The following is a 69,782-nucleotide window of genomic DNA, read 5'->3' as shown; positions in this document are numbered from 1 at the left end:
GCCGTGGCTTAGGTTTTGAAACAGAGGAGAGGAATAAGCTTTTGGAGAGTGTGCCAGGGCCCTGCGGGGCTGTGTTTGGGAGCCCCCGGGCCAAGGGAAGAGCTCTGGGGGGAGTAAATCAGCGAGGGGGCACGGAGAAGGGCAGGAAGGTGGGACCAACCTGCGGGTGCCCCCCTCACACCACACCCCAGGACCTCATTTGAGGAAGGCCGTGGACAAGCCGGAGAGGAGAGGAGGAGGCTGGAGGGTGAAGACCTGGGGAGAGGGGGGTCCTCTGCTCCCAGTCTTGAGGCCAAGTGGCATCCGGGCAGAGGAGGTGGAGCTGCTCAGCTGGGGGCCGCGGGGCGCAGGGCAGGGCCAGTGGACGGGGGGAGCTGGGCCGAAGGAGCGGGATCCAAGGGCGGCCTGGGCTGCCTCCCGAAGCAGTTTGCTCCGGGGGCCTTCTAGGCTGGATGGCCCCTGGGGGGGGGGGGGGGGGTCTCTGGCAGAGCTCCGGCTCTCCCGCAGCCAGGCCCTGGGGCCGAGGGCCAAATGGCACCGACCCGCCCCTGAACTTACCCATCGGACAGGTAGTGAGGGCCCCGTCGCCGGGGGATCCAGCGGAGAAGGCTGCGCTCTGCGGCCCGGCCCGGGCTGGAGCTGGGGGTGCCGGCCCCCCGCGCCCGCCCGGCGCCCCCGGCCCGGGCTGCAAGCACAGGCACCGGCTGCGCCAGAGCATCCACGAGGCGCCCGGCCCTCCGGCCCCGCCCCGCCCGGCCCCGCCCCCCGTAGGCCCGCCCCCTCCCGGGCCTCCTGCGGACCCCGCCCCGCCCAGCCCGGGACAAAGGCCGCTTCCCTCCGGCCGGGCCCGAGCACGCTGAACCTGCGCACTGCGCCCCGGGGGGGGCTTCGCGGCCCAGAGGCCTCCGCGGCGGCGCCTCTTTTACATACCGACCGCGGGAGCCTTTGGGAAATGAAGTCCTCCGGCTTCCGGCCCCTGTAAGGAGTGCGCAGGCGCAGTGAAGCCGGGTGAGCCCCCCCCCCCAGCGCCCAGACCCCCGTGAACACGCGGGCCCGGAGGGTGGGAGCCCTGGAAGTGCTGGGGGGAGGGGCGAGCACCCCGGCTCCCTGCACGGGGCCCCCTGGGGCCTCCCTCAGGGTTTCCCCCCACTTTACGGGGTTATGGTCTTCTTCGGCCCACTCATCACTCTAGGTGCCATCACTCAGGATGCCCTCGGTCTATAATCTTTACTTCCTTAAGCCTATAAAGACTAATTTAGAAATTGTCATTTATTTGGAATTTCTCTATATGCGTTCATCCGGGCAGTTCTTGTAAAAGCGGAGAAATGTTACTTCATGTACCCATTCCCAAGATGCCAAAGATCGCAAAGAAAATGTTTCAGCAATCTGCCCGGTTCTTTATTTTCCATTTGGTTTCTCTTAACTTACCCAGCTCTGATAGAGAGACATTACTGTTTCCTAGCACTGTGTAAGAAGCTGCCCTCCCTGAACCTGAGCAACAGGTTTCATGCCCTGGAACGGTGGCCCGTCCCGGTGTTGGTCTTCCACAGGTACTAAGTCCTTCCAAGTTGTCTGTCTTCACAGCAGGTCTAGCTGTCACTGTATTTCTGGCTCTGCTTCCGGCACTCTGGATTAATTCAAAGGCGTCTCAGGTTTTTCTGAACCACCACTTCCATCATTTCTTACAGCACAATAATATTCCATCACCCATTCCCCAATCGATGCCGCCACAACAAAAGCCCTCTATCACAAGATTTGTCCCTTAGGGACCTTCTGTCTTTGGGGTCTAGACCTAGTAGCAGTATCTCTGCGTCAAAGGAGACGCACTTTAATAGCTTTAGTGTTATGATTCCAAATTTCTCTCCAGAGGTTGGAGCGCACAGTTCACAACTCCACCACCAATGCAGTCCAGATGAATGAGACATTAGTACCCCTGTGCCCCGGGAAAATAAGATGAGCTGAACCTGACCAGCTGCTGAAAACATAAGATTTATTGATACTTTAAAAAAATACATCCCAGTGACTGAGAAGCAGAATGGTGCGGGGGAGAGAGACTGACAAGGGAATTAAGTCTGACAACAGGCATCTATTAAGCACCTATTATATAGGAAGCACTGTGCAATGTGCTGAGGACAAGGCACTAACAGAAAACTAATTTTTTCTCAGAAAGACCTGGGTTCAGGTCCTACCTGACACAAGGCAATGTTTGTCCTTCATTTTCAAAGAAGACCATGACATCAGGAAGGTGATATCATGACAAGCACATAAACTGGATTTGGGTGAGGGGGCTGTGCTAAGTCACCAGCTTCATTTTCTCCTCCAGAGTCATCTGGGTCCAGTGGCCAGAGATGTATCAGGATGACTGGAGATGGCCCTGGATGCCAGACCATCAGGGTTAAGTAATTTGCCCGAGGTCACACGGCTAGTAAGTATCAGAGGCTAGATTCGAACTCCCATCCTCCTAATTCCAAGGCCAGTGTTCTATCCACTGTGCCATCTAGCTGCTCCTAACACAAGGTAGTTATGTGAGTTATGGGCAAGACCTGTCACTTCATTATTTTCTATTCCTTACTCTCCCTCAGCCCTCATTCCCAATCTAAAGTTCACCATTTCTGCCCCCAAAGCATCTCCCACACATGTCTACTCCTTCCAGGTATAGGAATTTATTGGTGCTATTACAAAGCTGACCAAGTATAGTATTAACACAGGCCAAGTCAACATTGAGATAGAGAAGAACAGACTTTGACATGACAGGTTGACAGTTTTATACACAGAGACAACATTCTTAGTTGGACAAACCAGTTTTTGATCAGAAATATAGGAGTAAAGACATTAATCTTAAAACACAGTTGAGGGAATTTAGGAAATACTTCATGTAGCAAGAATGGCTCACTCAATCTATTGTAATAGACTGCTGATGGGAGAGGGGGTGGCAGGGGTTCTGCTTGCCTCCAGTCCCTTTCACTCCTCTCCATCCTCCATTTATTCCCAAAGTGATTCTGATCTGACTAGGTCACTTCTCTGCTCATTAAACTCCAGTGACTCCCACTGCATCAGTGCAATAATCAGGGACAATCTTAGGCTAGCTGTGACAGAGAATGAATTGTGGAGTTTGAACAAAGGCCAAAATCTATTACCTTCAATTAAAAAAAAAAATTTGTCTCATGCACTACATAATTTTGCTATCTCTAATATTTTATTTTCTCCTCAAGGATATGATTTCTCTCTCAACAATTTCGATCAATGTATAGCAAGGAAACAATGCAAAGATTATCAGACTGCCTTCTGTGGAAATTGTGAAATTCAAAACCTTACAGAAAAGATAGGTAGAAACTACTATTGTATATAATTGGAAAACAAATAAAATATTCATAAAAAAGAATAAAAATATGATCAATTCTATGTTATGTTCAAAGCTATCCTGCTTGTCTGGGCCTCCTTCTGGATGTTTTCTTCACATTTAAAAAATGCTTCCATGGCCCTCTCTTCTTTTTTCCTTTTTTGTTGACAACCCTATGGATACCCACTCCTCTTCTTACCCTTCAACTGAAATGAAAGAAATGCAAAGCCTTTGGAATACAAATGCACAGTTAAACAAGGCAACAAAGATACCATAGTCATGGCAAAAAACACATTTTCTTCCAAGTGTGTACCCACAGATTTTAATAGGGCACCTGTACCAATTACAGAAATGGGCTAGAGCATCATGCTTCTCACCTAAGATATCCTTGGCTGCACAGTCCCCTGAAATGTGCTTAGGAAAACCCGCTTTCCAAATCAAATAAATCATATAAAATCCATAATTCATTCAATCAATCAACCTGCATTTAATAATTTATAATGATCTGGCCCTCTTTCAAACAGGAAGGAGGCAAAGGAAGCAAACAGTCCTGCCTTTGAGGAGTTGAGTCCATGTCACTCCACTGGGGAAACAACTTATCCACAGATGGATGGATTCACAATTCAGATACAAGATGACTTTGGTGGGAAGGTGCTATCAGCTGGAGACATTGAGAAAGGCATAGGAGTGGAATTTTAAAAGAGAATTTAGAATTCTAAGAGATGAAGGGAAAAAGGAAGGGAAATCTTAGCAGGGGGGACCTCCCCGGAGCACAGTACTGGAGGCTGCAGATGGAGTGCCACGGATGAGAAGAGTAAGAAGGCTGGTTTACCCAGACTGGTAGTTATAATAGAACAACTGATCATATATTTAAAAGGGGAAATCAGGTGGTACATACTAGAAATTCGCAATTAATTTGTAGAGTCACAATTTTTTGTTCTATTTTGTGTGGAAATATTAGCTTATTTAATATATAACCTCAGAAGTTAAGAAAAATAAAGATTTGTTCCAGAGCAGCGTCCAACATAAGAAGGATGCCACTCTGATCTTTGCTCCCTATGTGACCCCAGACAGCCAAGTCCACAGACCCATTGCTCAGACCTAAACTCAGATCAAGAAATTGTAGAGCTTAGACCAGGGAGGCAACAGTCCAACTTTGTCCAGGATTGGAGCACCTTGTGAGCACTGAAGGCTCCTGGGTCTCCAGCCTGAGAACTTAAGACACTCCAGACCCTATGAAATCAACAATGACAATGTGCCGAGTCCAGTGGTAATATAAAGTCTGAAGTCAGGAGGGAGGCTGGAAGAATAAGCAAAGAGCTTATTCTTCTATCTGGGTCTTAACATGGGTCAGAACATCTGTTCTCCCAGTCTCCCTGGGCTTACAACCTCTTTAGAGAAAGAAAGTCTGCTTATTACTCAATGGAAAAGGAAGAAGATAAGGGCCATGAATTCAAGTTTAAACACTTAGATTCAGGCTGGGTAATGACTGGAAAATAAAGAGAGCCTCCCATTGAGCCAGGATGTTCACACATCCAACCCTGAGGGCCCCCCCCCCCTTTCAACGTCAATCAACACTGGGAGGTCAATGTTATTATTAATCCCATTTTATAGATGAGGAGACTGAGGCAAATGGGTAAAATGACTTCTGATCATCCCTAAGAACAAGTCTTGGGAAGGAGGCAAAGCGACTGGGAGGTCAGACTGAGTCTTGGCCAACAGATTATGAATCCAAAGAAGCATTCTGATCAGTGAGTTATGAGGTGAAAACAGGCACAGAGAGAAACATCCCATCCAAATGTTCAGGGTTCTATTTCAATTTGGCTTCATTTGGACAGATTTAAAGGGAAAATGACTCACCCTTGGAGGAGAAAGAGAGTTGTCCCGAGTGATGGAAGACACAGCGGCTTTTCTGGGTGTTCCTAGTCATCCCATCTCTCACCCCCAGGCTCATCTCTATCTGACCACTGGGCCCAGATGGCTCAGGAGGAGGAAAGTGGGGCTGGTGCCATCCGTAGCCCGACCTCCCTCACTCAAATCCAGTTTACCCGCGGGTGGAGACACCACCTCCCTGCTGTGCTGGTCTTCTTGGACAATGAAAGACAACCACTTCTGACACCAAGCTGCTGAAGACTATTTCGGTCTGCCCATCTGGAGGGCCCAGGAAGACTCTCACCCATCAGCTGCATCTGCTGACTGGAACCCAAATAGCTCGAGAAGCCAAACAAAAAGAACTATTTGTGGGCCTTTTAAAAAAAATGTATTTATGGCAAGGGGGCTAAGTGACTCGCCCAAGGTCACACGGCTAGGCAGCTACTTACTGTCTGAGACTGGACTGGAACTCGGGTCCTCCTGACTCCAGCGCAACCTAGCTGCCCCGGAGAGTGCTCCCTCGCCCCTTCTCGAGGCCCAGCCTGAGCCTACAAACGACTGGCACATTCTGGGGCAATTCGGAACGGAAAGGCGAGATGTTCTCGGGGGAGGTCCAGGGGCAGGGGGGCAAGAATCACTTACGAGGGCGCGACGGGCAGCACCTGGCCCTGGAGGGAGGCGGGCCGGGCCGGGCCGGAGGAGGGCGACCCAGCACTGCCAGCGCGGGCACAAGGCACTGCCAGGCCGAAGCGGCCCGCGCAGGCGGGCGTGAGGAGAAGCTCGGGCCCCCCCGGAGGCTGCCCGAGCCGAGGCCCCTGGGCGGCCCGGGCTCCTGCCGCAGCACCCCAACACCTAGAGAAGCCAAGCCCCCCGGCCGCCTGGGCCCGCCCGGCCCGGCCCGGCCCGGCGGCTCTCTGCTGGCCGCGCGCGGGCTTCCCTCGGCGGCCCCGGGACCCCCGGGAGGCCCGACGGGGGCCGGTTCCTGGAGCCCCCGCGGCCGCCGGGCCTCGATCCGGGGGTGCAGGCCTGGGGTCCCGCCGGGAGGCGACGGCGGGGCCGGACCGAGGAGGCTACGGAGCGCGGGAAGCCCGCAGGCCCGGGAGCCGGGGACGCACACGCGCATGCGCCCCCGGGCCGCGGGGGGGAGGGGAGGCGGCGCATGCGCGCCGAGCCGCCCGCCGCCCCCGCGCCTGCGCTCGGCGCGGCCCCGCCGGGATTCCCAGAAGTCTCCGCGCTCGCTCGGCCTCCGCCCAGACCTCGGGGCGGCTCCGGGTGCGCAGGCGCACATCGAGGGGGGAGCGGACCAGGAAGCGGAGCGAGCGCAGGGGGAGCGAGAGGTGAGTGGGGGGTGACGTCACGGACCTGGGTAAGGAGGAGGGGGGCTCGTGACGTCACGGACCTGGTCGGGGAGGAGGGGAGTGGGGGTGCGCCTGGGTGTCCGCAGGGGCGGCTGAGGCTGGGATGCGCTGGGGGGGCCCCGGCGCCTGCCCCGAGCATGCGCAGAGGCGGCGCCCCCGAACCCCATCCGCCGAAGGAGGGGCGCGGGGGCTCGCACGGTGCCCGCCCCGGGGGGGTGGGGGGCGGAGGCGGCCGGGAGCCCCCGGGGCCTGGGTTCCAGCCCTCCGGCCCTGGGCGCCCTCTGCCCTTGGGCCCCGCCAGCCGCCTGGTGCAGATCGGGGTGCGGGGGGCTCCCTGTCATCTTCCCACCGCGACCCCCATAGTAGTTGATGGTTTTGATTTTTCAAATGTTTCTTTCAGCCCGCCCCTCCCCCGGGCCTGGGGGGCGCCCCCCCACCCCTGGCCTGGCCCTTGCCCTTCCTGGTGGCCCCAGGAGCTGGCACCGGCCGGCGTGAGACACGTCGCGGGGACACGGGGGTTGGGGGGCCCCGGCAGGCCTCAGCCCGGCTCCTCTGTGCCCTCAGGTCTCATGTCTCTGAATCTCCTTCCTCCCCATGAGGGAAGCCTGCAGGAGGACGCCGGGGCCCTCGGGGTCCCCTTGGCCCTAGACCAGGTGAGTCGGGGCCCCCCTTCCCCCAGCACTGGCCTCGGGGCTCCCGAGTTCTGGGGGGCCCCGGGCCTCGGGGAGCAGTCTGCTGGCCGCCCCCCTGCAGGAGGGAGGCGCGGCCTCCCAGAGCCAGACCTACAGAGCCCCCTCCCCCTCCCGGGGGCCTTCTCCATGGACCCCAGGTCTGTGTCAGGGCGGGGAGGGTCCTCAGGGCATCTGGGTGAGGAAACCGAGGCAGCAGCCTGGCCCCAGAGGGCGTTGGAGCGGGGCCGACACCCCATCCCGCTGCCCTGGGGTCCCCCGGTCCAGCCCGTGTGTTCTCTCTTCCTTTGCAGGAACTCCTGTCGTTCAGGGACGTGGCCGTGGACTTCACCGAGGAGGAATGGGGGTGCCTGAGCCCTGCCCAGTGGCAGCTCTACAAGGAGGTGATGCTGGAGAACTACAGGAACTTGGCGTCCCTGGGTAAGGCGGGGGCTCACACCCGGGGTACATCCTCCCTCCAGGGGGCTCTTGCCTGGCCAGGAGCAGGATTCCCAGATGTTGGTGCTGAGGAGGGTCCTGGGGAGACCCTGCCTTTACCTCCTGGTGGTCCCAGAGTTGGAAGGAACCCTGAGGCCATGGATCCCCTCCTGTCCCTGAAGGGAATCCCCAGGAAGGGCCACCCTGTGATCCTCGCCCCTCTTTGCTCCAGACCTTTGACCTATCTTCCTGTGGCCTGAACCCCTGGCTTCCCTGCTCTGGCTGGGTGCACCCCATGTTTTGGATGCCCTTCTTAATTCCTGGCACCCAAGTCTGACCCTGCCCTCCAGGGAGGTCTGACTTACGTCCAGGAGGACCATGCCTTCCTCCTGGCAGCCCATCACTGACTGCCCCTTCACCCCTCTGACCCCTCGGGAGCCAGCAGACCCCTCACACCCCCCCAGATCTTCAGGCCTCCGCAGCTGGTTTTGTGAGGTTGGTGTTTTGGGACCAAACGTAAGACTTCCCACGTTTCCTCTTGAATTGAGCCCAGCATTCCAGACTGGAGTCCCCCCAGCTAGTATCATCTCGACCTCCAGGTCTTTATCCCAGTCACTGACACAAGTGGAGACCCCACAAGCCAGGGCCCCTCCCACCTGCTCTTGTAGTGGGGACCCTGAGCTCGCGCTGAGTCCACCACCTAGACTCCCAAATCCTGGCCGGGCCAGCCCAGCTTTCCTTCCTGTCTTCGCCGGCTGGCCTTTAGGGATCTGGTCCAGGAGTTCTGCGGCCCATGGGCCGTTCTCTGCAGACTGCCCCTTCAGCAGAGCTGCCTTCTCCCCCTTTCTGTGCGCTTTCCAGGTTCCCTGGCATTGGCGCACCTGATGCTCTTTTTGGGGGAGGAACTGTGGCCATTCTCTTCAGCAGAGAAAACAGAAGTCTCTTTGTTGAGGGGAGGGGGTCTAGTTGTCAGGTGCTTGGCCAGCCTTGCGCAGCGTCGCTGCTCTGGTGCCATCCTGCCCTCTCCAGGCCAAGGGTCACTCCCTTCTTTGGTCTTTTCCTCCTCGCACCCTTGTCAAAGAGCACCTGTGCTCATCCTTGGGCAGGCCTTTCAGCCACCTCCATCCTCCGCGCCCCCCCAACCCCCACCTGGCCATGCTTCCCAGGCAGCTGGGGAACTGCCTCTGCCACCATGTCTGTCCCTGGACAAAGCCGCCTTTCCTCTGCCTCAGATGTTTCCTGAGGGTTCCCCACCTTCCAGGATGAGTCTTCAAGCTTAGAGCACATGTCCAGTGGTGGCAGCCTTCTTCTCTCTTCAGTTCTAGAAGGCCAGGTCACATCCCTTCAGGGTTCCCCTCCCATCTTCCTTGGCACTCAGCCCCCTCTTTATTAGTTAGGCTGCTAGGTGACAGAGCAAGGGCCTTGGGGTTCAGGAGACTTGAGTTTGAATCCTGCCTCACTTTCCTAATCTGTAAAATAAGAATAATAGTGGCACCTCCCTCCCAGGCCGGTTCTGAGGATCAGATGAGATGTGTGTCAAGTGCTTTGCAATCCAGGAGTACGCTGTCCGTGCTAGCGTAGCGCCTGTCCATGCTAGCGCTGCGGTGGTTGTGGTTGTTAGTGAGCACCCCATCTAGAATGGAAGTTGGGCCATGGGGATTTCTGAAGTATTTACCGCTGGTTCTGAGCAGAGAAAGGGGCCAGAAGAGGTCCTGCCTTCAAGGGGACGGGAGCTAGAACTCCCAAGGTTGGAGACAGAGGAGACCAAGCGTCAAGGGGGTGGGGGTCAGGAGTCAGGGCATTTCAGGACCAGGAGAGGCCCATACTGGGTGCCAGGCAGAAGACGGACTGCCCACCCCGCTGCAGAGCAAAGTCGATCAGCTCTGAGAGAACAGGGAGGCAGTGAGGGAGCGAGACCAAGGAGTCCTGGCTGCTTGGCTTCTGGAGAGAGAGAGAGAGAGAGAGAGAGAGAGAGAGAGAGAGAGAGAGAGAGAGAGAGAGAGAGAGAGAGAGAGAGAAGGAAAGAGGGAAGAGATAGAGGGAGCAGAGACAGGAGAGAAGAGAAGCAGAGTGAGAGAAAGGGAGAGAGGGAAGAGGAAGAGGGAGCAGAGACACGGGAGACAAGAAAGGCAGAATGAGAGAAAGGGAGGCAAGAGCAGCAAAGGGCACGCGCCCCAACCAGCCCTGGGACTCTGAGGCTCCTCCCTCCCAGCTGACTCTGGCCACACTCCTGTATCCACCTGGTCTTCAGCTTCCTCCTCCTCCATGGGTGGCATGGCCCCAGTCTCTCAGCCATGCTTCTCCCCCCCCCGTTTTTCTCGCTCTCCAGTCCCGGGTCTCATCCCGCCAAGGCAGAGCTCTAGGCTCACTTAGCCTCTTGCTTCTTGACCCAGTTTGGGGCATTGTGATGTAGACCCTGGAGTGGTTGGACTTGATTTTCCTCTTTGCCTCCTCAGCACTCTACGTCATCTTTCTGCATCAGAGTTAGTCACTGTGTAATAATCATGGCATTGGTCCATCTGTGAGCACCTCTGCCAGCATCCAGGGGAGGCTGGAGTGGGGTCTGAGGTGCTTGCCCAGGTCCCAGTTGCACTCTGGGCCTGGCCCCAGGGCCGGGCGCTGCCTGTGGACACCCTGGCTGGGCTGTGTACATGGACAGTGGGAGCTCTCCTCCAAGCCTTTTATACTTAAAACCCTTTTGATTGGGGCAGCTAGGTGGTGCAGTGGCTAGAGCTCCGACCCTGGAGTCAGGAGTACCTGAGTTCAAATCCGGCCTCAGACAATAATGACCTAGCTGTGTGGCCTTGGGCAAGCCACTTAACCCCACTGGCCTTGCAAAAACAAAAAAAAAAACCTTAACGAAAAACAAACCCTTTTGATTGGATCTGCCCCATACCCAGCTAGACACAGCCATCCTTAACAGGCTTCATTGGGGAGCCTCCACCAACCCTGTTCTTGGGGACCACAGCCACCTTCGAAGAGAGTGGGGAACTTCCCAGAGGAATTTTTTTCCTTCTCTTGTTTTCAATGGGAACATCGAGGAAAATCCAGCCAATGTCCCTGGGGTCTTAAGTGCCGAAGGAGTCAGAATCTTTGGCAATGCTTGCAACGCCTTCAGCATTCGTCCCATGGGGACCCCCGGTCGGGGGGAAGTCATCCTCTTTGGAGAGTCTCGGGAGCTCCCTAAGGTGGTTGTCCAGGGGACAGTCAGGTGGTGCCTCCAAAAGGGAATCACTAACCCTCCTCCTCCTCTTCTCTCCCTCCCTGGTCCTGACTGGATGGTCTCTCGCCTGGTGGATTCTGTGGGTCCCCCGTCATTCTTTGGAGGACCAGCAGCTTCTTCCTCAGAACGTCCAAGTAGAGGGCGAAGTGGATAGAGCTCTGGACCTGCATTCAGGAACACCTGGGTTCAGTCTTGTCTTGGACACTTCTTAGCTTTGTGATCCAGGGCAAGTCACTTCACCTCTCCTGCCTCAGTTTCCCCAACTGTGAAATGGGGATAATGATAGCTCCTACCTCCCAGGGTTGTTGTGAGGATCACATGATATAATATGTGTAAAGTGTTTTGCATTCTTAAAGCTCTCTATAAATGCTTGGTATTGTAATTATCTCCTGGAAGAGCCTCACACCCTTTTTTAAGCTCCAGTGAATTGTACAGCTCTCCTTTTGCCTCTGTGAAACTCTCCTCAGCTCTCCAGCCTCCTTCCCAGGGTCATGTCTCCCCTTCTCCACCTCAGATACCCATTGAAGCTGCCATTTTGATTCCTTTGATAACAACCTGAAGTCGAGCCACCTTCCTCCCAAAGGAGAGGCATCAGAAGGCCGGCTCTCCAACTTCTGCCCTGAAGCATGTGTGGGGAGTGTGGCCCCAATGTCCGACGTTGACCAAGGGCTGGCTAGTTTTGATGACATGTGGTTTTTTCCCCCTTTTTGAGGTGAGGGACTGGACAGATAATATAAGGAAGTGTATTTAGTACAAAAATAAAAGATCAATAAAATATATTTTTGAAAAGATGACACTGATGAAGCTCGGTCCCAAAGAAGAGAGATGAGAGTGCCCTTCCCTCCCTTCTGCTTTTGCAAAAGAAAACTTGGGCAGGGGGGCGGGAACTGGAAATAAATTTATCAATCAATCAACAAACGTATTTGACTGCTACTGCGTTCCAGGCAAGGACCTGGGGACTGGGGATAGGATATTTGGGAGGTCAGGGTGGGAAACAGCAGCATGTGTGTAAATTATATACAAAATAAGTATATGGCTGTGGGGGTGGGATGGGGCAGGGTGGGAGTGCCAGGCAGACAGACATGGCAGACGGTCCATGTCAAGGCAGGCAGCTCAGAGCAGGCGTGGGGTTCGGGGAGAAGCAGCTTTGACTGAACTCACAACAGTGGTAAGGCTGGAGAAGGGGCTTGGCATGCCTCTGCCTCTGTTGCAAGGGTGGAGGCTATGGGGAAGATCAGTGAGAGGGAGCTAATGATTCCCCAATTGGAAGGCTGTGGAGGAAGCCAAACACCACAGGCAGGAGCCATAATGGTCTTCTTATGCACTGTCTTCCTATTCTATAATGAAATGTTTGAGTTTATTCAGTCCACTACAGATGAGAGGCCCAAGAGAAAGGCCGCTGAAGCCAGTGATGAAGGCTTTTGATGCCCCACAGAGGCTTAGAGGCCACAGGGAGCCTTGAGATCCTAAGGCCGGTGCTTTAGGGTTGTTCCCTTAGGTGTGAACAGCACATTAGAGAAGGCAGAGACCAGAGGTTGACACCAGGTTTAGACCAGCGCCTTACACCACCCAGGAAGATTCCGAATGGATAAGCTGCTTTCCTGCAGAAGCTCAGCTCACCAAAGTGTAGAGCTCACCCATCGATTTGTGCTTTGGAGAAATAGTGGTAAGAAACAACCACGGAAGAGACCTCAAGACCATCCAGGCCTCTCGAGAGCCACAGTAGACTTGGAGCAAATGAGTTTAATGGGGAACACTCCTTTCCCATGGGTCAGAGCTGGGGCCAGTCCCTGAATGGCAGCCCTTCAGCCCCCAATCAGCAAGCACCGTCCTTGGGCTCGTTAGGGTCAAGTGAGTTAGGCAATCTGGGGAGAACTTGGCACAGCTTCAAAAACCTTAGCAATGTTCAAATACGCAATTGTGGGTCTGTCAGACTACGAGCTTTTGTGTGAACATCATCAGTGTGCCTAGAAGAGAGGACGTGGTGTGGGTGACGTATTCAGATCCATCTCCACGCCCGAGGGCTGCCCCACACCCTGATCCTGTCCAGGATGGGCCCACTGCCCAATTCTGCCCCCAGCTCAGCTCTGGGGCCCCTCCTCAAGTTGTTCTTGGTCTCCTCACTGCTGCCACCTGCCCTCCTCCGATTTTCCATGTGTGTCCATTGAAGTGTATCGTATAACCCCCTATAGGTTGGTGCTATTTCCACTTGTTATAAAAGAATTTCTGGCTCCATGCACTTACTAGCATTTACTTAAAATGAGGACAACCTGTAACCAGCTCCAACCTGCAGAATCAAGCAGACACCTCAACTGTAGCTTGGTGTTACCCAGTGGTTCTTGCTCTACCTGTCTTTGAATTCAATCTGTTCTTTGGTCTTGAAGTCATTATCTTCCCTTTCCCTTTATTTGTTCTTTCACATTCCTTTATTCCCATCCTGCTTATGTGACCAAATATGACATAAGGATGCTCCTGGCTCCTGGCTTGGTTTTTGTTCAGTGCAGCCCCAATAAAGAATCTGTCTTGACAGCAGAATCTATTCAAGGGAACCTTGGATCATTTCTGTCACCTCCTTGAGGGTGCCTTTGGCCCTAAATTCTTCCCTTTTAGAATAGAGGATGGTCATTCTGGCCAGTCTGTGTCTTCAGTTTCCAGTCCTTGTGACCCAGAGAGACTTCCACCCTGAAACAAACCCATAGGACAATGAAAACTTACCTAAACTCCTTTACCCACCCCTTTCTCTGCCCTCTGGAATTCCACATCCACAAACTAGATTTTGTCTTCAAGACTTTTCCAGCCTTTCCATTTTCTGGCTCCCGTGGAGGCCTCTGCTTCTATCCTGGCAGTGGTTGCACCTTGCCATTCCCCAAATCTCTCTTCTGGTATCATTGCCCTCTCCCACCATTACTCAGTAACCTCTCTTCCCTGAGGTTCACTCAATTCACTCAAAATTCCAGGAGCTGTGGTTGACCAACTAGCGCCTGGCTCACAATCTATCCTTATCTCCTGCCCTCATGTGGGGGGGGGGTGCCAACATATACTTTGATGCCCCCTCCTCTTTCTTCCTTACCCACTATAGCCATGCTCATCTTCTGCATCTCACTGTCACCCCACATCCCTGTTCATGAATCTGAACTTCCTCGCTCTGATCCCAGTCTGTAGTCATTCCCTCTGCCTTGCGACCTAGTCACACTTCCAATTGACCTCCAATCCCGCCATTTCTCTTTCCCCATCTTGACCCCTTGGTGCACCCCTCTAATGCTTTACTCTCCTCTTGAATCCCTTGACGGCCCCCACCTCACCCCCCCCCCCCCGTCGCCTAGCCAGCGGTGCCCAGCTGAGCTCCACTATGGCTCATTCTTGCCGTCACCTTCCTTCCCTCCTACGAACCTGCTGCTGAAGAAGCTGTCCCTGCCTCATCAGTTCATTCCTCCCCAAACCCCCACCCCTTCAGCTAACAAGTGTAACTCATGAAAAACTGGAGGTACTTTGACAAAAACTCCCTCTCTCCCTTCCTCCATACCTTCTCTCACCCAGATGCTCCTGGCTTCTTCCTGCCTCCCTTCCACCATCCTGCCACACATAAAGAAGTGGACCTGCTGACCATGGCCAGCTCCTCGACACACAGAAATGTTCTCAGTCTTCTCCAGCAGAGTGCCCCTCTATCATCCCCACTCTCATCTTCAGTCTCTCCCTGTCTCCTGACTGATTCTCTACTGCTTACAAACATGCTCATGTCTCCTCCATCCTCAAAAACCCCTCACTCAAGCCTTGCTACTGTCATCTCCTCTCTCCCCTCCCTTTTGTGGCTAAATTGGTGAAAACCATTTACAATAGGTCTCTCACAGTCTTAACTCTGAAGTCTGATTTCTGACCTTATCATTCCACCGAACCTGCCCTCTCTAAACATAATGGCCTGTTAATTCAGTGACCTTTTCTTTCAGGCTTCATCCTTCTCATCCTCTGCAAACTTTAGCCTCTCTCCCAGTTCGTCTTCTTATCTAACTACTCTGCAGGCTCCTTTGCTGAGAATATCTAGATCAGGCCTATAAGGTGGTGGCCCACTGGTCGCCTCTTCTCCCTGGACTACTTCACATGGGGATCTCACCAGCTCCTAGGGATTGCGTTACTTCGATGCTGATGATTCTGAAGTCCACTCTTGACCTCCAGACTGGGATCTCCAACTGTATGTCCCATAGAAGAGTCCAAAAAGGAACTCATTATCTTTGCTCTTAAACCCTCACCCCTACCAAGCTCCCTTACTATTTATTGTAGAGGGCATCGCCATCCCCCCAATCCCATCATCTCACAATCCCATTATCATCTTCACCTAGCCTCTATCCAATAGGGTGTCAAGGAGTGTTGACTTCACCTTTGCAGCATCCCCTGATTAGGCCAGCTCCTCTCTTCTGATGCCGCCTCCATCCTGATGCCATCCAGCCCTCATCTCCTCACTCCTGGACGACTTCAGGAGCTGCCAGTGGGTCTGCCCACCTCAAGGCTCTCCCTCCCCACTTTGGCCCATCCTCTGTCAGCTGTCATTTACCTTCCTAGATCATTGACTGCCCAATGCCCCCTGGACCCTTTCCAGTCTTGTTTCAGCTTACTTTGCACCACATACTGTTCAGGTCAGTGACCCCAGGCTCCTGACAGTGCCATGAACAAGACCCTTCTTCTCTCTGTCTGTGCCTCTGCTTGGAGCTGTCTCCGTGCTCTGTTCTGTTGACTTCTCTGCCCTCCTTTAAGCCCCACTTCAGAGCCCATCCTTAAAAGGAAGTTTCCCAACCCCTCTCACTTCTAGTGCCTGTTAAGGTTCCGGGACACTGCTTCCTAGTGTGGGTTTGTGTGCATTCCATTGCAAGCTCCCTGAGGGCAGGGACTCTTTTCTTTTTGTTTCCCCTGGACTTAGCACAGTGCCTGGTAAACTGTGGTGTTTAATAAATGTCCATTGATTGACTGATTATAGTTTTGGAGAGATGTGGCACTGAGCAGGGTTCTATGGCTGGTATGTGTCAGAGATGGGAGTTGACTCCAAGACTAGCTCCATAGCCACTTCGCAACTTCTCACCTCACACAGGGATGCTGGTGGATTCACTGATTCTGATGTTTAGCCAGTTGGTCCAAATAGGTAAAATGTACCGCTCTTCCCCCAAAGTCCATTGGTGGTCAGAGCCAAGCCCCTTCTACCACCCTTTCCTCTTCCATGGGCAGGGAATATGGAGGAAAGACTGGACCTGATCTCCCAGCTGGAACAAGGGGACCAACTGTCAGCCTCAGTGCAGGGAGGAGTCTTGAGAAAACCTGCCTGCGTGGAGGAAGTTCCATCAAGCATCCAAGAGCCAGTGAATGGAGCATCCTGTCTGTTTGATAGGTACAGCCTTCTCGGAAGGAGGAGATAGACCTGGGAGGGTTGGGGGGAAGGAGGTCTGGAGGGTCCCCAGGGATGTGTGCTGCTGCTGATGTACAAGGGCAGGGAAATCCAAAGCCTGAGGCTCATGGAGAGATCCCTGGGTCTTCCCAATGCACATCCACCATAATTTGGGGCATGCCCACTCATCCTCAATTTTCTTATTGGTAAATTGAAAAGACTAAAAATGATCTCCAGATGCCGTTCATTCTCTCAGCACTCCCTCACACCACTGCCCAATCAGAATTTCTGAAGCCCAGGTCTGACCAGGTCACACCCTGCTGTGGCTCCCTGGCGTCTGAGGATGTCATGCCCTCCTCATGTGTGGCATGAAGACCCTCCACAGCCTGGCTCCAGCCTTTCTCAGGTTTTACAAATCCTTCCTCATCATGCCTTCTGCAGTCCAGTCACACTGGCCATGCTTGGGAAGCATGGCCTCTTCCCCTGTGCTTTTTTTTTTTTTGCAAGGCAATGGGGTTAAGTGGCTTGCCCAAGCCCACACAGCTAGGGAATTATGAAGTATCTGAGGCCAGATTGGAACTCAGGTACTCCTGACTCTAGGGTCAGTACTCTCTCCACTGTGCCACCTAGCTGCCCCTCCCTGTGCTTTTTCAGATCCCTAATTCCTTTTGAGCTCAGCCTACAGACCACCTCTAACCCAAGGCTCAGTCAGATGCCCCAGCTGCCAGTGAATGCCCTCTATTCCTTCAATTATTTGGATTCACTTTGTATATTTTTATATATGTACATGTTACCTCCCCCCAAAAGAATGTGAACCTTTGGAGAAAAAAAGAAAAAAGGAAGAAAAATGAAAACATTGAGTGAGTGGAGAGGACCTCCATATGCTAACTTCAGGAACAATTGTCATCAGTGCGTGTAGACACCCAGGATCGTGGGATTATGACGAATATGGGAGTCTCTCTCATGACACTCCTTAATCAGTATTCTGTACCCGAACCCTGTGATCTGAGAGGTGAACAGGATCTCCAGAAGAATGGTTTCTTATTCAAAATCCAAGAATTCATGCTCCAGAGAAATCTTACAGATGTAGGAAAGCTTTCATGAACTATTCTGTCCTTATAAATCATGAAGGAAATTATGCTGGAGAGAAACATAAAGGCAGGCAATGTGGAAACTCCTTCAGGTGGCTATTGCTTCTGACAGGGCCCTAGAAGTTCACACCTGTGAGAAATCCCATGACTGTAAGGAATTTGGGGAGGTCTTCAGCCAGAATTCAGACTGTGCTAAACATGAAGGAATTCATAGTGGAAAGAAACCATATGAGTTTAAGGAACATGGAAGGGTCTTCAGTTGGCATTCATACTGCTGGAACGCCAGAGAATTCACAGTGGGGAGAAGCCTTATCAATGAAAGGAACATGAGAAGGTCTTCAGATAGAACTCACATCTTATTCAACACCAGCTAATTCACACTAGAAATAAATCTCACGAGTACAAGGAATGAGTACAAGCCAGAGTTCAGACGTGATTAATCATGAAATGAATCATGATGGAGAGAAACGTGAGAAGCCTTATGAATGTAAAGAGTGTGGCAAGACCTTCAGCCAGAGCTCCAGCCTTAATAAACGCCAGAGAACCCACACTGGAGAGAAGCCATTTCAGGGTAAGGAATGTGGGAATGCCTTTAGGCAGAACTCACCTTAGAGAGAAACCTTATTCAAGCCAAGTTAACAAGTATTTATTAAGTCTGTACTATGGGCTTGGTGCTGGGCCAACTGCTAGGGATACCAAAACAAAACAAACCAGTCTTTGCTCTCAAAGAGCTCCCGATTTAATGGGGGAGAAAATATTAATGCAAGGAATGAGGGAATGCATTCAGCCAGAGCACAGATGTTATTAAACATGAAAGAGGTTTAAGGAATGTGGGCCAAGGAGGAAACTTATGAATGTAAGGATTATGGAAAGACTTCTAGCCAAGGCGCTAGCTACCCTTATTCACCATTGGATAGTTCATGCTAGCAAGAATTTTTAGGGGGCCAGCCAGAACATAGTTCCTGACAGCTATGCCAAGAGGTGGCTCTCAATCCACATCCAACAATTTGTTGCTGTACAACATAATACAAGAAATGTTTATGAAGTGCCTATTATGTCTTAGCAACTTAGGACTGGGCCAAGCACCAAATAAGCATGAGGGACACAAAAAGAGGTCCAATTTAGGCCCTGTCTTCAAGGAACTTACAATCTAATGGGGGTGACAGCTGGTAAGCAAGCATACAATGTAATTTCTGTCCAGAATCAATGGGAAACAAGAGGAAAGACACTGGAATAAGGAGAAACTTCTTGTTGGAGGTGGGATTTTCATTGGGACTTAAAAGAAAGCTGAGGGGGTTGGTAGTCAAAGAATAGGGGAAAGAGCAGACCAGGCCTGGAGCACAGCCAGAGAACAGGACTGGAGCTGAGAGATGGAAGGTTCAGGGAAGACCAAGAAGACCAGTATCCCTAAATCCCTAAATAAGGCACCATTAGATTGGGCATCAGATAGGAGATGGGGCCAGATTAGGAAGGCCTTGACACCAAAAAGATGTTGACCTTGATCCTGGAGGTCATAGGGAACCACTGAAATATTTAGAGTATGGGGCATTATGATCAGATTGGCACCTTAGGAAAATCCCTTTGGTGAATGAATAAAAGTTGAACTATAGTGGGAGAGACTTGATGCAGGCAGGACCCCCCCCCCCCCAGAAGCACTGTAAATAGTCCAGGGATAAGGTGATGAGGGCCTGCACCCAGCAGGGAGCAGGGGACCAGTATCAGAGGAGAGAAGGGGCCATGTTCAGATGTTGTGGAGGTAAGGACTACAGGCCTTGGGCACCATAGAAGAGATGGAGGAGACTCCAGGAGGATACTAGTTTGGGAATTTGAGGGACTAGGAGAAGAGTATTGTTCTCTGTAGTAATAGGGAAGGAGGATGGAGGGTTTTGGGGAGGAAATGCTGAGGTTATGATGTCAAGACATCAGAAAGCTGAAAACATGAGACTGGAGGTCAGGAAAGAGAAAGGGGGGATATCATCTGCATAAAGATGGGAGCCAAGGGAGCCAATGATGTCACCAAGTAACGGGAGAACTATAGAGGAAGGAGAGAAGAGAACCCAGATCACAGCCCTCTAGAACACCCATGGCTAGAGAGTATGACTGGGAGGAGGATGTAGCAAAGGAGACAGAGAAGGACCCAGGGTCAGAAAGGGATGAGGAGACCCAGGTGAGAGGGTGTCCTGAAAACCTAGAGAGAAGAGAGCATCACGGAGCAGAGAGTAGCTGGCTACAAGTGTCCAAGTCTGCAAAGAGAATGTCAAAGGAGAATGTGGGTTTAGATAAGCCATTGGATTTAGCAGCTGAAAGATCATTAGTAACTTTGGAGAAGGCAGTTTCAATGGATAAACTAGGGGATTAAGAAGACAGTGAGAGGAGAGAAAGTGGAGCCGCTGATTCCAGAACGTTGGCTACAAGGAGCAGAAAAGGTGTAGCATGATATTAACAGGGATGGAAGCTCAAAGGAGGGCTTTTTCAGGATAGGGGAGACATGAGTGTGTTGGCATTAGGAAACGAGTCAGTAGAAAGAAAAGACTGAAAATAAGTGAGAAAGTAGGAATGACAGATGGGGAAAGCTGTTTGAGGAGTTGGGATGAAGCAGGATCACTTGAATAAGGCCAAGATTGGCCTTGGTCAGAGATGAGGTCATTTCATCAGAGGAGCCAGGAGTGAAGAAGGTGAAAAAACATGCTTGGAACAATGGAAGCTGGAAAAGAGGAGGCTCCCAGAGTGACCACATTTTTTTCCCTCTATAAAATGAAACAAGATTTTCCCCTGGGAATGTGGGAAGGGGGACCTGTGATAGGATTGAGAAAGTTTGGACAACCTACTTTGGAAGGTGGGAGAATGAGGCGGTAAGATTACCTAGCAGCAGTGAAGATTGTGTAACATAAATTTGTGATGGACTTAGAGCAGTTGTATGATTTTTTCTGCACCTTTGTCTAGCAGCTGTATGTAGGAATAAAGAGAATGAAAGGTGGGAGTGAGTGACCTGAGACTGGCCTGGGTGTAATCAGATCTAGGATAAGAGGGTTAGGGATTCAAGAAAGGATAACGTAGAGTTAATTGGTTTACCCAGGGGTCAAAATGGGGAAGTATCTGGTGTGGGGAAGGTGGCATGTGAGAGAACTGAGGGGGCAAGGGATTGGGAATTACTGTGTGGAGATAGGGTAGGGTTATATAAGGAGAGCTAGAGGAAAAGGTGAAACGCCAATAAATTATAGTCAATGAGGGGATTTCAGAATTTTTGAACATGGAAATGGTACATTTGTGGGTGATGGAAAGATTAAGGTTGTGACCATCTTTGCCTGTGGTTGAGATTGGGTGGAGGAGGGGGGGCATAGAAGGTGTTGGGGGCGGGGGGAAGAGGCTTGGCGGTCGCTTAGCGGGGGAAACATAATCACCTTATAAGGGAATGTTACAGAACTCGGCCCCTCATTGAGTAAGAGTTCATGGGAGGGAGGACAGAGGGGATAAAAGTGTCTGCTGAGAGGTGGGGAGAGAGCGGGAATGTGATCACAGAAGAATAAAGACTCATGACCCACCTCAGGCGCTCTGTCTGGTTCTTCCCCCATCAAAGAGTGGGGGCCGGAGGTACCCCGAAGACTCACCACGCGTTGGACTGGTGAGTAAGAGGACGGACTAGCATTAAGAAGCCGGCGTTGTAAATAAAAACCCGGCAAGTGGTGCCGAAACCCGGGACCTGATTTTGCTAGGGAACGTCTGAATCCGCTGGTCGGATTCTCCAGACAGCCTCGGTTGTTTCCGACCGGGAGGAAGGAGAGGGCGTTTACTCTCAGATATTGCCTGAAGGACATACCCCTATTGTGTTGACTATGCTTCCTTTCTCTCCCCTTTCTCCTTCTGCTCTAATCACGCTCCTTGCCGTGCTGGCCTGTCTGATTGTGCCCTGCTGCCTCCTTCTCTTTTGCCGAATGGGAACTTTCCAGTTCTGCCACCTGTTAGGATTGCAGCCTCGGCTAGTAGACAGCATGGGGGGCCGGAATAGTATTCCCGCCTTTGAGCCGGAGGAAAAAGAGGCCGTTGCAGCGCAGCTTTATAAACTCTGCGCTGAGCATGGCTGTAAATTACCTATCAAGACGTGCCGTGCTTTTGTTGAGAATATCTGGAACATCTGCCCTTGGGTGCAACATAGTGGGATCCAACCAGATAAATGGAAGGTGGTAGGGCAGCAGATGGCCTCCTATGATGACACCTGCCCGGGAAAACTGACCCCCAAGGATTTTACAGTGTATAAGATAGTGGATGCAGCCCTGCATCCCCAGAAGGTGACTTTGGCACGAACAATCAGCACTCAGGTGGGTAGCTCGTTGGCGGGATCGGATTCAGAGAGCCCAGAGGAAGAGGGAAGGCCACCCCCTCCCCTGTATCCGTGGGAGGAACTTAGAAGAAACAATGGGGGAACAAGGGGCCCCCAGGGAGAAGATTCAGGGCCGGAAGTTTCCGAGCGCGGGAAGGGAGGGGTGCAAACAGCCCTCAGGGGTGGCAGGAAGAGGAGCGTGAGTAGGTGGGACCGGGAGGCTGCTGACGAGGAGGGAGGAGTCCGCGCTGATTGGACAGCTGCCGCGCCCCAGGCTTGGCGGCCCAGCCAGGAAACAGAGGCAAAAAATCCCCCGTGTTCCTTGTCCGCCCTTCAGAGATCCCCTCAAGGGCTCCGCCCATCCGGCCTACTTGCCACCAGTGCCTCCATAGCAATAGAGAAAGGGGAGGAGGTGGACTGGGATGACTGGGGCCTCTACCCGGTATTTACGGACCCCCTTACCGGAGCCCGAGACTACCGCCCTGTCCCTTTTAAGATGCTTAAGGAACTTAAGGAGGCCGTGACTAAATACGGCCCAAGCTCCCCTTATGTAAAAAGACTGATGCAAAACCTCTTTGCTACGCACCCTTGGACCCCTGCTGACTTTGACGAAATTGCAGCCGCATGCCTAGATGCCTCCTTATATTTAGCTTTTAAGGCTCAGGCCCGCAGAGAGGCCTCTAAGCTGGCAAAATCCCGGGGTTATACTCCCCTGGATTTAGCCATTGACCTCCTGTGTGGAACTGGAGCCTATACTGACCCTGCTGTTCAGGCCCAGTATGGCCAGTTTGAGCTAGAGACTGTTAAAGAAACACATGTTGCAGCTTGGGATAAGATTGGAGCCATGAAAGGGGGGAGAGCCACACAGAAGTTGGTTGGGCTGAAGCAGAGAGCAGATCAGACACCCCTCTCATTTGTGAACGAGGTTAAAGAGACAGTGACTCGTATAATGGGAGACACCCCGGGATCTGATCTACTTATGAGACAATTGATTAAAGAGGGTCTTCGCCCCAAAGGGATCGCAGCCATTAGCAGCCTTCCCCCCGACGCTTCATTAGAAGGAATTGTTGACAAATTGCTGGACATGCCCAGCGAGGATTCAATTCAAGCCTTAGTGACTGCCATGGAGAACCGGGAGGATAGCCTCCTGACCGCCCTTCACGGTATGCAGGTGAGACCCACCTGTTTTGGGTGTGGAAAGCCAGGGCACCTCAAAGCACAGTGCAGGCAGCGGCCCCCCTCCACTTCAGTTCCGACCTGTTATTCCTGTGGAAAGCCAGGTCACATAGCCAGGTTCTGCCGATCCAAAGGGAAGTCGGGAAAAGGGAAAGGGAGGGGCCCGGCCGCGGGGCCCCCCCCCCCCCCGTGCTCGAAGACAGCGGCCCCATCACTGTGACTATCCCCGTGAGGGTTGACTATAGAGAAGGGACACAGCAGAGAGAGATCGGGCCTTGGGAAACCTCGATGATTCCCATTGAGCTAAATATTTTCCCAGCGCTCATCACAGGGGCTGAGAGATGTGTGGACTTAGTCACCCATACCCAGGTCATTTTTGGTCCCGGAAGTCCCACATCCGTAAGGGTCACAAACCCCCACCCCTTTCCCACCTTGGTAAAACAGGGCCAAGAGGTAGGAAAGGCGCTGCCCTTGCGGACCCCTCCCGCTCATGTGAACTGGGTCCACCCGGTCAGCTCTGGGCGACCACTGTTAACCGTCACGGTGGAAAATCAGAAGCTCGAAGGGATAATTGACACTGGAGCCGATTGCTCTGTCATAAATAGGGGACAGTGGAGGCGCGAGTGGCCACTCCTACAGAGCCCTCAAGCAGTGACGGGGGTGGGGGGCAATAGATCTGCCATGAAAGCAGCACACGCCCTACAGTGGTCAGCTTTGGAAGAATCTGGACTCTTCACCCCACTGTGCCTACCCGACCTCCCTTATGCATTATGGGGTAGAGATATCTTGAGCCAGCTTAACCTGACACTTGCCACCCCTGATAGCCTGCGGGGAAATTAATTGGGGCCACTCTAGAGATGAGCTTTTCCCCCAGAATAACATGGATTAATAAGAAACCTATTTGGGTTGAGCAGTGGCCCCTGACAAAAGAAAAGCTCATCGCCCTCACAGACATAGTAATGACCCTCCTGCACGAGAACAAAGTGGAACCGTCCCTTAGCCCGTATAACTCCCCCGTCTTTGTCATAAAAAAGAAAGGGGGGAGTTGGAGAATGTTGATTGATCTTTGGGCAGTAAATGCCAACATGGTACCCATGGGGACCCTCCAACCTGGTCTCCCTATGCCCACTGCAGTCCCGCAAGGGTGGACTATTATAGTGATTGATGTTAAAGACTGCTTCTATAGCATTCCCCTCCACCCGGAGGACAAAGAAAAATTTGCCTTTTCCCTCCCCGCGATCAATTTCCAAGCCCCCAGTAAACGTTATCAGTTCACCGTCCTACATGGATACTCTGCTACATCCTATCTTTTTAAACAGAAAGGGGGAGTTGGCAGGTCACTGACCCATTCAGACCTGTCTCAGGTACTATTTACCATGAATTTCCTACAAGTCAGGGATGACGGCACTACAGCCGCCCAGAGATTTTTCTCCCCAAAAGGACATGCTAAGAAAGAACCAACGCTCCTGCCCTCTCCCACCAAGGCCCTACCAGGCTCTAAAGTCATGTGGAGAGATGAAGAGGGAGGTTGGCATGGCCCTGTAACGGTAAAGAACAGAAGACAGGGCCACCTGTCATTTCATCCCGAGGATAAGATAGAAGAGCCAGAAAGATGGCTCCCTGTTTACAAGATAAGAGACCTTGATTAATGCCCAACCCTACGGGGTGAGAGGAATTTCTTTCTTTTTCAGGCCTTCTGATCATCGTAGGGATCCTTGGAGGTGCTCCATCTGAAGGAAATCCGACATGGGGAATACTCCGAGTTATTCCCTCTCCCCTTCCGGTAGCACGGAACTCCCCGATCTACCCTCGCCTGCTAGTGACCAATACATCGATGGGGCTCCCTTCTGCCTCGGTGGGGCCCCTCATGTGTGGCCACAGGGGAAAACATCGAGGATCCCATACCATGGAGGGATTGCCAGATGGCGGGAGGATACCCCCTTGAGGGTGAACAAGGACGCTGATTCTGGGAATCACCCTACTTGTTGTCTGTTTCTGCCGCCTAGCTAGGCGACAGAGGGGCTATATGCTTCTTACTCAGAAAGCCTTCATGGCCATGGAGACGGGGGAGGATCCCCAAGTCTGGCTAGCCGCCATGCATGACATGTGACACCTAGGGGTAAGACGAGGTAAACCCCAAGACGGGCAACTTCTCCTGACCCAGCCACCTAAGACGGGCAAGGTCCTGGGTTGAAGGAGATGACCTAAGACAGGGTTCCTCGCCCCCGGCGGATCCCCAAGTCTGGCTAGCCGCCATGCATGACATGTGACACCTAGGGGTAAGACGAGGTAAACCCCAAGACGGGCAACTTCTCCTCACCCAGCCACCTAAGACAGGCCCTGAGGGTGTCGGGCGCCTAGGACGGGCAAGGTCCTGGGTTGAAGGAGATGACCTAAGACAGGGTTCCTCGCCCCCGGCTATCAGAGGCCAGTAGAAATGACACCGCTTAAGGCTAACCTCAGCACCGCTTAAGGTCACACCAAGTGATAACCTTGTAAAACAGAAAGGGGGAGATGTTGGGGGCGGGGGGGAAGAGGCTTGGCGGTCGCTTAGAGGGGAAACATAATCACCTTATAAGGGAATGTTACAGAACTCGGCCCCTCATTGAGTAAGAGTTCATGGGAGGGAGGACAGAAGGGATAAAAGGGTCTGCTGAGAGGTGGGGGGGAGCTGGAATGTGATCACAGAAGAATAAAGACTCATGACCCACCTCAGGCGCTCTGTCTGGTTCTTCCCCCATCAAAGAGTGGGGGCCGGAGGTACCCCGAAGACTCACCACGCGTTGGACTGGTGAGTAAGAGGACGGACTAGCATTAAGAAGCCGGCGTTGTAAATAAAAACCCGGCAGAAGGTAAGTAGCTTGAAACTTGAATGGGTAGAGAGATGTATGTTGAAGTCTCCATGGAGGAGGAGGAGCCAGGTACTGATCTCATTGAAAAATGACCCGGGGGGAGGGGGGGGGGCTAGGTGGCGCAGTGGATAAAGCACCAGCCCTGGAGTCAGGAGTACCTGGGTTCAAATCCGGTCTCAGACACTTAATAATGACCTAGCTGTGTGGCCTTGGGCAAGCCACTTAACCCTGTTTGCCTTGCAAAAACCTAAAAAAAAAAATGACCCCCGGTTCTTTAGACAACAGCATGCAGGATTCAACTGGGTGGAAGACATGAACAGGAGGAGAATTTACTGAGTGATGGAGAAAGGGGAAAAACCTAGAAGCAGCAAAGGGGAGCAAGGAGGGCTTTGACTTCCCCACCTTGACTAGGGAGCCAAGGGGAAGCCAGGACTAGGGGATCTGGTTCATCCGTGGGGTAGTCAAGTCTCAGAGCTAGCAGTTGTAGGAGTGGGAGAAGAGGCAAGTTTGATAACCATGGAGGAGACATTTCAGAAGGAACAATGGAAGGGAGATGTCAGGTAGTTGAAACTGGAATGGGAGGGTTGAGATGGGGGCTGGGAAGTGGGTTTGGTTGATGATCCACAGGAATTCAGTCACCTAGAAGTGATAGGTTTGACAGGCATTGATGATGATCATTAATGAGAGAAGGACACCATGCCTCTACCTCAAAGGAGAAGGGAGGCCTGGAGGTGAGGGGAGGGCTGCTTTCTCTGCCCTGGAGGAAGATTGGGCTGGAGCAGAAGGTGGAAGAAGTGCTGGTTCCTATGGAAGTAGTTGCTGGGCGCAGAAGATGCCTGGCCTGGTCCCAACAGCCTTTCTTATATCAAAGAAATGGAGGGTCTTGTGGGCATTAGTGCACCTACATTCTTACCCCACAAACTTGGGCCTAATCAGTGAAAAAAAATGAATATTCACTAAAAGGATTTTGAAGCATTCCTACAGGAGGTATCACAGTTGTGGCCAGAGTGGGGAGCTAGGTGGTGCAGTGGATAGAGCATTGGCCCTCGAGTCAAGAGGACCTGAGTTTAAATGCGACCTTGAACGCTTCATAATTGCCTAGTTGTGTGACCTTGGGCAAGTCAGTTGACCTCATTGCCTTAAAATTAAAAAAAAAGGGAAAAAAAGAAAGTGACTACTTATATGACCCTCAAACATAGTTGTGGCTGTGGTATACCATGAAATCTCTAGGCTTATGCTTCCCATCACAGAAATCAGCCTTCTTTCTCCTCTCCTTACTACACCCCAAGTTTTCTTGGTCCCTAGCTGAGCAGACTTTCTCAGTCACCTTTGCTGGATCTTTATTTGGTTCCTTCTTACTCAAGCTGGCTGTCCCCAGGGCTCTGTCCTCATTTTTCCTCTTTTTCCCCCAACCTCCCCTCCCCCTCCCCCCCACAGAAGGCAATCATCATCTTTACATTGCTTCCATGCTCTACATTGATCAAAATTGAATGTGTTGAGAGAAAAATCATACCCTTGGAAAAACATAAGAGATGGCAAAATTACATAACTTTTTTAAAAAGTTTATTTAACGCAATGGGGTTAGGTGATTTGCCCAAAGTCACCTAGCTAAGCAATTTTTAAGCGTCTGATGACGGATTTGAACTCAGGTCCTCCTGACTCCAGGACCAGTGCTGTATCCACTGTGCCACCTAGCCGCCCCATCTTATAATATTCTTTTTTTTTTTTTTTTATAAAATAACTTTAAAATTGAAGGTAATAGTCCTTGGTCTTTGTTCAAACTCCACAGTTCTTTCCCTGGATACAGACGGTATTCTCCACTGCAGACAGCCCCAAATTGTCCCTGATTGTCGCACTGATGGAATGAGCAAGTCCATCAAAGTCGATCATCACCCCCATGATGCTGTTAGGGTGTACAGTGTTCCTCTGGGTCTGCTCATCTCACTCAGCATCAGTTCACACAAATCCTTCCAGGCTTCCCTGAATTCCCATCCCTCCTGGTTTCTATTATAACAATAGTGTTCCATGACATACATATACCACAGTTTGCTAAGCCATTCCCTAATTGAAAGACATTCACTCAATTTCTATTTCTTTGCCACCACAAACGGGGCTGCTATGAATATTTTTGTACAAGTGATGTTTTTCCCCTTTTTCATGATCTCTTCAGGGTATAGACCCAGTAGTGGTATTGCTGGATCAAAGGGGATGCTCATTTTTATTTGTCCTTTAGGCATAACACCAAATTGCTCTCCAGAAAGGTTAGATGAGTTCACAGCTCCACCAACAATGTATTAGTGTCCCAGATTTCCCACATCCCTTCCAACACTGATCATTGTCCTTTCTGATCATGTTGACCAATCTAAGAGGTGTGAGGTAGGGGACCAAAGTATTCTAAGAACTATGGCAGTCATGGGAGCCCTTGGTTCTAACCAAGGAATGAGAAAGCAGGAAGAGAAGGGGCAATGCAGCAACTCAGCTCTGTTGAACAAAAATCTGAAAACCTGTCCAGAAGAATGTTGCCAAAGTCAAAGTCAAATCCATGTTACAAGCAAGACTGGAGAAGAAAAATGCCTTGCCACATTGGTCACATTTGAAATATGCCTATGCAATGTCAGGATCTCCGACCTCACATGGGAATCTTGAGAAGCCTCTGGGCAAGGGAGTGCCTTCCAGCCAGTGGCAGTCCTTCTCTCTGGCCTGATCTCCAGCCTCCCCTGGGATGGTGAAGCAGAGGGATGGGCCCCATGCTCTAATGCAGTCAGGAGCCTGCAGGCTCCTGAGAAAAGAAGAATCGCGCCATTCCATCCTACCAGTCTCCTGGTGGAAGGGGTTCAGGGAGGGGACTGTCCCATCAAGTACCTGGGGAAGGAGAGGATGACAACTTCTTTTGCTTCAAGTTCATGCCCCGACTGGACCTGCCCAAGACTCTGAAAGGGCTCCAACTGTGGGTCATCAGTCTATTGCCTTTGAAAATATTCAACTTTTTCACTCAATGATCGACAAACTCCCACCTGATTCCAGTTATTCGGAAGCCGATCTTTCAAGCACCATTCTCTATCCCCCCCACTATCCAACTCCTTATTCCTTTCCTCCCCATCCTTCTACCCCAAAGTTTTATCCTACCTTCACCCATGCCCAGTTGAAGGCCTGGGCCCTCTGGACTGTCTTCTCCAAAGGCAACAAACTTGCTCTTGTATTAAATCTTTTCCTTTCCTCCTTCTGGCTCTCCCTGAGGCCTTTGCTCCCTTCTGATGATACCACTGATCCAGCCATGTTTAGCAGAGTGGCAACACCTTCATCCTCCCACCCCGACTCAATGGGTAAGGAAGGGGAGGAAGAAGTAGTCTGACCTTCAGCAACCTTCAGCTCCTTCAAGATCCACACCATCTCTATGTACCATCCAATCTTAAATCCTGACAGTTGTCTAAAGATCTTCAGACCTTTATTTGGTGAACCCAGCATCTGGCTCCCAATCTTCTCTCCTCTCCAAGCCCTGTCAAACAAGGCCACTTCAATACATACACTGATACTCCTTCCAACATGCCATCCCATCCCCCAAATTCCTCACTATTCATCATCCCTGACTTACTCCTACATTCCACCTCAGCTCCACAGAAAGCTGATCTTACCCTTCATCTTGTCATCATCCACAAATGCCCTTGAGTTGAAGAACTCTGAGATTCCCCTATCTGATTATAATCTATTGGAATCCCATCTCTCCCTCTGCCTTTCCAACATCAAACTCTGCTCTTCATCTACACTATGACCTCCACTTCCTCAGCCGCTGCCTTTTCTCCCAGGTCACTCCTATGCTGGCCACACTCTCCTCCTTTCCCCTTAGTGTACTAGTTCAACTCTACACTATCTTCTTCCTTGAATCCATCACCTCGTGATCATATTGCCACTCTTGTCCTGCCAAGCCAAGTCTTGCTCCCACCATCTCCTGTCTTCCCTGCTATATATGTGCTATTGCATGAAGCTGAGGGGGGGGAAATCATGAAATAAGTTTACATTGCTTAACCGTGCCTGGGCCTTCACTGATGGAAGGTAATCCTGTGACTTTTAATTAACTCCTTCTTCCAAACCTTCTCATCCCTCCTCCAACATTTTCCTCTGTCCCCACCTTCTCAGTTGAGACCTCACCTTGAGGACATTCTCTAAGAGCCCTCTCTTCTCCTTTTCATCTGACACCTCTCAGATCCCTGGACTCCCTGAATCACCTGAAGAGGTGGCCCTTCTTGCTGAGGCATACAGGAGTTTGCAGAAGTGATCCTGTTCCAGCAGAATGAGCCCCCCCCCCCCTTTCTCTTCAATCTCTCCCTGCCTCCTGGCTACTGCCCGCCTGCCTACAATAATATGCCCATCCTCACAGAACCTTCACTTGATCCTTCTGTCCCTGTTTATTATTATCCCATAGAACATGACACCAGGAAGGTGATGCCATGACAAACACATGAATTGAATCTGAGGGAGGGGCTGCTGTGCTAAGTCACCATCTCACTTGGTAGTGTGGATAGAGCACTGATGTTTGAGTCAGGAAGACAGGAGTTAGAATCCAGCCTCAGACACTTGACTCTTACTAGTTGTGTGACCCTAGGCAAGTCACTTAACCCCAATTGTCTAGCATCCATGGCCATCACCAGTCATCTTGATTCATATCCAGCAATGGCTTTGGAGGAGAAAGTGAGACTGGTGAATTAGCACAGCCCCCTCTCAAATTCAGTTTATACGCTTGTCATGGCATCACCTCCCTGATGTTGTGGTCCTTCGAAAATGAAGGACAAACGTCATCATCCCATATTTCTTCTTCCCTTTGTGGTTGACTTTCTAAAAAATGATCTTCCTAACTTTTTAGTCTGAATTCCAGCCTCATTGTCCAGCCAAAATTGCACCCTCCAAATTGATCAGTGATCTCCTAATTGCCAAATACAATGATCTTTTCTCAAACCTTACTCTTCTCGATTTCTATGCAGCCTTTGAAAGGGAATCATCTTTTTGAACTCTCTCCTCTTTGGGTTTCAAACATACTGTCTTCTGGTCTCCTACTTATCAGACACCTTTCAGTCTCCTATATTGAATCTTCATATCTTCATCCAGATTATGCCCCCTATGGGTACCCCAAAGGGATCTTTGGGATGCCCTAGGGCTTGGTTCTCCTATACTACTTCACTTGGGGACCTCATCGGCTCCCCTGGATTCAACAATCATCTCCATGCTGATGATTCTCAAATCTTCTTATCCTGTGCCTTGGCTGACCCTCCTGTCTCACATCTCCAGTTGATTATCAGATGGCTCCAACTGGATGTTCAGTAGGCATCTTAAATGCAATGTTTTAAAGCCAAACTCGTGATCTTCCACAAGCCCACTGCCCTTCCAAACTCATTATTACTGTTATGGAAACCCCTATCTTCCTAGTCTAGCAGGCTTTCAAGCTAGGCATCATCCTTGCCTCCTCATCACCTCTTACTACCACCTGTTGGGAGCCAGGGTCTCCAAGCTGCTTGACACAATTGCAGCAAGAAGACTCAAGGCAGTCACACTGCCTGATGGAACATTTCCTTCTTCAATATATATAGGGATTCCATGTATACCAATATTTATAGGTTTATTATTGATTACAAAAACTTACTCATCCTAATAGTGGAATGATTATAAAGGAAGGATTCCAGAGAAATTCCTTGAATAAAACAGATTGTGAACTCTGTCCTAATTTAACAGGATTGCCTCTCCCCGAGGCATATAAAAGGTTCCAACATTATGAAATCTCTGGAAAACCCAACACTGGGAATTCCAAGGAGATGTCAGCATATATCTATATCTATATCTATATCTATATCTATATCTATATCTATATCTATATCTATATCTATATAACGGATACAAGATGGGTTAGGTAGAATTCCTGGGAAATCAACAGTTTTGCCCCCCTTACCATACACAGGAATATGATAAAGATGGTATAAGAATAGTTAGTATAGGTGACCGATGTGAACTTTAACAGTCTTAGTTTATTAGGAAAGAATAAAAAAGTCACAGAAACTGTGATTTCTACCCACAAGGGCTGAAAGGAAATTGGTTATTGAAGGAGTCAACAGATGGGTGGACAAACACAACTACCCTTACTATAGGTTGTCAAGGGAGCACATTGAAAAACATTACATATATAGAAACATAAAAAACATTACATTAAATGAATTGCTTAATTAATAACTTTAAATGAATAAATAATTTTACAATGCAGCAACAAACTAGGCAGCAGACAGGTTGAGGTCATCACAGTCTGAGCAGGGATAAAAATGATTGATGATCAAACTTGTAACTACATGAACTACATGATCAAACTTGTAACCACATTAAATATATGATTGATAATGAAAATTGTAAACTTTTGTAACCAAGGAAATGATCTTAGCCTGCTTGCTTGATGCTTATATGATTCTGAGACTATAAAAATAAATCTGAGCAGCAGTCAATCAACCTGCTTCTGCCTTCAAACCCTTGCACTGACTCAATTCCTTTCTCCGACTCCATCCCTCCTGTCAGGTTCCAAGGACCCCGGGGAGGCTGGACCCCTGCAACCACCTTCTCCCATATATCATCTGTTGCCTGTTGACTTCACCATCTTGGTGCAGGTCCTCATCACCTCATGACTGAACTCACTGAACTCATCTCAACTTGCAATAGCTTGCTGGCACATGTGACTTCCCACTTTAGTTCATCTTTCCTTTAGCTGCCAAAGTGACTTCCCTAAAGTGCACATCAAATCCAAAATCTGTTTTTGGCATTCAAGGTCCTTTCCAGACTTCCTACATTTTACAACCTGTTCCTAAACTTCAGATACTCTTCAATCCATTGACAGTGGTCTCTATTCCTGGAACAAGACCTTCCATCTCTTGCTCCAGTCATTTTCTCTTAGCAGTGTTCCCTCCTGGCCTCCCTCTTTTCTTTTCCAGTCTCACCTAAAATCCCAACTTCCACAGCAAAGATTTGCTAATCTTTCATTGTAGCCCTTCCCTCCACTGATGTATTCTATGGGTTGTTCATCTTTCTCTGCATGTTGTCTCCCCTTTAGACCATGAGCTCCTTGAGAGCAGAGACTCCTTTTTTTGAATATCCCCAGAACTTAGGGTAGTGCCTGGCATCAGGAGTTTATCAATGCTTTTTTGACTGACATTGTGTATGAAAACATTATTTAGGATCTAGAAGTTATGTGGACACCTTCACTAAGATCGATGCTTCCATAATCCTCTTTCCTTTTTTGGCAACAACCCTCTTGCTTCCTCTTCTCCCACTCAAATCCTCTACTTCCCAAATATGAAAAAAAAAATCCTTGTAACAAGTAAGTTTAGTCAATATATTAGAAAATTATATAGTACGGGGGCAGCTAGATGGCACAGTGGATAGTCAGGAGGACCCGAATTCAAATTTCCCTCAGACACTTAATAATTACCTAGCTCTGTGAACTTGGACAAATCACTTAACCCTGTTGCCTTGCCAAAAAGAAACCCCAAACTCTAGAAATCATAAACAGCCCTTCTCTTAACATAGTAATTAGTATTTATCTAAATCAAAAAGGGTAATTATATGTAATGGAGAAAAGTTAAAGGCCTTGTTGATAAAAATCAGGCATAAGGCAAAAATCTCCACTGTCATGACCACTTTTGAATGCAGTGCCAGAGAAGCTAGCTTTAGCAATAAGACAGGAAAGAGAAATTCAGGAATAAGCACAGTCAAAGAAGAAAACAAACTACTGTATTTTGCTGATGATATGATTTCCTTTGAAAAGCCTAAAACGTTGTTCCCAAAATTAACTGAAAAATGCAATAAATGTAGCAAGACTGTAAGATGTAAAAAAAAAAAACACCTAAATCTTCAGTATTCCTATATGTTTCCAATAAAACCCAGAAAGAGGTTTTAGAAAGAGAAATTGCTTTCAGAAGAACTACAGAAGCTGTTCACTATTTGGGGTTGTGTATTCCAAGAGATATCAAGTTGTGTATGAATATGCAACCATAAAATGCTCTTTGAAGAAATAGATATTTAAATAATTGGAGAACCTTGATTGTTTATGAATAAAGCCAATATAAATAAAAATGAGAATGTTACCCAAATTAACTTACTTATTTGGTGCTGTACCAATCTAAGTACCAAAAGGGCATTTTATGAGACTAATAATAATAATGAAATTTGTATGGAGGGGCAAAAAATCAAGAATCTTCGCTGTAATACTGAAAATAAGTTATAAAGAAGGGGTTTCATCAGTGCCAGATCTCAAACTTTATAGTAAAATTAATTTGGTAGCAGTCCCTGGTCACTGAGAGAGGCTAATTTATTAGTTCCTGCTAGCTGAAGTCACTAAATGGGCAGTTAGATGGCACAGCGGGTAGAGTGCTGGCTCTGAATTTAATCTGGACTCAGACACTTACTAGCTGTGTGACCCTGGGCAAGTTACTTAACCCCGGTGGCCTTGCACCCAGGGCTATCTCTGGCCGTCCAGATCCACAGCGGCCACTGGGTGCGGATGACTGAGGGAGAAAACGAGGCTGGTTAATTTAGCACAATTCGATGCAAATCCAGTTCTTGTATTGGTCGTGGCATCAGCTCCCCGGAGGGCAGGGGTGGCTGGGTGGGCAGCGGAGAGCCGGCGGGCAGACAGGCCCCATCATCGTTATCATCGTTGCTTTGGGATCGCATTGGTCTGGGTTCTCACACCGGGCTATGGGGGCAGAGGTGGCAGGTGGGGCGGTCTCGGCTCCGGGCCGGGGTGGGGGCCTCCCGTGCCCGAGGTGCCCCGGCCCCGCGGCCCGGCCCGCCAGCTGTGCTAGGCATCGCTCGCGGCCTCCCGCGTGGCGGCCTCCGTGGGGCCGGGCCCGAGTCCGTGGGCGGCCGCCGTGACACCCCGCTCGGTCCCGCGGGCCGGGCACCCGGGTGGGGGGCTCCCCGGGGCCCGGACAAGCGCCTTGGCTCCCGGCAGGTGGCGCCCGCCCCGCGTGGCGCCCCCGCGCCTCGTCCACCCGCGTTCCGGGAGGCTGGTGGCCGCGAGGTCGCGCCTGTGGCCCCGCGTCGTGGGCCGCCGCCCAGGCCGGACCCGTGCCCACGCACAGCCGCGGGACACCCACGGGCGCCAGCGAGCTCGGCTCCGCGGAGGGGGCCGAGGGGGCCGCGCGAAGCCGCGTGGCCCGGGCCGGGGCGGGGAAGGGCGGACTCGAACTCAGGCCCGGCCCGCGGCCCCGCCTCCCCCACAGCCGACGTTGGGGGCGGGGCCCCGGGGGCCGGGCTCCTCGAGGCCACGCCCCCTCCCCACTCCCACCAATGGCGCGCCTCCCGGGCGGCCCCGACCCCGCACCTGACCGCGGACGGGGCGGCACGCCCCCCCCCCCCCCACGGACACGGAGGGCCGGGACCGCCAGGCCGAGGAGGCGCAGGGCGCATGCGCACCCGGCCGCGCCCCTTCAGCCGCCCATCCCCCGGGGCCCGGAGGCCCCGTCTACGCCTGCGCGCGCGGAGGGTCCGCCGGGCCTCCCAGAGGCCCCCGCGCGCGGCTCTGCCTTTGTACCCGGCCGCGGGCCGAGCTCCGGGCGCGCAGGCGCACATCGACCGGGGCGAGGCCGCGCCGAGCCGCCGGGAGCCCGGAGCGGCGCGAGGAAGCGGAGTCCGTGACGTCACGGGGCGGGGGCGCGGCAGGGTGACGTCACGGGCGGCGGGGCCGAGGAGGAGGTGGGGGTGGCCCTTGTGCCCGTGCGTGGGGTCTTGGCCGTCAGGGGGCGGGGCGGCTGCGTGTCCGTGCGTGTCCGTGTGTCTGTGCGAGTGCGGCCGCGTGTCGGCGTGGCCGCGTGGGCGGCCCGCGCGTGTCGGCGTGGCCGTGACTGGTCTTGTCTCGCGGTGCCCCGCCCCCACCACACTGACCGGAGTTTCCCGTGGTTCGCGCCCCGGGGCTGAGCGGGGCCGGATTGGAACTCAGGACCGGGGCCGCCCCGCCCCCGGCCCTGGGGGCGCCCCCTCCTCACCCCTGGCCTGGCCCCACGCGCGCGGGGACACAGCCCGGCTCCTCTGTGCCCTCAGGTCTCATGTCTCTGGGAAGCCTGCAGGAGGACGCCGGGGCCCGCGGGGTCCCCTTGGCCCTAGACCAGGTGAGTCGGGGCCCCCCTTCCCCCAGCACTGGCCTCGGGGCTCCCGAGTTCTGGGGGGCCCCGGGCCTCGGGGAGCAGTCTGCTGGCCGCCCCCCTGCAGGAGGGAGGCGGGGCCTCCCAGAGCCAGACCTACAGAGCCCCCTCCCCCTCCCGGGGGCCTTCTCCATGGACCCCAGGTCTGTGTCAGGGCGGGGAGGGTCCTCAGGGCATCTGGGTGAGGAAACCGAGGCAGCAGCCTGGCCCCAGAGGGCGTTGGAGCGGGGCCGACACCCCATCCCGCTGCCCTGGGGTCCCCCGGTCCAGCCCGTGTGTTCTCGCTTCCTTTGCAGGAACTCCTGTCGTTCAGGGACGTGGCCGTGGACTTCACCGAGGAGGAATGGGGGTGCCTGAGCCCTGCCCAGTGGCAGCTCTACAAGGAGGTGATGCTGGAGAACTACAGGAACCTGGCGTCCCTGGGTAAGGCGGGGGCTCACACCCGGGGTGCATCCTCCCTAGGAAGGAGCAGAATCCCAGGTGTTATGCTGAGGGGGCCTCTGGGGAGACCCTGCCTCCCAGCGGACCCAGACTTAGAAGGAACCCCAAGGCCACAGATTCCCTCCTGTCCCTGAAGGGAATCCCCAGGAAGGGCTGCCCCACCCCGTGGTCCTCCCCGCTTCCCTGCCCAGACCCATCCTCCTGTGGCCGGAACCCCTGGCTGCCCTGCTCTGACTGGGTGTGCCCCGTTTTCGATGCCCTTCTTAATTCCTGGCACCAAGTCTGACCCCCCCCCCCCGGAGGTCTGAGGCACGTCCAGGAGGGCCATGTGTTCCTCCTCCCAGCTGCCCCTTCACCCCTCTGACCCTGTGCAGAACAACAGGCCCCTCACTCACCCCCCCAGACCTTCAGGCCTCTGTAGCTGGTATTGTGAGGTTGTAGTGAAATAAGACTTCAAAGGGGAGAGTATTCTAAGCTCGGAGGATAAATGAGATGGACACGGGGAGAGAGGGAGGCAGAAAGGAAAGAAGGGAGGAATGAAGAGAGAGAACGTGACCGGGAAAGAGACAAAGGGGAGAGCAAGAGACAGGAGCGCCCCAGACAGGGGAGAAGGACGGACCAACAGAGGGTGCACCATCCCTTGTCTGTCCTTGACTCCATCTGTCCCAGTGTCCTTGGAGTGGCCTTTCTCCACCGGCTGCCTCACTACCACTTCTTGGATTTCCCTCCATGACTCGACACGTTCCCTCTCCTGTGGCTTTTGAGGAAGGGAACCTCTCCAGAGCCCTTGGTGAGACACTTCTAGGGCCACTCGGCCTCCTCCCATTGGAGCCTCTGTTCCCCTCAGGGGGCTGCTTCCCCAAATTGGGGGCTGTGGGGGCAGATACTTTAGGTCTAGGATTTTATTCCTGCCCCTTTCTTGGATTTTTGTCTCTTGTGAACTTGTGGTTGTCTCCTGGAGCCATCTCTTTCCCTCCCCACTTTTGGTTGAAAATTCTTGTGATTGGTTCTGCTCCATACCTGTCTAGACGCAACCATTCTTCCCACCCTTCCCTGGGAAGTCTCCACCATCCCGTTCTTCGGGTCGCAGCCACCAGCTGAGCCAACCCAAGACTTCCCCAGTGACTTTGTTTCTTATTTTCAATGGGAACATAGAGGAAAATCCAGTGTGTGTCCCTGTGGTCTTCAGTACAGAATCTTTGGCAATGCTCCTGGGGCACCCAGTTTTTGTATCCTTGGCACCCCCAAATGAGGAGCAGAGTTGTCTCCTTTGGAGAGCCTTGGGACCCTTCCAGGATGATTATTAAGAAGACATTGAGATGCTGCCTCGGTACCCCAATTAGGGATTCACTTTCCTCCTCTTCTCCCCCATGGGTTCCCCATCATTCTTTGAAGGACCAGCAGCTTCCTCTTCTTCCTCTGTCTTTCTGACAGAGGAATTCAATCTCAAACACTTGTCAGCTGTGTGACCTTGAGCTAGTCATTACCTCTGTTCCCCTCCTTTCTTTCGTCTGCAAAATGGAGGTGGTACTCCCAAGTCCCCTCTGCCATGGGTGTTCTGAGGACAAAGTGAGATCCTCTTTTTAAAAGGCTTCACAAACCTTAGCCTTTGCCCAAGTGCTCATTATGACCATTGTTAATAAAATGATCATCATCTCTGTCATTGCCTCTCATTAATTGTACAGCTCTCCTTTCACCTCGGCGGAACTCCTCTGCTCTCCAGCCTTTTCCCCAGTCATGTCTCACCTTCTCCACCAATGGGCAATGATGCCCATTGAAGCTACCATTTTGTTTCCTTTAATAACAACCTGGAGTTGAACCATCTTCACCCCAAAGGAGAACCATCAGAAGGCTGGGCTCCCCAACTTCTGTTCTGAGGAATGGGAGTGTGTGTGTGGGGGAATGTGGCCCTCCCGTCAGATGGTGCCCATGGGCCTCTACTGCATGTCCCTCTCCGACCAGAAACCTCATGGATGCTGAAGTCCAGAATCAAACTCTGTTCCCTCTCCTCTTCCTAAACTCCCTCGCTGACCTCAGCTCCTCCCAGCCAGTCTTGTCTTCCTCCTTGGTGTCTCTGGCCTGACACTGCCCCTCTTTGTACCCCACCCCCACTCAGACTGTTGCCCTAGATGGGGGTTGTTCTTCCTTTGAGGAGTTTCTTCCAAAGTGCAAGGACGAGTGGCTACCTGCATTGGGTGATTCTCATGCCTGGGCGTCCCCAGCATCATCTGAGCCCTTCCTGACAGACCCCCTCATCCTCCCCTCCTTACTTCCCTGCCTTCCTTCAAGTCTCAGCCAAAGCCCACTTTCTGCCAGAGGTAATGCTAATGCTCACTCTCCATGGATATGCCCAGTGGACTGTTTGTAAAGAGTTGTTGGCCTTGTCTCCACCCATTAGCAGAAAGAGCAGGTGGCCCGAGTGGAGTCCTGGGGATGAGAACCAGGGCAGGGCAGTCATAGGAGGCCAAGCCAGGATAGGGCCCCAGCAGCTGGGTGGACAACTGATGAACCGGGGAGAACCCAGAGGTGGAGAAAAGCAAGGACAAGTCACTAGATCTGGCGGTTAGGAAATCGTTGGGAACTTTGGAGTGCACAGGTTCCGTTGTTTGGAAGCCAGACTGCAGAGAGAGCAAGAGAGGGAGAAGTGAGAGGGGCAGCTCCAATGGACTGACCATATTGTGTGAATGTCAAATGTAAGTGTGCCAGAAAGATACCTTATGGAGAATTCACACAGGGCAAGCACTCACAAGGGGGTCAGAAAAAATGATAGCAGGACACCCTGGAGGTCTCTATTAAGAACTTTGAAATGGATTGCGCAGCATGGGGAAACCCTCAGCATGGCGTGCCCTCTTCAGAGAGGGGGCTGCACTCTATGAAGAAGGCAGAATGGGAGCAGCTCAAAGGAAATGTGACCTGCATAAGTTTAGAGGAGCCACCCCAAGTGGTCACATGGACTATTTGTGCCCAACTTGGAGGGAGAGTTCATGTTGGGCAGATCAGCCCCAGTCAGACACATTGTCATTGGTGTCTAACATAGTGATGTCATTCTGGTCTTCTCTGATAACAAAGGTCAAAACCCAACCACCTCAGCCTTCCCATGCAGGTTAGCCCCAAAAGGAAAGAATGAATTGGGACCACATAAGAAAAGGTGGAGAAGGAGAAAGACAGACACACAGAGAAAAAGATTAGATTTAGACCAACTTTTTACACCACATAGAAAAACAAGTTCTTCATGGATAAAGTACCTTGAAGCAGGTCAGACTGGAAGGAGGCAGCTTGCAGATTTGTGCTTTGCAGGAATAGATAGTCAAAAATAAGTAAGGTCTGGAGGCATTCACAAATATACAAACCAGAGCCCTGGGGGCACAATGGATAAAGTGTTGGGTCTAGAAGGAGACAGAAAGATCGGACTTCAAATCCCAGATCCCCCACTAGAACCCTGGACAGAAGTCTTTGTGACCCTGGGCAAGCTCCTTGCTTCCTGCACAATGGACCCACCAGTAGCTTCTTCCTCTCAGGATTGTTTTGAGGATAAAATGAATTAACCTATCTCAAGCTCTGCAAAACTTAAAAGGATGATGTAAACATTCGTGATTATGAAATGAAACCTTTGTGGGTCTGTAAAAAGCTTTTGTGTGAACATCAGTGTAACTAGAAAAGAGAATGTTGATTAGGAAAAATGCTTTTCTTATCCAATCTCTGATAAATGCTCCTCCAAATCTGTCTCCATCTCCAAGGGTGGCCTCCTGCCCTGCCTTGGTCAGAAGGGCCCCCTCCCCAATTTCCAAATTTAGTTTCTGACTTAGATCCTTTCAGCTGCTGTGTGTGAACACACACACACACACACACACACATGCTCAACCTAGGTACAGATCAGTGGAGGGTCTGGAAGGTGCTCTCTACGGAAGGAAATGAGGAGTGAGTTCCAGGGTTGAGAAGACCTTGTAAGATCCTGGGCCATAGTAGAGAACCCTAGAGGAATGTTCAATAGATGCTTGTGGATTAATCCCTGTTGTCCCATGGTCGGGTGCTACAGATAGATAAAATAGATCCGCTAGGTGGTGCACCTGGGCTTAGAATCAGGAAGGTCTGAGTTCAAATCTGTTTTCAGATATGTTTTAGCTGTGTGACCTGGGCAAATCACTTCACTCTGCTTCTGTTTCCTCATTCAGCTGAGCTGAAGAAGAAAATGATAAATAAGTGCAGTATCTTTGCACTTATTTTTGCACCAAAAACCCCAAACAGGTCATGAAGAGTCAGACATGACTGAAAAACAGCTCACCAATAACGAGGCCAAACCTGTGTCTCTCCCTCTGATGTGCATTGGCATCTCTCCTTTCCTCTCCCGTGGGCAGGGCTCATGGAGGACAGACCAGACCTGATCTCCTGGCTGGAACAAGGGGAACCACCACCAGTCTCAGCTCTACAGGGAGAGATCCCAAGGAGCCCCCATCCCTGGGAAGGAGACACTTCCACAAGGTGCCTGGAAGCCCATGGATGCTGCAGCCCAACTGAGCCTTCAGGTAGGGCCTGCTCTGAAATGGGGATGGTGGTGCTGAGGGGGGATGGGGGTCTGGCGGGTCCCCAGGGGCATGAACTATTGGTGATTTATGAGAGCAGAAACAGAGAAATCTAAAGCCAGAGACTCACATAGACATCCATGTGTCTTCTCAATGCACACCCAGCATAACTTGGAGCATGCCCTTGAGCAGAACATGTACCGCTTGTCCTCAGTTTTTTTATTGGTACAATGATCTCTAGATGCTGTTCAACCTTCTAGCAGTCCCTCATACTGCTGCTCAATTGGTATTTCTAAATTCCAGATCTGACCAAATCATATTCCTGCTCAGCAAACTTCTGTGGCTTTCTGGGGTCTGGAGGATGCTATGCCCTTTTCTGTGACATGAAAGCCCTCTACAGCTTGGCTCTAGGCTTTCCCCAGGTTTTACACATCCCTCCTTGTCATGCCTTCTGCAGACTAGCCACACTGGCCAAGCCTGGGAAGCACTCCCTCCTTCCTTCCCTGAATTCAGCCCACAAGCTACCTCCCACTCAAGGCCCAGTCAGATGCTCTAACTGCTAGCAGGTCTCCCACCTCCCCAATGACTAGGTATGTTTGTCCTTGTTGTGAGTGTTGTCTTCCCAGTGAGATGTAAGCTTTCAGAGGACAGAGACTGTTTTTCTTATGGTTTTGTGTTCCCTAAGTCTGGCCTAATGTGGGTCCTTCAGTTTTGTTTATCCATTGGTTGAGTGAGGGAACAATTGATAATAGCTGAAGATTATGAGGAGTTGGCCTGGGGTGGCTAGGTGGCGCAGTGGATAGAGCACTGGCCCTGGAGTCAGGAGGACCTGAGTTCAAATCCTACCTCAGAGGGGCGGCTAGGTGGCGTAGAGGGGTGGCTAGGTGGCATAGAGGATAGAGCACCAGCCCTGGAGTCAGGAGTACCTGAGTTCAAATCTGGCCTCAGACACTTAATAATTACCTAACTGTGTGGCCTTGGGCAAGCCACTTAACTCCATTGCCTTGCAAAAAAAAAAAAAGGAAAACTAAAAAAAAAAATGAGTTGGCCTAATCTTCCCTTCTCCCTTGAGAGGGTATTCTCCCCCTGACCAGCCTTCTTGCCACCTCTCTCCATCACCTTCTAAATGATAAGGGCTCTCAAGGCTTCCAAGCTCTCCTCATTCATCTCATTTTCCATTCCTCCATGCCCATTCTTATAGCAAAGCTCTCCTTCTCCATGTAGCCAGGTATGTGATTCAATAAGAAGAGCCTAGAGGTAGGAATCAGGTCTGCGGTCTGATCCCAGCCCTTCCTGGTCACATTGGTCACCTTTCTTAGTCTCAGTTTCTTCATATTTAGAAAGAGAGGCTGACCCTGTGTCAGAGAGGATTTACTAGGACAGCCTCAGCTCAAGTGGCCTCAGAGACCCTCAAGTTCACCCCAGAACCCCCTACACACCAGACCCAGCAAGCACTTGGAGACCCCTAATGAGGAGCACTCCCTGTTTCTTTCCTCAGGCATCCTATTCACATCCTAGAGAGCAAGGTATTCCATGTTTATCCAAAGGCAGAGTTTGCCTTTTTGGAATATTCACTCATTGTCCTTATTTCTGTCTTTGGTAGCCAAGAAGATAAAGTCTAGTCCTTCATTCACATGGCTATACTTCAAATTTTCAGACAGCTGCTATGTCTTCTGTTCTTCAGACTAACTATCCCTAGCTCTTTCATACTGTGATTGAAGGGATGAAAAGCATTGATTTCATGCTTACTAGATGCCCAGTACTGTGGGAATGAATGTTTACTAAAGTATACCAACCTGTCCTCATTTGGTATGAACATGTGGTCCTTCATCATCTTGGTGTTCTTCCTCAGGACCCACTCCTAGTCACCAGGACCCTTCCTAAATTGTAATTTCTTCAACTGAACCTCAAATTGACAAAGAAGTCTAGCCATGGTCAAATATGGTTTGGGACTGTGTCCTCCCTCTGTGTATCCTGTGCTTGCATTACCTCTCTAGGCTTCTAATTTTCTGTGGGCTAGTAAGAGCTATGATTTTCATGAAGGTGGGACTGGTTCTCTGTGGTCACCCACAATTTAAACACAAATTATTTCCATTCTCAATATCTTTCAGCCTGGAATACTAGAAATGAGAACCAGGAGGAGTCATTTTCTAAACAAGATGAACATGGAACATCTGTAACATTGGTGGAAAGCCCCAAAAGGGATATTGTTCCCCAGGTCTCTGAATTTTGGGAAGGTTCTGTCCAGGAGATCACATTATGGAAGCAAATAGGAAACCTTGCAGAGGAGACTACAAAGAAAGAATTTTGGGAATGGCCTGTTCATGACATCTCATTATGGAAACAAATGAGAAACTTTACAGAGGAGACTCCAAGGAAGGTATTTTGGGAGAGTCCTATCCAAGATATCACATTATGGAAACAAATGGGAAACCTTGTCCAGGAGGGTCCAAGGAAAGAATTTTGGAAGTGTTCTGTTCAAGATATCATGTTATGGAAACAAATGGGAAACCTAGCACAGGAGAGTCCAAGGAAAGAGTTTTGGGAGAGTCCTGCCCAAGAGATCACATTCTGGAAGCAAATGGGAAACTTTGCCGGAGAGACTCCCAGGAAAGCCCTTTCCCAGGAAAAAGGTTTATATGAGTCAACTGTCCTCCATAAGAAAAATTCCACTGAGCAGAGAATTCATGAATGTACTGATTCTGTTAAAAGCTTTAATCAGAACAGTCCCAAGCATAAAGGATCATGGGATTATAATGAATGTGGGAATCTCTCCTGTTACTATACACTCTTTAATCAATATCAGAGAAATGAATCCTGTGATTTGGAAGGTGGACAGAATTTCAGCAAGAACTCATTTCTTATTCAGAATCAGAGATTTTGTTCGGAAGAGAAGCCTTATAAATGTGAAGAATGTGGGAAGGCTTTTACTAACTATTCAGATAGTATGAATCATGAAAGAACTCATGGTGAAGAAAGACATTATAAGTATAGGCCATGTGGAACAGCTTTTATGTGGAGTTCAGTTCTTAGTGAACATCAGAAAATTAAAATTTGTGATAAACCCTATGAATATAAGGAGTTTAAGGAGGTCTTCAGCCGTAATTCAGATATTACTAAATATGAAGGCATTCATAGTGGAAAGAAACCACCTGGTTACAGCGACTGTGGGACAGCCTTTATTTGGCACTCAAACCTCATAGAACATCAGAGAATTCTCACTAGTGAGAAACCTTATGAATGTAAGGTGTGTGGGAAAGCCTTTAGCCAGAACTCATCCCTTACTCAACACTTCAGAATTCATACTGGAGAGAAACCTTATAAATGTAAGGAATGTGGTAAGGCCTTCAGGCAGAACTCACATCTTATTCGACATCAGTTAATTCACACTAGGGAGAAACCTTATGAATGCCAGGCATGTGGAAAGGCCTTCAGTCAGAGCTCAGATATCATATATCATGGAAGAAGTCATGACGGAGGAATCTACTATAAGTGCAGGCAATGTGGAAAGGCCTTTACTTGGAGTGCCATTCTTACAGAACAACAGAAAATTCACACTTTTGAAAAATCCTATAAATATAAGGAGTTTGGAGTGACCTTCAGCCAGAACTCAGACATTATTAGATATGAAGGAATTCATAGTGGAAAGAAACCATTTGAGTGTAAAGACTGTGGAGCAGCTTTCAGTTGGCACTCAAACCTTTTGGAACATCAGAGAACTCACACAGGTGAGAAACCTTATGAATGTAAGGTATGTGGGAAAGCCTTCAGTCAGAGCTCATCCCTTACTCAACACTTCAGAATTCATACTGGAGAGAAACCTTATAAATGTAAGGAATGTGGTAAGGCCTTCAGGCAGAACTCACATCTTATTCGACATCAGCTAATTCACACTAGAGAGAAACCTTATGAATGCAAGGAATGTGGAAAGGCCTTTAGCCAGAGTTCAGACATTATTAAACATGAAAGAATACACAGTGGAAAGAAACCATATGAGTGTAAGGAATGTGGGGCAGCCTTCAGTTGGCGCTCATATCTCATTCAACATCAAAGAACTCACACTGTTGAGAAACCTTATGAATGTAAGGAATGTGGGAAGGCTTTCAGCCAGAGTTCATCCCTTATACAACATCATAGAATTCATACTGGTGAAAAACCTTATGAATGTAAGGAATGTGGGAAGGCCTTTAGCCAGAGATCATCACTTATCCAACATCATAGAATTCATACTGGAGAGAAACCTTACAAATGTAAGGATTGTGGGGCAGTCTTCAGTGGGCACTCTGGTCTAATCCAACATGAGAGGATTCACACTGGTGAGAAACCTTATGAATGTAAAGAATGTGGAAAAGCTTTTAGGCAGAGCTCAGCTCTCATACATCATCAGATAATTCATACTGGAGAAAAACCTTACAAATGTAAAGACTGTGGAAAGGCATTTCGCTGGAATGCAGTTTTTACTGAACATCAGAAGATCCACACTGGAGAGATACCTTATGAATGTAAGGAATGTGGCAAAGCCTTCATCCAGAGAGCAGCACTTACCCATCATCAGAGAATTCATACTGGAGAGAAGCCTTATAGATGTAAGCAGTGTGGAAAAGCCTTCATCCAGAGATCATCCCTTACTCATCATCAGAGAATTCATACCGGAGAGAAGCCTTACAAATGTAAGCAGTGTGGTAAGGCTTTTATCCAGAGATCAGACCTTACTCGGCATCATGTAATTCATATTGGAGAGAAACCTTATGAAGAAAGGTAGAATATCCTTCATCCAGACCTCAGCCCTTATTAAATACCAATAAAGTCAAACTGGAGGGGAAAATGAGTGTAAAGAATAAGGGAGAGACTTCACTTGGATCTCAGCCCTTAAAGGATGTGAATTAATTCATGGTACATATTGGCATACATGGTGCAACTGTATTATAGAAGCATCCTTTTATTAATTCAACTGAAAAATACTTTAAAGAAACTTTCTTTCAATCTAAAACCCTTTTTAAGACTTTTCCCTTTAGTAAAGTGGCTAAGATCTTAGGAATAGGGATTAAGGATAGTAATAAAGCTTAGAATTGAGACATCTTTCTTCTCTAGTTGTGACCCTTGCCTTCCCCATCCTTGAAATGACAGGTGCTATAATCCAGTGAAGGGAAGTGGCCTCTTTTCCATTTAAGGATTAAGATGTGGAACAGGCCGGAGGCCCTTTCAGTTTTTTTAAGGGAGGAATCTAGTAGTTTAGTTGAAGATTAAGTGACTATTCTAGAATGTTGACTCTCCCATTCTCAAAAAACTCCAGTTTTTAATATTGTGACCTTTTTCTCGTTCAAGATTCCTATAAATGTTACCTCAAAATTGTCTTGGGGTAAAGACATGAACTGGGGGCTATGTCAGTTTGAATATTTTCTCTCTAGTATAGAAACGCTTGGATTTAGAATACTGTTTAATAAAATGAGTATTGGCAGATTTGTGCCAAAAATACAATGTATAGTGTTGTTTTTTGAGGGGTTTTTTTCCCTTGCCTCTACCAGTGCCATCAAACTCAAATAGAAACAGATTCTAGAAGGCCTTTTATTGACCTAGAAATCCACAAATTAACATTATTTACATTGTATTATATTTTTATTTTTTAAAACATTTCCTGATTGCATTTTAATCTAGGTCAAGCAGTTTTGCAGGCCTTATGCTTGAGGGTGCCAAGAGTTTAATTCCTCTGTTCTACAGCATGAATATGAAGATGGTAGAAAATCCTTCAAGTCAGCTCAAACCTTACTCGATTTAGAGAATTTACAGTGAAGAGAAGCGATATGAATTCTATGATGGTGGGAAAGCCTTCAGTCTGAGACAGAACCTTATCCTCCATCAGAGAATTTCCCCTGGTGGGTAGAATACACCTTATACATATTATTGAGGGCAGCTAGGTAGTGCAATGGATAGAGTACCATTTGTGGAGTCAGAAGGATCTGAATTCTAATTTGACCTTAGATACTTGAAACTTAGTAGACCTTGGGCAAATCACTTAACCCTGATTGCCTGGCATCCAGGTCCTTCTCTAATCTTCCTGATTCATATCTGGCCACAGGAGCCAGATGGTTCTAGAAGAAAAAGTCAAACTGGTAACTTAGCACAACAACCCCTCACTCAAATCCAATTCACTTATTTGTCATGGCATTATCTCTGATGTCATAGTCTTTTTTGAGAATGAAGGACAAAACATCATAAATTCATCAAATTTTGGAAAGCCTTCATTATTAAGGAAAAGTTCTTATCCTCCTAAATAGAAATTTTATGAATGCATTGGACAGCCAGAGGGCAAGTATTAGTGAATGTATGATGAAAGGCATTTCTTCAGATCTAAGGGTGTAGGTAAGAAGTGGTTATGTCTAAATCTAGCTTCCTTTTACTTCAAAATTTTAAGAAGTGTGCCCAGTGAAATAAAAGAAATTTTTGCGATAAAAACCTCAAATTTTCTGAAGTACTGAGTAAATTTAAAAGAATTCCTGGTATGATGCAAGAAGGTTGCTTCATAAGATGTCTCTTTTTATCTGTAGCACCAGAGAGGAGGGAATTCTTTTTGAGGAAGGGAGGGATGAGGGAGAAAATGACAATTTCTGGAAATCAAAGTACCATTGGTTAAAGACAGTCAAGGGAGGAAAGGAAATAGCATTCATGAACCACATTATCTGTACTAGATTGGGGAAGTAGAATGTGTTATTTCAGTAAACCTGTTATGGTTTGGCTAGGTAAGTTGAAAAGGGAGTGTGTATATATTTAAAGGTAAAGGGGAGTAGCTTCAGTCAAGTAAAAACCTACATATAACTGGGCATAGTGGAAACTGGCACCCAGGTGGCACAGTGGATAAAGCATCAGCCTGAAATCAGGAGGACCCAATTTCAAATCTGGCCTCAGACAATAATTGCCTAGTTGTATGACCTTGGGCAAGTCATTCAAAAAACCCATTGCCTCAAATAGATGAAAACTTGATGAAAAATAGATGGCAAAAAAATGAAAGAGACTGGGTCTGGGTCAGGAACATCTCTTTAGTTCAAATCCAACCCCAGGCACTAATTTTATGACCCTGGACTGTCACTTAACCCTGTTTGCCTCTGTTTCTCATCTAAAATGAAAGGAGGAAATGGCAAAAGGTTTGCCAAGAAAATCCCAAATGGGTCACAGAGTCTGACATTGAAAATGACTGAATTTTGACAAAAAAAAAAGGGGGGGGGTTATTCTTTAAAAAGCAAGGTCCTGTAGTCTGGATCAAGCTTGGAATGAGAAGTTGTGAAGGATACTACTGAAATTTGTTCTGAGTCAATCTGAGTGATTCCACTTTAAAATCTTATTTAAAATGCCCAACCTGCATAAGACAGTGGTCACAGATTGACTCCATGCTGGTCTACCGATTTGTGTTGCCTTGGTATATCATTAAACTCTATTTGAACTTTCTCTTCCTGGGTTTGCTGTATTTAATCAGGATGAATCACTAATGAAGATTTTTCCTATTAACTGGATTGTTTCAAATGCAAGCTGCAGGTTTCCCTTGTCCCTTGAGGAATACAACAAGTTTTGATGGAGTTCACAGTGACTGAATATTTGAAAAAAATATTTTTCCAATTACGTCTCAAAACATTTTTTAACATTCTTCTAAAATTTTGAGAATGACTGAGGCTCTGATATCTAAAATCTGTAGGAATTTGAAAGCAAGCTACAAGATTAAGTCATTCTCCAAAGACAAGTGATCAAAGGATATGAGCAATTTGCATAAGAAAAATTGCAAATCCCTGTAATTATTTGAAAACTTAACAGAAATGCAACTGGATTCAGCTCACATCCATCAAATTAGCAAAGTAGGTGAAAGATGGGAAGTTATATCTGAGGGATTATAAAAGGACAAGTGTATTATTGATGGTTCAGAATTAAATTGGTCCAACAATTCTGGAAAAGAATTTGGAATTATGTGAGAAAAGTTCAAAAAAAGTTCCTATATTTTGACCCAAAGATGCCATTTGTGTTTGCAACCCAAGGAGATCAATGATAGCAAAAAATAAAAATAAACCTATATTCATTTTCTAAAAATCCATTTTATAGGGGCAGCTAGGTGGTGCAGTGGATAGAGCACCGGCCCTGGAGTCAGGAGAACCTGAGTTCCAATCTGGTCTCAGACATAATGACCTAGCTGTGTGGCCCTGGGCAAGCCACTTAACCCCATTGCCTTGCCAAAACCTTTTTAAAAAATCCATTTTCTAGAAGCATTTATCACAGCTTTATTGCTAATAAAAATTTGGGGCAAAATATGTGCTCAAGGAATGCTGAACGGCTATGTAAAGTGGTATGTGAATGTATATTCATATTCATTATTGTGCCATGAGGAAATCAGAGCAACATGGGAAGGCTGCTAGGGGAGTGCTACACTCTAATAGAGCACTGGACAGGGAGTCAGGGAGATCTGAATTTCAATCTGGCCTCAAACACTTCCTAGCTGGTGACCCTGGGCACTGCATGGATGCTTATTCCCTGCTCCCTTCCCTTCCTCTTGGAAGGATTCACAGGATGCTTAATCTCTGCTCTGAGCTCAGTCTCGCCAGAGCAAGCATAGATCATTTGCTTTATCAATGGAGAGCCCAGATGGAACCACCTCTATGCCATGTTGTTTTAGAGGGTTGCCTAAAGAGGAGAGAAATGCTGAGTTGTGCATGATCGTACAATTAGTAACAGAATTTGAACCTAGATTTTCCTGTCTCTAATTTTTTTTTTAGGTTTTTGCCCAAGGCCACACAGCTAGGTCATTATTAAGTGTCTGAGGCCGAATTTGAACTCAGTTCCTCCTGATTTCAGGGTCAGTGCTCTATCCACTGCGCCACCTAGCTGCCCCTTCCTGTCTCTAGAACTCTATCATATTTATTCTTTTTGTGGCAACTAAGACAGGAATGCCAACTAAGAAGAATTTAGGGAAACACTGGTAGGACGGTATGAAGTGATTAAGAGTGAACTGCAGGGCAGCTAGGTGGCGCAGTGGATAGAGCACTGGCCCTGGAGTCGGGAGGACCCGGGTTCAAATCCGGCCTCAGACACTTATTACCTAGCTGTGTGGCCTTGGGCAAGCCACTTAACTCCCTTTGCCTTATCAACTGTTCCCCAACCCTCTCTGAAGCCACACTGGCTCTCAGGTAGATGACCATCTTCCTGTTAAGGAGGACTGTGGCAAAAATCTTGCCAGCAAAGACTAAGAGAGAAATATCTCTGTGATTGTCATAGGGATCCCTTTACCTTAATAGAGATGGATTATGGAGTTATCCTTGAATTCATTATCCATAGAACCTGGAAAGTTTAGTCAGCTTTTGTATGAGCAACGGACCCCCGCCTACCCATGTACATCTCAGCTGGAATAGAAGCAGCACCAGGTGCTCTGCACTCCAGGGAGGGACTGACTGACTTCAACCAGAAGTAAATGGTTAATGGTTCCCACACTGATTGATGATAGTCTGCTATGGAAGGAGCAGCAAAGTGCTGCAGTGGATAGAGCACCGGCCCTGGAGTGAGGAGGACCTGAGTTCAAATCCAACCTCAGACACAATCTAGCTGTGTGACCTTGGGCAAGTCAACCCCATTGCCTTGCAAAAAAACAAAAAAGAAAACCTTAGGGACATGATCTTAGATGGGATGAACACTTCCATATCACTAATCCATCGAGATCCATCTGCACTGAGTAGTTGAATTGCACCATAAGTCTTTCACACACAAGCAGCCTTCAGGGCATCATAAAAGTACTTTAGATTGTTACTGTCTCCACAAAACTGAATTTCATCTGCCTCCTTACTGAGCCAAGAATCCTGCCTCTAAGCATTTTTTTTTAGGTTTTTGCAAGGCAAATGGGGTTCAGTGACTTGGCCAAGGCCACGCAGCTAGGGAATTACTAAGTGTCTGAGGCCACATTTGAACTCAGGTCCTCCTGACTCTAGAGCCAGAGCTCTATCCACTGTGCCACCTAGTCGCCCCCCCATTACTTTTTTTTCAAGAAAGATTTTATTTTGAGTTTTACAATTTTTCCCTTAATCTAGCTTCCCTCCCCCCAACCCCCGCAGAAGGCATTCTGTTAATCTTTCCATGGTTTCCATGGTATGCATTGATCTAAGTTGAATGTGGTGAGAGAAATATCCGTAAGGAAGAAAAATAAAGTATAAGAGAGAACAGAATTACATATGAGAATGGGGTTTTTTTCCTACAGGTAACAGGCTTTGGTCTTTGTTCAAACTCCACAATTCTTTCTCGGGATACAGATGGCATTTTCCATCGCAGAGCGCCCAGAATTGTCCCTGCTTGCTGCTGATGGAATGAGCAGGTCCAGTGAGGTGGACTGTCATGGCCCCCAGCTGCTGTTAGGGTGCGCAGTGTTCTGGTTCTGCTCATCTCCCTCAGCCTCAGTTCACGCAAATCCCCGCAGGCTGCCCTGAATTCCCATCTCCAAGCATTACTTTTCTTTTTAGGTTTATTTTTTGGCAGGGCGCTGGGGTTAAGTGGCTTGGCCAAGGCCACAGCGCCGGGGCACGGTGAGGGGTCTGAGGCGGATCTGACCCCAGGGGCTGCCGGCTCCAGCCGCCCCTTCTAGGCATTACTTTTGGTGGAATGCAATGCTGCCTGCTCGGACGGAGGCGGCGCCTGTATTTCCAGTTGGCTGAAGTCGGTGCTGCAGCCCGGGCGGCTGAAGGCGGCCTGTTTCTGGCCCCGCGCCAGCTGTGCCAGCCGTGCCAGCTGCGTGTGGGCAGCCGGCGGCTCCTGCTCCGAGCTCTCCTCCGCTGCCATGGGCCCCATCGCCGGGGGCCGCACGTTTGGGGAGGGCATGAGCCCGACGCAGGCGGCACAGCCCCGGCGGCCTCACCAGCGCCAAGGGCGGCGGGGACACGGCCGGGGGGCAGGAGGTGGGGGGCTCGGAAACCAGGCACCCAAAGACCACCCGGGCCAGCCGCCCCCAAAGAGAACCGGGCTCCCGGGGCTGGAAAAGAGCCAGGGGCTGCGGGGCTCGTGCCGCGGCCAGACCCGGGGGCGGGGGCGCCGCTGGCACCCCAAGGAACACAACAGCACAGCCCGGGCGGGATCTCGGGGCGCTGCGGCCTCCCCGGGGCTCCCTGCCGCCGCCTGGGACTACACCCCCCAGAAGGCACCGGGGCGCCCGGGTCGGGGCCGGACTCCATTTCCCACAAGCCCCGGAGGCGCCCGGCCGGCTCCTGGGAGAGGCGCCGCCGCAGACGCCTCGCCGGCCGCCCGCTTCCCGAGGTCCTGGCGGGCAGGTCCTCTGGTCAGTAAGACGGGGAGAGTCGGGCACGGGGACCCTGGGCGCCGCGCCCCTCCGGAGGCTCCGGACGACGTCTCGGGGCCGGGGAAGCGCCGGCCGCCCCGCCGCCTCCGGCCCCGACCGCTAGGCATGGCCCCGAGAGCGCGGCGGCCCGATGCATGCCGGGAAGCGTAGTTCCCAACCGCGTCCTGCGCAGGCGCCCTTCCCCCTAGCGCTGGCCTTTCGCACTTCCTGCTGGGTGGGCGGGACTTCCCCTGGGGAGGGAGGCGTGGTCCGGTGCATGTCGGGAAGAGTAGTTCCTGGCCGCCGTGGCCCAGGCCCCGCCCCCCGCGGTCCTCCCCGCCCCCTCCCGCCTCCGGGCCTTTGCCCGCGCCCCCTCCCCTCGCTCTTTCGTCTGGGGCGCTGGGGGGGGGGGGGGGGCTGCAGCACGTGCCCCCCAACTGGGCCCCTTTCCGAGGGTCGGGGCTACAAAATAGGCCTGAGATGAGCAGAGAGAAGCAAGGCTGGCCTGCGCCCCCCGCTGTGCCCCGGCCCGCCCGGCTCTTTGGCATCCCGGGCTTGACCGCCCCGCCCTCAGTGCCCCCCTCACTGCCCCCCCGCCCTCACTGCCCCCCCCCGCCCTCACTGCCCCCCTCATTGCCCCCTCACTGCCCCCCCGCCCTCGCTGCCCCGCCCTCACTGCCCCCCCACTTGCCCCGCCCTCACTGCCCCCCTCACTGCCCCCCCGCCCTCGCTGCCCCCCGCCCTCACTGCCCCCCCACTGCCCCGCCCTCACTGCCCCCGTCCTCACTGCCCCCCCACTGCCCCCCCGCCCTCGCTGCCCCGCCCTCACTGCCCCCCCACTGCCCCGCCCTCACTGCCCCCCTCACTGCCCCCCCGCCCTCGCTGCCCCCCGCCCTCACTGCCCCCCCGCCCTCACTGCCCCCCTCACTGCCCCCCCGCCCTCGCTGCCCCCCGCCCTCACTGCCCCCCCACTGCCCCGCCCTCACTGCCCCCGTCCTCACTGCCCCCCACTGCCCCCCCGCCCTCGCTGCCCCGCCCTCACTGCCCCCCCACTGCCCCGCCCTCACTGCCCCCCTCACTGCCCCCCCGCCCTCGCTGCCCCCCGCCCTCACTGCCCCCCCACTGCCCCGCCCTCACTGCCCCCGTCCTCACTGCCCCCCATCCTCACTGCCCCACCCTCACTGCCCCCTCACTGCCCCCCCGCCCTCACTGCCCCCCTCACTGCCCCCCGCCCTCACTGCCCCCCCGCCCTCACTGCCCCCCACGCCCTCACTGCCCCCCTCACTGCCCCCCTCACTGCCCCCCGCCCTCACTGCCCCCCACGCCCTTGCTGCCCCGCCCTCACTGCCCCCCGCCCTCACTGCCCCCCTCACTGCCCCCCCGCCCTCACTGCCCCCCCCCGCCCTCACTGCCCCCCACGCCCTCACTGCCCCCCTCACTGCCCCCCGCCCTCACTGCCCCCCGCCCTCATTGCCCCCCTCGCCCTTGCTGCCCCGCCCTCACTGCCCCCCGCCCTCACTGCCCCCCTCACTGCCCCCCCGCCCTCACTGCCCCCCCCGCCCTCACTGCCCCCCTCATTGCCCCCTCACTGCCCCCCCGCCCTCGCTGCCCCGCCCTCACTGCCCCCCCACTTGCCCCGCCCTCACTGCCCCCCCGCCCTCGCTGCCCCCCGCCCTCACTGCCCCCCCACTGCCCCGCCCTCACTGCCCCCCCACTGCCCCCCCCGCCCTCGCTGCCCCGCCCTCACTGCCCCCCCACTGCCCCGCCCTCACTGCCCCCCTCACTGCCCCCCCGCCCTCGCTGCCCCCCGCCCTCACTGCCCCCCCCGCCCTCACTGCCCCCCTCACTGCCCCCCTCACTGCCCCCCCGCCCTCGCTGCCCCCCGCCCTCACTGCCCCCCCACTGCCCCGCCCTCACTGCCCCCGTCCTCACTGCCCCCATCCTCACTGCCCCACCCTCACTGCCCCCTCACTGCCCCCCCCGCCCTCACTGCCCCCCTCACTGCCCCCTCCCCATCCTCACTGCCCCGCCCTCACTGCCCCCTCACTGCCCCCCCGCCCTCACTGTCCTCCTCCCCATCCTCACTGCCCCCCGTCCTCACTGCCCCCCCATCCTCATTGCCCCCCTCACTGCCCCACCCTCACTGCCCCCTCACTGCCCCACCCTCACTGCCCCCTCACTGCCCCCCGCCCTCACTGCCCCCCCACTGCCCCGCCCTCACTGCCCCCGTCCTCACTGCCCCCCCACTGCCCCCCCGCCCTCGCTGCCCCGCCCTCACTGCCCCCCCACTGCCCCGCCCTCGCTGCCCCGCCCTCACTGCCCCCCCGCCGCCCTCACTGCCCCCTCACTGCCCCCCGCCCTCACTGCCCCCCGCCCTCACTGCCCCCCTCACTGCCCCCCTCCCCATCCTCACTGCCCCGCCCTCACTGCCCCACCCTCACTGCCCCCCCGCCCTCACTGTCCTCCTCCCCATCCTCACTGCCCCCCGTCCTCACTGCCCCCCCATCCTCATTGCCCCCCTCACTGCCCCACCCTCACTGCCCCCTCACTGCCCCCCGCCCTCACTACCCCCCCTCACTGCCCCCCTCACTGCCCCCCTCCCCATCCTCACTGCCCCGCCCTCACTGCCCCCCCGCCCTCGCTGCCCCGCCCTCACTGCCCCCCCGCCGCCCTCACTGCCCCCTCACTGCCCCCCGCCCTCACTGCCCCCCGCCCTCACTGCCCCCCTCACTGCCCCCCTCCCCATCCTCACTGCCCCGCCCTCACTGCCCCACCCTCACTGCCACCCCGCCCTCACTGTCCTCCTCCCCATCCTCACTGCCCCCCGTCCTCACTGCCCCCCCATCCTCATTGCCCCCCTCACTGCCCCACCCTCACTGCCCCCTCACTGCCCCACCCTCACTGCCCCCTCACTGCCCCCCGCCCTCACTGCCCCCCCTCACTGCCCCCCGCCGCCCTCACTGCCCCCCGCCCTCACTGCCCCCCGCCCTCACTGCCCCCCTCACTGCCCCCCCGCCCTCACTGCCCCCCCACTGCCCCCCCCACTGCCCCCCCGCCCTCACTGCCCCCCTCACTGCCCCCCCGCCCTCACTGCCCCCCCACTGCCCCGCCCTCACTGCCCCCCTGTCCTCACTGCCCCACCATCCTCACTGCCCCCTCACTGCCCCCCGTCCTCACTGCCCCCCCCATCCTCACTGCCCCCTCACTGCCCCGCCCCCCTCCCCAGCACACAGTCCCCCTCCCCCTCCTTCTGGTGGTCGCGCTCCGCCTCGCTTGACGCCACCAGAGCCGGTGGGATGAGGGAGCACTTGTTCAGCTAATTCACCCCAAGGTGATCGATCATCTGGCTGATGCCCCGCGTCCTGCGGAGGAAGCGGGGCTCTGCGGTCTGCGCACCCCTCTCAGGAGGGCGCCCATCGATCCTGGACTGGCGGGAGGGAGGTGGCCAGGAAGGGAAGGCCTATGGATGGTGGTTTTCTCAGTTGTTTGTGTATTTGAGGCCACTTGATATGAAAGAATAACGGGAGAAGGGAGGATAACAGGTCATGAAGTGATCTGATTTAAACTTAGCTCAGCTGTGTCAGAAGCCGCGTCCACCCTTGAGGACTGATCTGAGTTCCTGCAGAAGCTAAGAGAAATAGAGGAAGTTAAAGCTTCCAAGTAGAACATAAATCTAGAGTTTTAAAGGCATCAAATGACAAAAAGAAAAGTGAAAAGACCTTTTTTTGCTTAGGATAGAGAATTGGTTCTTTATTTTATTTATTTAAGGCAGTGGGGTTAAGTGACTTCCCCAAGGTCACACAGCTAGGTCATTATTAAGTGTCTGACGCAGGATTTGAACTCAGGTCCTCCGGACTGCAGGGCCGGTGTGCTACTCACTGCACCACCTAGCTGCCCCAAGAATTGTTAGAAAGGAATAGAATCTCTGATGAAGTGAATGGTAGCACTAGGATGGATATGGAAGAGCGTTTAGTGCTCAGCACATCAGCCAAACATAAACTCTGCGGTTATACCTTCAAAAAAGTAGGTGATCCCTCTCCAACACAGTAGTTTCACATCTCTCCGGGGTCTTCTGTATGTCATCTTTCCATCTGCCTCAAGCCATTCTCTTGGCTCTTGTTGTCCCAAGGTCTAAACCCAAGAGATTAGATCAATGGTCTCCCAGAGAAACTGGCGAGGTCCTCCTTCTGAATGAGCTCCAAGCCCAAGGCCCATCAGTGAAATAATTACTTTTTAAATAATCCAACATCAGAGTTCTTCTCATTTCTCGAGTACCCACCCCAGGAATTCACATGGACTATTTGTGCCCGACCTGTGGTAGAGCATCCTGAGCTCAATCACAGTCGGACACACTGCCATTTGGCTCAGTCATAGTGATGTCATTTTGGTCTTCGATATCGAAGGACAAAAACCAATCAAGAAATTCTCCAACCAACAGCCAGCCAACCAGCCAAGAAACTATCAAAATGAATGAATATGAGCCGTTAACAAATAAAAACAAACATAAAGCCAAGGCATAAAATGTTTTAGCTTTAACACAGAATACTTAAAACTCCCTCAAGCTCTCGATGGAACAATAGTTCTGTCCCTCAATTAGGTAGAATCATTTTAGTCCTGATTCTGATGAATATCCCCTGTTGCTATCAAGATAATAATTTATTTCAAGCAATTAGGAAGCGAACTAGAATGTTCCTTTACTCTATTCTCTATTCAGTAATCATAGGATACTCTTTATCCCTAGAATTCAACTTTCTTCATAGCTTCTCACAAATTCTTCTTAGTCTTCTTTTTACCATATCATTCATGCCAGTTCTCATGACGTAGTAATTTCACATAACTTCTCTTCCCCAAAACCCTCCTGTCTCTCTGATTCCATAGAGAATAGCATTCCACAGAAAGATATTTTTCAACTTTGTTTCAACTGAAAATATCACATTTCTTTTTAGTTTTTTTTGCAAGGTAATGAATGGGGTTAAGTGACTTGCCCAAGGCCACACAGCTAGATAATTATTAAGTGTTTGAGGTCAGATTTGAATTCAGGTCCTCCTGGGTCCAGGGCCAGTGTGCTATTCACTGCGCCACCTAGCCTCCCCCAGATTTTTTTTTTTCAGTATTCCATTAGGCTTTTCAAGACTGGTTCCAAAGTTTGGTTCTAACTCTGATAAACAGAGAGACCTTTGGGTAAATCCCTTCTTTTCATTTCCTTCTGTAAATTGAGAAGCATTGACCTGGATCAATTCTGAAGTCTGTTTCAATTGTTAAATTTTATGAGATTGGATTTTTTTAGGAGATGGTGACATTCAAGGATGTGTCTGTGGATTTCACCCCAGAGGAGTGGGGCCTGTTGAATGATGCTCAGAAACAGCTGCACAAGGACGTCATGGAGGAGAATGCTCAGCACTTGCTCTTCCTAGGTAAAGACCACTTCCCCTGGGTGCTCTAAGTCTGTCATTAGTAAGAGTGTCTTCACTCCCTCCCTAAGGTGTAAGGTTGGTGGGATCTATCACTCCTTAAAAAGACCAAAGTGCTGCCTCCTGTGTCCAAGAGACAAAGTTCTCCTGCCTGGTTTTCCTAGGAGAGGTCTTTGTGTTGTGGGCTAGGGAGCCTGGAGTTTGCTTTATGGTTCCTGAAACTTTCTCTGTGTGATTCTAGGAAGCTCCAGGTCAAGGACTGAGCCAATCGTCCTGAATCTCAGACTTGGGGTGAATCGTGAGTAAGGGCAAGTTTTACTTTAGCCTGGACAAGAATTTTGTCTGCAGTCTCAAAACATTGACCCTGCGGCTTCTCCTTGAGGATAGATAGTGAAGGGACCCTCCATCTTCTTCTTTGGGAAGTCTTTTGCCAGTAGAATGTTCTTTTTTTTAATGAGTTTAAATTGGTACCTCACTGCTGCTGGGGTTACTCTTAGACAGGATCTAGGGATGGCTTTAGATAGTAATTCTTCCATAAAAGCAACTAAAAATGGAAACCAAGTATGTCCTTGTTCTTCCTTCAGACATCTCCCAAACTCAGATAGAAATGCAGGGAAAGAAAGGGAAGAGAATAAGTATTTCTACACATTTATTATTAGCCAGGCCTACAGCTCATGGCTTTCTTGGTGCAGGTTATCTCATTGATCCTCACAGATTTTTGATTTTAGTGCCATTATTACATTCATTGGAGAGTTGGGAACATAGAGGCAAACAAGAGATGAAGTGATTTATCCATGGGCTCAAATCTGAGGCCAAATTTGAACCCAGGTCTTCCTGGATCCAGGTCCAGTGCTCTCTCCTCTGCATTCTAAGTTGCCTCTAGTTTCTAGGAAATATTTGTCCTTTATTGTCAAAGAAGACCACAACATCAAGAAGGTGACTCCATGGCAGGCTCCTGAATTGGATTTGAGGGGGGGGGTGCTAAGTCATCAGCCTCACTTTCTCCTCCAGAGCCATCTGGGTCCAGTGACCAGATAGGGATCAGGATAACTGGAGATGGCCCTGGATATGGGGCAGTCAGGGTTAAGTAATTTTCCCAAGGTCACCTAGCTGGTAAGTGTCAGAGACTGGATTTGAACTCCTGTCCTGACACCAAGGTCAGTGCTCCATCTAGCTTCTAGGAAATGGGAGATAGGGAAAATGCTATCCCTCTGTGAAGAGGGTGGACAGGGTAGGAATTTTCTGATTCCAGATTGATGACACATTTTCTGTCCCACCCTCACCCCACTTCTCAGAGCCCCCAAAGCTCTAATCAATAACCTCTCTGGACACTCTCTTTGAGTCTTCCTTGGCACCCTCTTGTGGTCCTTGCTTGCATTCCCCCTTCCCCAATGAAGATTACAAATTTCTCTCTCTCCTCATTCCTAATTTATTCCCCATGTCCAGGACTTCCAGTACTCAGAGAAGATTTGTTCCCCCACTTGGAGCAAGAAGACTTGAGGACCTCCTGTCAAGGTGAGTGAAGAGACACTGGAGGGTATGGTCTGGATCCCAGGAGGCTTCTGGATGTGGCAGCAAAGAGTAGACTTGGGGCAGGAAGACTTGACTTGTTATTCCTTTTCTGACACTTTTTAGCAGTGAGATCCTAGGCAAGTCACTGAACCTTTGAGTCTCAGTTTCCTCATTTGTCAAGTGAGAGTGTTGGACTCCCTCTTTCAGTTCCCTTATAGTGATACATCAATGATCCCATTAAAAGTCTTTGTAGGCCATTTTGGGGTATGGAACTCTCCTGTAATTATCTAGAGAGGGCTGAGGCAACTAATGAGTTCTTTTCTAGAATTTATTAAGTGCCTATGCTGTACTAGGTCCTTTATTAAGCACCGGGGACATAAGGAGATACAGGAGACATTCCCTGCTCTCATGAAACTCAGACACTCATGGGAAAAATAACAGAAACACAACTATGTAAAACCTCATATAGCCAGATAAACTAGGGTCAGGCAAGAGAAGGAAGGTTAAAGGGGCCTGCAAGCATCTTAAGGAAAGAGATGGAGTTTGACTAGGCTCACCCAAGGAAATAACATGATATTAGAGGATGGGGTGCCCCATTCATGGAACAGAAAGGAGGCCTCTGCCCCACTAGATTCTAGTCTGTGTGGAGGAGGAACCAGGTGAAAGAAGATAGAAAGGGAGAAGAAGAGCAGGAGATGAAGGATTTGAAGAGTTCATCAGAGGATTTTATTGTAGATCTGGGTGCTAAAGAGCCACTGGAGTTGTTTGAAGAAGAAGTGACATGGTCAGACAGGAGTTCTAAGAAGATGAATTTGGTAGAATGATCAAGAGACTTGAGGGAATGAAGCCAACCAGTCAGTACTTCTACTATCTCAGCTGTGAGGTTGAGACCTGGACCAAGAAAGGGGCAATATTGGGAGAGAAAGGAATGTGTTTGAGAGGTCTTAATGAAGGTGGAATCAATTGGATCTTGTATCAGATGGAATGGAGAAAGGCGAAAGTGTGTGAGAGATGAGGAGGAGAGGATGACCTCTAAGTTATGAGCCTGGATGATTGAGAAGGTTTTGTCCTCAATAGTAATAAAAAAGGAAGATGGGAGCATTGGGGGAAAGAGAACAAGTTTAATCTTGGACACATGCTGAGAAGTACCAGGAAAGAGTAAAGTCTTGAAAACATAGAGGCAAGTTAAGAGAGTGTCAGTGAAATGTGGGTGATTGTGAATATAGGGACTGCAAAAAAGTCGAGGAGAATGAGGATTGACAGACAGCCATTGATGTCTTAGTGATTAGGTGATCATTGGCAACTCTGGAAAGAGCGATTGTCTGTTGAATAATGAAGTTGGCAACCAGACTATGGAGAGTTTTGAAGACATGAATGGGAATAGAAGTGGTGAGAACAATTGTGGATGACCATTTCTAGTGTTTAGTCAAGAAAGGGTTGGAAGATAGAGGACAATGTATCATGGAGATGAAGGGAGCCAGTTGAGTTTTTTATAGTTTTTTTATAGATCTGACTGATATGATTTTATCTGTGGAAGTTGTACACCACCAGTAAACAGATTCAAAATTAGTGGAAAAACTGAGGATGACCAAGGAGGGACTATTCTGAGGGAGGGCAGGGCAAGGGAGGGATGGAGTGGGATCATTTATGTATATACATTGATTGGTTCTTGTCCTTCATTTTCGAAGAAGAACGAAAATGACATCAGTATATTTGAGACAAATGAAAGTGTGTCCAACCGTGGCTGATCAGACTAGTATGAGTTTGGAATGCCCCACCACAGGTCGCACACAAATAAGTCATGTGAACACCTGGAGAGGGCGCTCTAAACTTACATATGTCACGTTTCTGTTGAACTGCTTCCCTTCTTCCTTGCTCATGGAATTTAGCACCCTCATTGACGAGGGCATGCCATGCTGGGTGGTCCTGTGCTAGTGTCTCCCCTGCTGTACAATCAGTTTTAAAGTTCCTAAGAGAGACTTTCAGGGTGTCTCAGGATCACTTCTTCTGACCCCTTTATGAGTGCTTGCCCTGTGTAAATTCCCCATGAAATTGGCTCTTTAAAAAGCATACTTCTGGCATTCTACAACATAGCCCTCATGTAGATGACCTCAATGCTGCATTCGTCTCAGTGGAAGTATTTGGTAACATGACTGAAAACATGCTAAAAAAAAAAGCATGGAAAGACACATCCTGGTTTCACTCCATCGGTGACTGGGAAATCTTAAGAGCATCATCCACCATCCAGAACTGGGGCAAGCATGCTGTCCTGGAACTGATGTATATACTGATGAACTTCTCCAGGGAACCACATTTAGATATAATTTTCCTTTGGAAATGTTGTATACACACTTCTGTTCTGCTCCTGGAATTTCTCCAGGAGTTGGCAGACAGCAAACACCATGTTAACTATTCCTTGACCCTTTTTGAAGCCACACTGACTCTCGGGGAAGACCTCTTTAATTTTCATTTTTTCCTTTGTTTTTTTATTCTTACCCTGTAACACTGATCTAATTCTCAGGGAAACTCCTAAAGGACTGACCTGGAGTAGGCAATGAGTTCCTTTGAAAAGCAACCTTCAGGGGGAAGCTAGGTGACGCAGTGAAAAGAGGACGAGCCCTGGAGTCAGGAGGACCTGAGTCCAAATCTGGACTCAGGCACTTAATAATTAGCTGGCTGTGTGACCTTGGGCAAGTCACTTAACCCCATTGCCTTCTAAAAAAAGGAAAGAAAGAAAAGCAACTTCCAATAGAATAATAATATCAGTAGAAAATAAGACAAATAAAAAATAAATCCTTAACACTGGTAGGAGAAAAAATATATCTATTGTTTATGTAGAATGTCTGTGATAACTTATGATTTTTTTTAAGATAGCTTGTAAAGTGTATGGCTAGCAATCATGGAGCATGATCAGGGAGCCTGTCAGCTGTCCTGCAGGAAGAAGTTCATTTGTAGCATCTTGATGTGGTGATGAACTTGGTAACTGGTAAAGGAGGGAAGTGCTCTGGTGCAACAACCAAAAGCAGATGAAGACCTAGGAATGTCTGAGATAATGGGCATGAGATAGGTTAGGAGAGAATCTAACATGCCTCAGTGAAGACAAAGGAAAGCTAGCCTTGGCACTCATGATGGGGTCTCATCTTCAGCAACCAAAAAAAATCATTTTAAATGAGATCCTCGGGGAAATGATATTAAGCTTAAAGCTATGATAGGTAAAAATAGATATAGTAGATAGTGAAATAAGAGGAATATTGAGCATATTTACAATAAATGACATGATACCTCGAGATCTGAATAAATTACAAGGTGGATATGACTCTGAAAATTATTACAGGACAATGGAAAAGAGAAATCTTTGTATCAGGTTGCTTGAAATTTATACAGATTGCCTATGCCAAAAAGCAACAAACTTATCCATACAAAGACTAGGATGATCACCTGATCATAAGAGAGTAAACTGTCATCACCCAAATGCATTTGAAGAAAGAACTTTAAGTATATAGGAGAACATCTATCCAGTGTAGTGGACAGAGCACACTCAGTCACCACATTTGAGTTCTAATCTCAGGTGTGGGATTTAGGTCAAGTCATTCAATGGCCTAAGTAATAAAGTATAATGACAAGACTTGCTCTGTCTTTGTGTCATGTTTATTGTGAGGATCCAAAGCAAATGTGTGGGGAACTCTTTGTTAATTAAATTGTCCTATGTTGTAAGCTAATAGTATTTTTAAATGATTGAGTCTGCCCATTTAAGTTTGAAGACTCCTTTTTTTTTTGCCTGGAGAAATTGATTATCAGTTATTTTACTTTCTACCAACAGAAAGAAGAGGATATATTTATACAAATGTGTGTACATTTATTTTCATCAGATGCAGAGACCAGATTTGATGAAAAGAGGAGTACAAATCCGAAAATAACCTCTTGGAATGATTATTCTCATTATGGTGAAGAGAGGGCTCATCTGGGTAAACATCAGAGAACCCATATGGTTGAAAAACCATTTGAATGCACTAAACATGGAAAAACATTCAGAAAGTATTGTAGTGTTACTAAACATAAGAGGATCTTCTCTTGGGAGAATCTTTATGAGTGTGAAGAATATGGTGAAGTTTTTCATAACAACTCTCTAATTTTACATCAGAGAATCCATACTGGAGTGAGAGCTTACGAATTTGATCAATATGGAAAGGCTTTCACAAACAACTTCAGTTTTATTAAACATCAGAGAATCCACCCTAGGGTGAAATTTTATAATTGTAATCCGTGTGGAAAGTCTTTTACACAGCACTCCTGTCTTGTTAATCACAAGAGAATCCACACGGTAGAGAAACCTGAATGTAATCAATGTGGAAAAGTTTTCACACGGCACTCCTATCTTGTGAAACATCAGAGAATCCACACTGGAGAGAAACCATATGAATGTCATCAGTGTGGAAAGGCTTTCACACATCACTCCTGTCTCATTAGTCATCAGAGAATCCACACTGGAGAGAAGCCTTTTAAATGTAATCAGTGTGGAAAGGCTTTCACACAAAGCTCTAATCTATCTCGACATCAGAGAATTCACATTGGAGAAAAGCCTTATGTATGTAATCAATGTGGAAAGACTTTCAGATTCCATGACAATCTAGCAGGTCATGAGAGAATCCACACTGCAGATAAGACTTATGAATGTAGTCAATGTGGAAAGGCTTTCACACGTAGAAACAGTCTAACTGAACATCAAAGAATCCACACTGGAGAGAAGCCTTATGAATGTAGTCAATGTGGAAAGGCTTTCAGATTCCATGCCAGTCTTGCTGAACATCAGAGAATCCACACTGCAGAAAAGACTTATGAATGTAATCAATGTGGAAAGGCTTTCACACAGCACTCCTCTCTCTCAAGACATCAGAGAATCCACACTGGTGAGAAACCTTATGAATGTAATCAATGTGGAAAGACATTCACACAAAGCTCCAATCTCTCTAAACATCAGAGAATCCACATGGCAGAGAAACCTTATGAATGACATGAATCTGGTAAAGTTTTGAGTGTACACACTTACCTTCTGACACTTCAGAGAATCCACATTGGAGAGGTTAATGAATATAATGTGAAAAGACTTTCAGATTCCATGCCAATCTAACTAGTCATCAGAGAATCTACCCTGCAGATAAGACTTATGAATGTAATCAATGTGGATAAGCTTTCAGATGATGTTCCAATCTAGGTGAACATCAGAGAAAACACTCTTCAGAGAAGCCTTTTAAATGTAATCAGTGTGGAAAGGCTTTCACACACAGAAATAGTCCAGCTAAACATTAGAGAATCCACACTGGAGAGAAACTTTATGAATGACATGGATGAAATAAAAGTGTTCATGCTTACCTTATTACCTATGGGTGAATCCACACTGGAGAAAAGCCTTAAGAATGTTTCCCCTTCATTCTCAAGGAAGATCCCATCATCAGGGAGTTGATACCATGACAAGCACATGAATTGAACTTGAGTTGGGGGGGGGGGGGTTGAGCAAAGTCCCCAGCCTCACTTTCTCCTCCAGAGCCATTTGGGTTCAGTATACAGATATGGATCAGGACAATTGGAGATGGCCCTGGATGGGAGGCATTCAGGATTAAGTGACTTGTCCACAGTCACATAGATAGTGTCATATGTCTGAGGCTGGATTCAAACTACCATCCTCCTGACTCCAAGGCCAGTGTTCTATCTACTGTGCCACCTGGCTGTCATAGAAAAACTTTATGAAGGTCAGCAGTATGGAAAGGCTTTTCATACAGAACTCTTGTCTCATGACACATCAGGGAATCCACACTGGAGAAAAACCTTATAAATGTCACCAATGCAGTCAAGATTTAGTGTGCATTCTTCTCTGACTGACCATCAGAGGATCCACTGGAGAGAAACCTTATGGTAAAATTTTCTTTTTTTTTGCAAGGCAAATGGGGTTAATTGGCTTTCCCATGGCCACACAGCTAGGTAATTATTAAGTGTCTGAGGCCAGATTTGAACTCAGGTACTCCTGACTCCAGGGCTGATGCTCCATCTACTGTGCCACCTAGCCGCCCCATGTAAAAACTTTTTTTTTTTAGGTTTTTGCAAGGCAAATGGGGTTAAGTGGCTTGCCCAAGGCCACACAGCTAGGTAATTATTAAGTGTCTGAGACCGGATTTGAACCCAGGTACTCCTGACTCCAGGGCTGATGCTCCATCTACTGTGCCACCTAGCCGCCCCATGGTAAAACTTTCAATGCACATTCTTCCCTGACTAAGCCTTAGAGACAGACCCTAGAGGCAAAGCCTCATTAATATCCTCAATATGGAAAATTCTTCAGACTTAAAACATCCCTTTTTTCTTATTGGAGAATTCACAAGAATTAGAAATGGTATCTTATTGTTGAAGGTGCATAAGCATTTAAATGGAGTGCAGGGGTTGTTATGCATGAGAAAACTCATCCTGGGAACAAGTCTTATGTGGACCAAACATGGGAAGCTCTTCCACCCAAATTATCATTTCCTTTACATCAGAGGATACATAGTGGAGAGAAGACTCATGAATCTTCATGAGGAGCTCATCTTTCCTAGAAGTTGGATTTCACTGGACACAACAATATTTGTAGGACGAAGGAACTTTATAAAAGCATAATTATAAGACAGTTTTCACCTGGATCTCATATATGTGTGTATATTGGAATAATTTTGTTGAGATAAAACTTGAGGATTCTCATTACTGAAAGAAAACCTCTCCCTGCAAGATAGATTTCATTAGACATTGCAAATTTCATTCTCTGCCTAAAACCCTGAAAATGGACCTTTTTTTTTTGCAAGGCAAATGGAGTTAAGTGGCTTGCCCAAGGCCACACAGCTAGGTAATTATTAAGTGTATGAGACCGGATTTGAACCCAGGTACTCCTGACTCCAGGGCCGGTGCTTTATCCACTGCACCACCTAGCCGCCCTATGAACCATTTTTCTTTAAAATCTTAAGGTTTCTCAAAACTCCCCTAAAATATTCCTTGAGATTCCAGTGCTAAAACTTCTTCAGCCATTCCTTAGGGTTTGAGTACTTACTTTGCCTTATGATGTTGGCTGACAAAAAGTCCTAGTAGAAATTTTTTTTTATCTTTTGAACATTTCTTTGTGTAACTATTTCTTTAGTCTGCCTTGTGACCCAGTGGATAGAGGTGTCTCCCTGAATGTACGACCACTGAGTTCAATTTCAATCTCTGGTACTTACTGAGTGAGTGACCCTGAGCAAATCATTTGACCTATTCCTGCCTCAGTTTCCCTCAGTTTGTAGAATAAAGTTAATACTAGTATCTGCCTCCTAGGTTCAGTGAGGTCAAATGAAAAAATCTTTGTTAACTACTTTGCAAACATTAGATTACTATATCGATGCCAGGTATGATTATTTTTTCCTAGGATCATAATTCATAGTGCATTAACATTCATAGGTAGTTTCATCACTTTTACTTGAAATTGATATTCAGAAGAGTGTAAATAAAAATATTATGTTTTAATAGATTGGAAACAAACTTTATTGTTGGAAAGCTTTGGGTTCAAGTCCAGCCTCAGATGCTCTCTTGCTGTCTATGACGTCTTGTAGCCCCAAATTTGTACTATTAATCAAAAGTCCAATCATTATTTTTTATAGATTTGGCTCTGTTACCTTTATGTTTGAGAAATGAAGCCTTAATTAGAAAAGTTTCCCATATTCCTTCTCATTTGGATTCTCTCAGCTTTTTTGTGCAAAAACTCTCCAATGACATGTTTACTTAAGGGGAGGGGATGTTGAACAGCTATCAGATGACTTTATTTAGGAGCAGACTCAGTCAGTTTTCTTCATAAACACTGTTTGATAATTTTATTTGCTACTAATAATCTTAAATTTTATAATAGTTCTATATCGAGGCCAAAATGATTCACTAGCTGAATTTATCATCCCTGGCTCAGTTGGGAATTCTCCCTCATCCCAAGCTTTAAAATATTTCCCCAAGGGAGACTCACAAAAAGATAAAACAAACACAGCTGTAAGGTAGTGTCTGGCATATGTGGGAAGCCTCTCCAGCCTCTGAATTTTACAAAGTAGCTCCACTGTTGGAAGAAAGTTAAGAAATCTTTCCTGGTTCATCTTTCCTTTAGGTGGCTGAGAGAGAGAAATGACTATCAAGAGACTCTCAGAGGGGCAGAACCAAGATAGTGGCAGAAAAGTCTCTCTTAGTTGGTCTCTCCAAAATATTTCAAAAATCTTAAAATTATTGCTTTAACTAAATTTTTGAGAGAACCCACAGACAGATCCAGTGAGGCAGTTCTCCAGCCCAAGGTATCCTAGAAAATAGTGGGAAACTGTGTTCCATGAAGTTGGAAGGTTGGCACCGGGCTGGAGCAAAGGAACTTTAGCCTCTTGGAAACAGCCCCAGGGCACCGGGGAATACTGCAGTTTCTTGACCTGCACCCCCAGGGAGCACCAGGTACAACTTGGAACATAAGCAGGGAAACCTCTGCCAGAGTGAGTGCAGAGCTCAGGCCCTCAGCACAGCCCATATCCCAGGAAACAGAAGCAGGTCCATGGAGCTACCCAGCAGCTGTGCCCACTCAGCCCACAGAAGGTAAGGGAGTGGAGGGAGATTGCCGAGATCTGTCCTCTGTCCCTGGGACAGGACTCCGGGGCTTTGACCACATTCAGACTCTGATCACGATCTGGGCACCCCATAGAGCAGGGACCCCCCTTAACAGCCCTGTGGCAGAGCACAGAAGGTCAGGAAAGCAGTCAGAGCCTCACACACTGAGGTCCTTGTGGGGGTTTCCCAATAATACTCAAAAGCTCAGGAAGCACCCCAAACCAGGTGCAGGCTGGGGAAATGAATAAACAGAGAAAAAGAAAGGAACCTGACCATAGACAATTGCTTTGGTCCCATGGAAGACCAAACCATATAATCAGAAGATGAGAAAGTCCAAGCTTCTGCATCTAAAGACTCCAAGAAATATAGAAGTTGGGCTCAAGCTATGACAGAGTTCAAAAGATATTTTGAAAATCAAGTAAGGAGGGTCAGCTAGATGGTGCAGTGGATAGAGCACCGACCCTGGAGTCAGGAGTACCTGAGTTCAAATCCGGCCTCAGACACTTAATAATTACCTAGCTGTGTGGCCTTGGGCAAGCCACTTAACCCCATTGCCTTGCAAAAACCTAAAAAAAAAAAAATCAAGTAAGGGAGACAGAAGAAAAAATTGAGAAAAGAAATGAGAGAGATGCAGGAAAAACATGAAAAAGAAGTCAGCAGCTTAGTCAAGGAGATCCCAAAAAATGCTGAAGAAAATAACATTTTAAAAACCAGCTTAGGTCAAATGGATAAAACAATTCAAAAAGTTAATTGAGGAGAAGAATGCTTTAAAAAGCAGAATTGGCCAGATGGAAAAGGAGATAAAAAAGCTCTCTGAGGAAAACAAATCCTGCAGAATGGAACTAAAGGAAGCTGATCACTTTATGAGAAGTCAAGACACAATACTTCAACACCAAAAGAATGAAAAATTAGAAGAAAATGTGAAACATCTCATTGAATAAACAACTGAGGGGCGGCTAGGTGGCGCAATGGATAGAGCACCGGCCTTGGAGTCAGGAGTACCTGAGTTCAAATCCAGCCTCAGTCACTTAATAATTACCTAACTGTATGGCCTTGGGCAAGCCACTTAACTCCATTTGCCTTGTAAAAACCTTAAAAAGAAAAACCCAACTGATCTGGAAACCAGATCCAGGAAAGATAATTTAAAAATTATTGGGATACCTGAAAGTCATAATCAGGAAAAGAGCCTTGACCTCATTTTTAAAGAATTCCTACAGGAAAGTTGCCCTGATATCCTTGAAGCAGAGGGCAAAATAGAAATTAAGAGAACCCACTGATCTCCCCTGGAAAGAGAGCCAAAAAAAAAAAAACAACTCCAGGAATATTATAGCCAAGTTCCAGAACTCCCAAGTCAAAGTGAAAATATTACAAGCAGCCAGAAGGACACAGTTCAAATATCGTGGAGCTGCAGTCAGGATCACACAGGACTTAGCATCAACTACATTAAAAGCTCATAAAGCTTGGAATATAATATTTCAGGAGGCAAAAGAGCTTGGAATGCAACCGAGAATTGACTACCCAGCAAAACTAAACGTCCTCTTCTGGGGGAAAAGATGGACTTTCAAGGAAACAGGACTTTCAAATGTTCCTGTTGAATATGACCAGAGCTGAACAGAAAGTTTGGCCTTCAAGTACAGGACTCAGGTGAAACATAGAGAATGGAGAAGGGTAAATTATGAAGGACTTGATGATGATGAACTGTGTGTATTCCTGCATTGGAAGATACTGATAATACTCATATGAAACTTCTCATTTAATAGAGCAGGTAGAAGGAGCTTTTATAGATGAGGCACAGGAGAGAGCTGAATCTGAAGATATAATATATGGTAAAAATGGAGTCAAGGGGTGAAAGGGAAATGTACTGTGCAAAAGAAAGGAGAGGTAGAACAGGTTAAGATATTTCATGTAAAAGACATTTCATGTAGTTTTTGCAATGGTATGAAAGGGGGGGAAGGCGAGGGGGAATAAGGAAACCCTCATTCTCATTGGAAATGGTTCAGAGAGGAAATAGCATACACACTCAAGAGGGTATAGACATCTAGAAGAAAAAGGAGAGGAGGGGGATGGGGAGGGGAGGGGGATGTGGGTGATATAGGAGAGTATAGTCAGATATAAGACATTTTCT

At 49.5% G+C, this 69,782-nt stretch overlaps 4 protein-coding genes across 5 annotated transcripts in view; 3 read left to right on the top strand and 1 right to left on the bottom strand.

The window, feature by feature from the left end:
- LOC141512271 (uncharacterized) overlaps positions 1-714 on the bottom strand; it is a 24,957-nt gene extending 24,243 nt beyond the window's left edge. The window contains exon 1 of one of the 2 annotated variants that reach the window (XM_074221089.1): positions 559-714. In XM_074221089.1, coding sequence (XP_074077190.1) covers positions 559-562 — 4 coding nt within the window. In that variant the 5' untranslated portion in view covers positions 563-714. The remainder of the gene's footprint in view (positions 1-558) is intronic. The other variant, XM_074221082.1, reaches the window with a different exon arrangement.
- Positions 715-6,668: 5,954 nt separating this feature from the next.
- On the top strand, positions 6,669-11,826 carry LOC141512421 (zinc finger protein 28 homolog). The gene is made up of 4 exons (XM_074221347.1): positions 6,669-6,890; positions 7,135-7,223; positions 7,553-7,679; positions 11,013-11,826. The coding sequence occupies exons 1-4, from the start codon at positions 6,674-6,676 to the stop codon at positions 11,051-11,053; spliced, it is 474 nt and encodes a 157-aa protein (XP_074077448.1). The 5' UTR covers positions 6,669-6,673; the 3' UTR covers positions 11,054-11,826.
- A 23,513-nt stretch (positions 11,827-35,339) lies between these two features.
- On the top strand, positions 35,340-48,399 carry LOC141511826 (uncharacterized). Its single transcript, XM_074220846.1, has 5 exons — positions 35,340-35,424; positions 35,770-35,837; positions 36,167-36,293; positions 40,667-40,834; positions 42,943-48,399. Exons 2-5 carry the CDS (start codon positions 35,775-35,777, stop codon positions 45,591-45,593), a joined length of 3,009 nt encoding a protein of 1,002 aa, XP_074076947.1. The 5' UTR covers positions 35,340-35,424; positions 35,770-35,774; the 3' UTR covers positions 45,594-48,399.
- Positions 48,400-51,623: 3,224 nt separating this feature from the next.
- On the top strand, positions 51,624-68,079 carry LOC141510393 (uncharacterized). Its single transcript, XM_074220257.1, has 4 exons — positions 51,624-52,118; positions 57,406-57,532; positions 58,976-59,044; positions 62,911-68,079. Exons 1-4 carry the CDS (start codon positions 51,624-51,626, stop codon positions 64,050-64,052), a joined length of 1,833 nt encoding a protein of 610 aa, XP_074076358.1. The 3' UTR covers positions 64,053-68,079.
- The last annotated feature ends 1,703 nt before the right edge of the window (positions 68,080-69,782 follow it).

The sequence above is a fragment of the Macrotis lagotis genome, chromosome 1, assembly GCF_037893015.1.
Source record: "Macrotis lagotis isolate mMagLag1 chromosome 1, bilby.v1.9.chrom.fasta, whole genome shotgun sequence".
NCBI classification, from domain to species: Eukaryota; Metazoa; Chordata; class Mammalia; order Peramelemorphia; family Peramelidae; genus Macrotis; species Macrotis lagotis.
The sequence above is the reverse complement of the archived record's forward strand: the minus strand, read 5'-3'. Positions and strand labels throughout refer to the sequence as shown.

What these genes read in the sequence shown, in the direction of transcription:
- LOC141512421 (XM_074221347.1), top strand. Translation starts at nt 6,674, where the DNA reads ATGCGCTGGGGGGGCCCCGGCGCCTGCCCCGAGCATGCGCAGAGGCGG. An exon ending in GCCGCCTGGTGCAGATCGGG is followed by an intron (nt 6,891 to 7,134) that starts GTGCGGGGGGCT and finishes CTGTGCCCTCAG; the next exon opens with GTCTCATGTCTCTGAATCTC. An exon ending in CAGGAACTTGGCGTCCCTGG is followed by an intron (nt 7,680 to 11,012) that starts GTAAGGCGGGGG and finishes GAGGACCAGCAG; the next exon opens with CTTCTTCCTCAGAACGTCCA.
- LOC141511826 (XM_074220846.1), top strand. Translation starts at nt 35,775, where the DNA reads ATGTCTCTGGGAAGCCTGCAGGAGGACGCCGGGGCCCGCGGGGTCCCC. An exon ending in CAGGAACCTGGCGTCCCTGG is followed by an intron (nt 36,294 to 40,666) that starts GTAAGGCGGGGG and finishes TCCCGTGGGCAG; the next exon opens with GGCTCATGGAGGACAGACCA. An exon ending in CAGCCCAACTGAGCCTTCAG is followed by an intron (nt 40,835 to 42,942) that starts GTAGGGCCTGCT and finishes AATATCTTTCAG; the next exon opens with CCTGGAATACTAGAAATGAG.
- LOC141510393 (XM_074220257.1), top strand. Translation starts at nt 51,624, where the DNA reads ATGGGCCCCATCGCCGGGGGCCGCACGTTTGGGGAGGGCATGAGCCCG. An exon ending in CCTGGCGGGCAGGTCCTCTG is followed by an intron (nt 52,119 to 57,405) that starts GTCAGTAAGACG and finishes GGATTTTTTTAG; the next exon opens with GAGATGGTGACATTCAAGGA. An exon ending in TCAGCACTTGCTCTTCCTAG is followed by an intron (nt 57,533 to 58,975) that starts GTAAAGACCACT and finishes CCCCATGTCCAG; the next exon opens with GACTTCCAGTACTCAGAGAA.